This window comes from Rutidosis leptorrhynchoides, chromosome 1 (assembly GCF_046630445.1).
Source record: "Rutidosis leptorrhynchoides isolate AG116_Rl617_1_P2 chromosome 1, CSIRO_AGI_Rlap_v1, whole genome shotgun sequence".
NCBI lineage: Eukaryota > Viridiplantae > Streptophyta > Magnoliopsida > Asterales > Asteraceae > Rutidosis > Rutidosis leptorrhynchoides.
In genome coordinates this window covers 178,484,749-178,556,837 of record NC_092333.1, presented here as the reverse complement: position 1 = coordinate 178,556,837, position 72,089 = coordinate 178,484,749, and positions in this window count along the sequence as shown.

Here is a 72,089-nt window from a genome sequence, read left to right as displayed (position 1 = left end):
AACATTTCCCTAGTGAAGCTTTGACATCTTTCAATGTCGGGATATCGTTTCCCATTAGTAATATGTCATCGACATATAGTACAAGGAAGACTACAACACTCCCACTAGACCTAACATAGACACATGGCTCATCTTCGCTTCTGATAAAACCAAATTCTTTAATTTTCTCATTAAAGCAAAGATTCCAGCTACGAGAAGCTTGTTTAAGTCCATAAATGGACTTTTGAAGCTTGCACACACTTTTAGGATACTTAGGATGTACAAAACCCTCAGGCTGTGTCATAAACACATCCTCTGTTAGCTTACCATGAAGGAAAGCTGTTTTTACATCCATTTGCCATATTTCGTAGGCATAAAATGCAGCTATGGCAAGAAGTATTCTAATGGATTTCAACATCGTCACTGGTGAAAAAGTTTCATCATAGTCTACACCATATTGTTGTGTGTAACCCTTAGCCACCAGTCTGGCTTTAAATGTGTGTACATTTCCATCCATGTCGGTCTTCTTCTTGAAGACCCACTTACACCTAATGGTTTTAATTCCTGGTGTATGATCAATCAAGGTCTAGAATTGATTATCATGCATGGATTGAATCTCGTTGTCCATAACCTCCTTCCATTTGGCAGACTCGGGGCCTGTCATCGCTTCCTGATAGGTAATAGGTTCATCAGAATCTATATTTTCGTCATCACCCTCAAATATGTGTAAACTATATTTCTTTGGTATTTGACGCACTCTATCAGATCTACGTATAGGTGGTGGCTGTAGGTCAGTTTCTCTCTCAACAGAAGGCTCGTCGACCTCTTGAGGGGAATCGGTTCCAATATCGGTTGATTCTTGAATTTCTTCAAGGTCAATTTTGCTCCCACTGGTTCCTTTTGATATGAGATCCTTTTCAAGGAAAACTCCCCTTCGAAACATAAAGACTTTGTTCTCAGTAGGATTATAAAACAAATATCCAAAAGAATCAGTCAGGTAACCAACAAATAAACACTTTGCGGATCTGGGTTCAAGTTTATCCTGAGCTTCACGATGAACGTAAGCTTCACAACCCCATATTCTAAGATATGAGAGAGACACAGTTTTATCATGCCATATCTCATAAGGTGTTTTGGAAACTTTCTTGGTTGGGATGAGGTTAAGGATCCTTGCGGCAGTTTGTAGGGCTTAACCCCAAAAACTGATTGAAAGCATTGTGTGACTCATCATGGATCGAACCATATCAAGTAATGTTCGATTCCTCCTTTCAGCCACACCATTATGCTGTGGTGTTCTAGGAGGAACTAATTGTAAGATTATCCCACAACCCCGTAGATGATCACGAAATTCGTCATTAAGATATTCACCACCTCTATCAGATCGGAGAATCTTAATTCTTTTGTTCAGTTGATTTTCTACTTCGTTTTGGTATGCCTTGAACACTCCCAAAGTTTCAGACTTTTGTTTAATTAAATAAACATAACCATATATACTGAAGTCATCAGTAAATGTAACGAAGTATCGTTCCTGGTGTCTAGTAGGCGATCTGAATGGACCACATACATCAGTATGTACCAACTCCAACAGATCCTTACCCCTTTCACAGTTTTCTGTGAAAGGTGCTTTTGTCATTTTTCCTAACAAGCAAGATTCACATTCGTCATATGATGTAACATCAAATGATTCTAAAATTCCATCTGACTGGAGTTTTGCTATGCGTTTCTTGTTTATATGGCCTAAACGACAATGCCATAGATACGTTTTATCCAAAACATCTTTGGATGAATCAACATTGTATATTGAACTATCATTTAGCTTTGCTGTAGTTTCCAAGATGCCTTTACAAGGACTAGCCTTGAAATAAAACATCCCATTTTTGTGAACAAGTATTGATCCATTATCAAAACTAAAATTAAAACCATCATTAAATAAAGCATCAAAAGATATAATGTTTCTTGTCATTTCAGCACTGTAGCAAACATTAGATAAAACAATACATAGACCAGAATCAAAAGTAAGCTTATATTCTCCAATCATATCAACAGAGGCAACGTTCTTATTTCCCATGATTAGATTAAGCTCTCCGGTCTTCAGCTTCCTACTTCTTGTGAGTCCCTGCACATTAGTACAAATGTGAGTACCACATCCTGTGTCCAATACCCAGAAATTAGAAATAGAAGTATTGTTTAGTTTAATCATGAACAAACTTGAAGGTAAGGCGACTCCCTTAGCTCGTAGTTCATTAAGTTCCATCAAGTACTTGGTACAATTGAGCCTCCAATGTCCTTTATCCCCACAATGAAAGCATAATGCTTCTTCAGGAGACTTGGTTTGTGGAATCTTTGAAGTAGAAGAGTTAGCAATGCCCTTAGGTTTAGGTTTGAAGTTGGATGTGCCAACCTTACCTTTGCCCTTGTTCTTGCCCTTTGTTTTATTTTCTTCTTCTTGATCCCACCTTCACGAATGGCTAGGACAGTAGTTGCAGGTTTAGCTTTGGCCATGTTAGCCTCAGCGGTTTTCAACATGCCATGGAGCTCCATGATTGTTTTCTCCATATTGTTCATATTATAGTTCATAATGAATCCTTCATATGCACTAGTCAGCGAGTTCAGGATAAAATCCGTTGCAAGCTCCTGACTTATGGAAAAACCAAGGCGCTCCAGCCAGTCTATGTACCCTTTCATTTGTAGTACATGGAAACTAACGCTACTTCCCGTTGCTATTTTGCAAGATAAGAGAGCTTTCACGGTGTCAAACCGTTCTTTTGTTTCTATACTAATTTTCTAGCTAGCATGGCATAGACAAATAAGAACACAATAATAATCATGACACGCAATTATCGGTAGTATGCCTCGAGTCCTATGCGTTTTTTCGGTGAGCCAACACACGGAAAAACATGGTCAACTAGGGACATAACCTTGTGTGAGAATTGGCTCCCACTAAAACCGCCATCTCCATTATATGCTCGGATGGGCTGCCTTGTGAACATCGTCTTCTTAATTCCATTCTTGGTTGCATTATCTTAAAAAAAACTATTCTATTTTTTATACTATTACAAATACAATATAAATATAAAGACGACATGCAAATCGTTTAAAAAATTATTACATTCATCCCGAATAAATAATAAATACGACATGCAAGCCGTTTAATAAATTATTACATTCATCCTAATAAATAATAAATTAAATCATACAACTAAACATCCACACAAGGGTCTTATTGAGGCAAATACTACCGATTTCATACAACAATCACATACATAACAAATGGAGTGCCAACCGTCCATTTTCATATTACATGTTTCGATAAGGATTGATTGAAACAACACTTAATGGCACTTATAATATTCAATCCTTGTTTACATAACATATGTATGTAAACCCACTTTATATTTTGTAAGTATGGTTTTCATGTCAAAACCATCCAAACAAACATATTAAGTGAATCAAAACATGTTGGAGATTTATACACTTTACCAAAGCATAAAGTCTAAAATTAATAATTTTAATTTTCTCATTTCATGTAAAACATGAAATGAATTCATGTACTTTATTTTCCTAAACATTGAATCTTTAATAGTCAACATGCAAGTTACAATTTTTAATTTTCGGAATTATTTTTGGCAGATTCATACATCAACTTTAAATGGTCATATCTTACTCATTTCTAACCCGTTTTCGATGATTTTTTTTAAATTTAAGTTCTTTCAGTTAGCTTTCAAATGAAATTGGCCTCATACAAAAATATGGAGTTTAAAGCCTCGAAACAGTCCATGGAAGACAGACTGTTCAAGCTGAAAAAACTTAAAAAAAAGATTAACCATTTAACATTTTGCCAAAACCAAAGATTCAAATGTTATTTAGGAAACACAAAACAGAAATCATGATAATAGTTTTATATGTTTTTTTATGCATAATCATCTCCAAGTATCATGCGTACACATTCATCAAAACGATTATCATAAGAAAAGTTTGCTAAAACTTGTACAAGATGGCTCGTATATCACTTGTTGGAGTATGATACCAAAAAAACATAGTGAGCGGAAGCATTTTAAATTTTTACAAAATCATACTCTCCCAAGGACCCATGTACAAAACTTTTAGCAAACAAAATATAAATTGAACGAACAAGAATAGGTTAGATTACAACCTTTGTAGCCTTTGTTGAAAATCCTAGCTTGGAGAGAACCCAAATGAGAGCTCCTCTAAACGATTGACACCCAAAGTTCCAACCTTGTTTTGATATACACCTTCTAATTTATCAAAACCCTTTCTTTCCTTTTGTTTTCTATTCAACCAAAAAAAAACGTATATCTTCTTGTTTTTTGATTCACAGTAACAAAATGAATTGTTGTGTTTTTATTTGGTTTTCAATTTTCTTGGTCAAATACAATTCAAAGAAAGAAAAGAAGTGAAATGCTATATTTGAGATGTCTCCGGATAAACCAAGACAAAAGTGAAGTATGCATGCATTGATAAGCATGCCTTATATTTATTTTTTTCTTTCTTTTAGGTAAACACACTGCACACATGCAGTATTATATATAAACAAGAAGTATGTACCCTTTTTGTCTTTTTTAGGTAGACAAGCATGGAGATTAATAAATTAAATATTAATAATTAATCTCAAAATATTTATTTTAATTTATTAAACCATTAACAATTGATTAATAAATTAATTCCCAATTAGAAGGTGTATCAAACAATTTATGATTGGCCTTTGTGTGTGATCGAATAGGATAAATGGACTTTATATTATTTAATGTTATGGGCATACCTTCAGAATATATGTACCACGATCAAATTACTGTTGAACCGTAACCAACCCGAGAACATATTTCCAACAGGTTTTTTTCTGTCCAAAATGGTGGATGGTATACAGGAAGGGGGAATAACAGGAGGAGATATTTTTGTTACTCTCATTGGAGAGTATTTAGGTGTAGATAGGGAACAAGGGGGTCCAATGATGGTGGTTAGGGAATAAGACGAGACTTTAGGTTTACAAGTCTATCAAGGTGCAAAGGTATTGACTAGGAGACGCAATCAGGCAATACCATATCAGGGCCGCCATTCACAGGTAGAGAGGGGTTCGGATGAGGAGATGGAGGAAGCGGATGACATTAGGGATGTCATTAGAGATAGTGCTACTGACGTTTTCCATCATATAAATGAGGTAGAAATGACTAATGAGGATAGGCATCGTCAATATGAGCAGTGGCAAGCCGCGAATGAGTATGAGACTTCCAGGCGACACCAACACGATAGCTGGCAAGTTCATCAGCACCAAATCATGAGCCAGCTATCATATCAGGTACCAAATAACTACATCCCGACTCGAACTGCTTACTATCCACCACATCAGCCCGACATGTGACCACCCTATGACCTGTACGACCCCAATCAAGCCTATCAAAACACCTATCACCAACTATGGAACCCGAGCGATGATATGAACTAGAACCCCTATCCAAATCAATAGTATTCCATTGGTGATGTTTTATCTTTTATTATTTTTATCTATTTATGCTAAACATTTAATATTTTGATACTTTAATGTAATGTTTAATATTTTTATTATTTTGTACTAATATTTCATTTTTGTAATTTGAAAGTGGGATATTAAGTCCCATTTCAAATTACCATGCATGTTTATATTTGTATTGTATGTATTTTTTTTCATGTACACAACAGGGTAAAACAACGCATTTTCAAAGACTGGCATTAAGTTCAGCAAAAGCAACTAATTTTGATGACAAGATGCAAAATAAATGTGAAATAACAACTGCAGGAATGAACAAATGATGTGCACCATTTATCATTCAACACAAACAACAATATGTTTGGAAACTTTGGTAAAATTTAATCATTTTTCTACGCTAATCACCCTCAATAATTTAAATTGTTACTGATTTCTTGCAAATGAGGGCATTGCAAGATCTTAAGTGTGGGAAGGGATAAATTCTTTCGGGTTTTAAAATTTTAATTTAAACACTTGGTTACCATTAAAAATACTAGTAACGCAGTAGTTGTATTAGAATCTAGTGCTCTTTGATAATAAAGAACAGCCCTAGTCTTATATACTGACTACCCAATTCTAGTAAAATAAAATTTTTAAAAATTTTCAAATAAATGAATTCAAAATCATGTTTATACATATTTATGAACGATAAAACTAGGTGTTAACAACGAAATTGTCGTTACCTCGTAAAGGACATAAATTGAGAAACAACCCAAAATGCTTGAATTCATTTAAAATGGAATAGAGGAGAACAAAAAGGCAAAGAAAGGAAAATAAATGCCAAGTGTGAGAAAAATTTACCAAGTTATTTAGAACATATATCACATATTTTTGTACAAATAATTGAAGATACTTTTGTTTTGGACGATATTAATCAGTTTTACCCAGTTTATTGTAATATAAATGGAATTTAAAAGGAAGTAAAGTCTTCCGAGAAAAAGACACGTGCTTCTTGATTTAGGTCAGGAAGTTGTCGTCCAGACCAGTTGTAGAGTCTACGAAAAACCTTGAAAAGTTTTCTCGAAAATCAGCTGGAAATCCACGGACCTCAGCATCAAACAGGGTCGCCAAGTGGTCAGACTTATCCTAACCATGAGAGGATCTGTCTAGTACAATGGGGGGCACCGTGCAAATTAGCTTATAAGACTAATGAATTAGATCCCTAGAAAGGATAATCTCCTTAAAGATTAAAAATCAGCTTTTAAGCCTGATATTACTCAATCCTTGAGATTGACTTTAAAGATTGAGAATTACAAACTCATGAAATTCGATGATATCTAAACTCGAGCTTGAACGAGAAAATATTTTAATCAAATTACAAACCGATTTGTTTTCTGAAAACCCTATTTTCAATGCGTTCATTACCATTGAACGTAAAATCCTAAGAATTCATCGGAATTCATTAGGTCACCTGAACCAAATCGGGTGTCAACCGTAAGAACGGTGGTTGCATAGTATGGTCGAAGACAGGACCTTGTGCCAGACCGAAAAACTATAGGGTGATCTTTACTATTGCTCCTACAAAGGATAGTAATTGCATCCGACACGATATAGACCATAGTCAAAAGCATGTCATTATACATTGCCTTAACAGCTGCTTGTTCAACACTTTCCTTTACAACCGGACGGTAGTTTACCGAAAGGTAATATACGGAGCAAGTATACTGGACGTGTTGCTTTTCCAATACAAGGTTAGCAAGTGGGTGACACAAAACTGCAAGTTTTGAGCTAAAATTTTCAAATCTGAAACCCACCAAACCCACAAAAACATTGTGCAAACACCGGTGAAGGGTTATTCCGAAAAATTTATCTAGGGTAAAAGCTAGATTGAATTTTCAAAAGATCAAATGTTTTCATAAAGATCCAATTTCCTAAAGGATCTAAATTTTTATAGTCATATGGGACTGTAAACCACATCGTTACTATCATTGTTCATACCGCCGTATAGAAATCACTGATGTACAAAGTGTGAAGAATAAAGAAGTGATTCAAGTATGTTTTTATTCAAAGTTCTATATTGCTTGAGGACAAGCAACGCTCAAGTGTGGGAATATTTGATAATGCTAAAAATGAACATATATTTCATAGCATTATCCTTCAAGAAAGACAAGCTTTTAGTTGCAATTGTTCAATTTACAAGTGATATTCGTTTAAATATTAAAAGGTGAAAACAAAAGACAGATTCGACGAATTGAAGACATAAATGACCAAAATGCTAAAAAGTACAAAGTACAATCGAAGTGGTTCAATTTATTGATAAGAAACGCCTAAAAGTTACAAGAGTACGAGCCGCGAAACACAAAGTACAAGATATTAAATCGTACGAAAAGACGTTCGAAAATCCGGAACCGGGACATGAACCAACTATCAACGCGCGACGCAACGGACCTAACATTACAAGTCAACGATGCAAAAGAATATAAAAGAATATATATATAAAATTATATAAAATTATATATATTATATTATATATTTAATAAATACGGGCAGCCCATGTTTAAAATGAAATGTGACCAGGAGATGGCTGCCATGCGATCACATGGCCTGGTAGCCTTAAACCCATGCGATCGCTTGGCTCACTGTAGCTGGCCAGGTTCTATAAAAAGGCAGTTTGCTCGACGTTTTATAAACACCTTTTTCTTTTCCTTTCTCTAATTCTCAATCTATATGTATATATATATATGTGTATATATATATATATATATATATATATATATATATATATATATATATATATATATATATATATATATATATATATATATATATATTTATAATTTTAATTTTAATTTAAGATTAATAATAATAAGGTTATGTTAGCGAATATTTTAAGTTTGTAAGTCGAAACTCTGTCCGTGTAACACTACGCGATTAATACTCATTGTAAGTTATGTTCAACCTTTTTAAATTAATGTCTCGTAGCTAAGTTATTATTATGCTTATTTAAATCGAAGTAATCGTGATGTTGGGCTAAATATTAAAGACGGGGTTATTGGGCTTTGTACCATAATTGGGGTTTGGACAAAAGACCGACACTTGTGAAAATTAGACTATGGGCTATTAATGGGCTTTATATTTGTTTAATTGAATGATAGTTCGTTAATTTAATATAAAGATTTACAATTGGATGTACCTATAAATAACCACATACATTCGATCGGACACGATGGGCGGGATATTTATAAGTACTAATAATCGCTCATTTAACCGGACACGGGAATGGATTAATAGTCAATGGACTCATTAAAACAGGGGTGGATTACATACAAGGACACTTGGTGTAATTGTTAATAAAGTATTAAAACCTTGGATTACACACAGTCGATAACCTGGTGTAATCATTAACAATGTATTAAAACCTTATTATAGTTTAAGTCCTTAATTAGTTGGAATATTTGACTTCGGGTATAAGGATAATTTGACAAGGACACTCGCACTTTATATTTATGACTGATGGACTGTTATAGACAAAAACCAGATGGACATATCGAATAATCCAGGACAAAGGACAATTAACCCATGTCAATAAACTAAAATCAACACGTCGAACATCATGATTACAGAAGTTTAAATAAGCATAATTCCTTTATTTTATATCTTATCCCATTTTTAATTATCGTACTTTTAATTATCGCAATTTTATTTACCTTCATTTTATTTATCGCACTTTTAATTATCGTACTTTTATTTATCGTCATTTAATTTACGCTTTAAATTAAGTTGTATTTATATTTAATATTTTACATTAGGTTTTAATTGTGACTAAAGTTTTAAAATCGACAAACCGGTCATTAAACGGTAAAACCCCCTTTTTATAATAATAATAATACTATATATATATATATATATATATATATATATATATATATATATATATATATATATACAAATATAGTTTTTAAAAATATAGCGTTAAACTTGGCTAGCTCTATGCGGAACGAACCGGACTTACTAAAAACTACACTACTCTACGATTTGGTACACTGCCTATAGTGTTGTAGCAAGGTTTAGGTATATCCACTCAATAAATAAATAAATAACTTGTGTAAAATTGTATCGTATTTAATAGTATTTCATAATAAAAATATAAATATTTCGTATACACCTCGCATAACATCAATGGTCTTCGTCTAAAATAAGGCTTCGTAAGTCCCCATAACTAGGCACCCAAATTCTTCCGGCGAAATATCGAAGTCCGGTCTCCTTAACTTCGAATCGAGAGGCGAGGACGTTCAAGTGTTTGAGAGAGATGTTTTCATCCTTGAGAGCCTCATCTTGGGCTACACGAATTTGACTATTGAGGTTGGTGTGAATGGTGATGTTTAAAGCTCGGACACGAAGAGGCACCGCTCTTTCCTTTCGAGTTAAGGCATCGGCTACTACGTTTGCCTTCCCGGGATGGTAACGAAGCTCACAGTCATAATCGTTTAAAGTTTCAATCCACTGGCGTTGTCTCATGTTTAGTTGCTTTTGGTCGAAGATGTGTTGGAGGCTTTTGTGATCGGTGAAGATAGTACTCTTGGTTCCATAAAGATAGTGTCTCCACATTTTAAGTACAAAGACAACGGCTCCGAGTTCGAGATCATGTGTCGTGTAGTTCCGTTCATGAATTTTTAGTTGTCGAGAGGCATAAGCAATGACTTTCTTTCGTTGCATCAATACACACCCAAAACCATGTTTCGAGGCATCGCAATATACAACAAAATCATCATTGCCTTCGGGAAGTGACAAGATAGGAGCGGTGGTTAGCTTTGTCTTCAAGATTTGAAATGCGGATTCTTGCTCGATCGCTCAAATGAATTTCTTTCCCTTGTGAGTTAACGCGGTTAGAGGATATGCAACCAAAGAGAAGTTTTTGATGAATCTACGATAGTACCCGGTGAGACCCAAGAATTGACGAATGTGAGTAGGAGTAGTAGGAGTCTCCCATTTGCTAATGGCTTCGATCTTTGCAGGATCGACCTTAATACCGTGGTCGCTTACGATATGACCGAGAAATTGAAATTCCTTCAACCATAATTCACGCTTGGAGAATTTTACATAGAGTCGTTCTTGTCTCAAGAGTTCGAGCACGAGTCGAAGGTGTTGTTCGAGTTCTTCTTCGCTTTTAGAATAGACCAAGATGTCATCGATGAACACAATAACGAATTTATCGAGATACGGTTTACACACGCGGTTCATAAGGTCCATGAATACCGCCGGTGCATTAGTTAGACCAAATGGCATGACAAGGAATTTGTAACAACCATAGCGAGTCCGGAAAGCAGTTTTGGAGACATCTTCCCCCTTAACCCTTAGTTGATGATAACCCGAGCAGAGATCGATTTTTGAATATACACGAGATCCTTGTAGTTGATCAAAGAGGTCGTCAATGCATGGAAGAGGATATCGGTTCTTAACCGTCAATTTTTTTAGTTCACGATAATCGATGCACATTCGTAGGGATCCATATTTCTTCTTAACGAATAAAATTGGAGCGCCCCATGGTAAATGGTTAGGTTGGATAAAACCACGGTCAAGTAGTTCTTGAATTTGACTTTGCAATTCTTGCATTTTGGATGGAGCAAGTCTATACGGTGCACGTGCTATGGGTGCGGCTCCCGAAATAAGATCGATTTGGAATTCAACCGGTCGATGAGGTGGAAGTCCCGGCAATTCATCAAGAAATACATCGGAAAAGTCACTAACAATTGGCACATCATCGATATACTTCTCGTCGGTTTCAACTTTCTTAACGTGGGATAGAATAGCGAAACAACCTTTATAAAGGTACCTTTCAACTTTAAGGCACGAGACGAGGTTGAGTCCGGTGCAACTCTTATCGCCATAGACAATCAAGGGTTCACCATTCTCGATAGGAATTTGAATCGCGTTAAGATCACAAAGGATGTGAGATTTCATTTTGGCTAACCAATCCATACCAATGATTACGTCGAAGCTCCCTAGTTCTATAGGTATCAAGTCAATTTCAAACTCTTTACCCATTAAGTTTAACGCACACCCCCGATAAAATTTGTCGGCACTTAATAGTTTCCCGTTGGCCACTTCTATAGTATAAGTAGTATCTAGTGGTAGTGGTGGAGTGCTAAAAGAATGAGTCAAAGTCCTGGATACAAAACTCTTATCGGAACCCGAATCGAATAAGCAAGAGACATAAGAATTGTTGAGAAGAAACGTACCCGTGACTAGTTCATTGTCATTTCGGGCTTCCTCGGTGTTGATGTTGAAAGCTCGGCCGCGTGCATTGGGGTTAGCTTTCTTCTTTGGGCACGCATTCGTATAATGACCCGATTGGCCACATTCATAACAAACACCCGGTCTTGGTGCATTGGGCCCCTTTTGAGCAACGGGGGCGGTATTTCTACAATCATTGGCCACGTGGCCACTTCTTTGGCATTTGTTGCAATATGGCTTGCCAGATTCACAGTAATGATGTTTGTAGCACTTGTGCAAAATGGTTTATTCCCGACATAACGTTTCTTGTCGTCGGAGGTGAAAGGATTTTTGGTGAAGGTGTTGTTGTGGTAGTTGCTTGATGGAGTGGCTTCCCATTTTCTTTTGTTGCCACCCGATTTATCCTCGGCCTTAGGTGCCGGTACTATGATTTCATCCACCGTTTCAATCAATTTGCTGGCCATATTCAAAGCTTCTTGATGACTAGTGGTTTTGGAGGACATTACCCCGTGTTTGATGCTCTTTGGAAGACCATCCATGTAAAGTTCAATCCTTAAAGACTCGGGGTTCACAAGGTTTGGGCACATCAAGGATAGTTCGGAAAATCGTTGATTATAGGCCTTGAGATCGTTTTCGACCGCTCTTAAAGCTCTTAGCTCTTGTTCGAGCCTTTGGGTTTCTTCACGAGAGAAATATTCGATGATCATCTTTTCCCTTAAATCGGCTCAAGTGAGGGCGTGGGCTTCATCGGTACCCACCGATTGTACATAGGTGTTCCACCAAGTGAGAGCGACGCTGGCGAAAGTATGAGTGGAGTACTTGACCTTGTCTTGGTCCCGACAACCGCTTATTCTAAAGATAGCTTTGTTTGCTCAAACCATCAGGTGAGCACAACCGGTCCCCCGGTTCCATCGAAAGTGTGAGGTATGTACCCCATGAAATCTTTATAGGAGCATCCCTCGTTTGAGTTACCGGCTCCATTGTTGTTGTTGTGGTTGTTGTTATTGTTATTGTTATTGGATGAGTGACCGGCCATGGCCGCATCTACGGTGGTGGCTATCATGCATTGAAGAGATTATTTGGGAGTTCGTTGCATGGTAAACGGCGAGGAGGCATTGTTCCTTCAAAACATAAGAATATCATTGATTAGTATTCTCAATAATACTAACCGTGATATGGAATGAGGATAAAGAGAAAATTTTCCTTGACTCACCTTAAATTCTTTATGTCATAATGTCGGAACGTTCATATGAGTCATCGTAATATAATCTCGGATATTATATTACCCTAATTCATATGTGCATTCGACATTATTTCGCTAAGTCAAGGTGGCATGTCAATCAAATTAAACAACGTGAGATTAAGATGGAATAAAACTTAGATATGAATAGAAGAGTTCGAGTATAACTGCACAAGTAGTCAAGTAATTCCTACTTCAAGTCTATATGCCGGTTGTAGTCTAGACTCACTAATGTACCCTATGACTCGGGGTTAACACCAATGAACTCTAAATCCCTACAACCAATGCTCTGATACCATCTGTAGCGACCTGACAAAATCGTCATTGACGGCGCCGTCTACTTAGGTCCCGTTACGTGGTCATAAGTCTTTAAAACAACGTTTGACCAAAATATGTCGCATTCATTTCAATTATAAAGATGTTTCAAAGTTTACAAAGTAGTTCCAAGTCTAAACATGTTACAACGTTTTAAGTACAATTGAAACCTATGCGACACAAATTAAGTTAAGTCAAAAGACGCTCCACGTATGCATGTATACTCGACATCCAAGCAAGTATCAAAAATAATGTGCGGAAGCATGTATCACCTAGCGTTCAAGGACCTGAGAAACATATAGAAAACTTTCAACGAAAAACGTTGGTGAAATCATAGGTGTAATAGTAACGTTGTTTTTGAAACACATGATTTAATATAGTTGATTATCCAAATCGTTTGTATTCCAAAAGTATGTTCGCGAGCACCCAATTATCAAGACTTAACTGTTTTATACCCTGTTACGTAGTGTTAGAACATACACTATACTCGAAAATATATTTCATCCGCTAACTGTAGCGAACCGTCCGAATGAGGGCTCGTCAAGCCCAATGTGATCACATAACATAAGTTCACGTTTACACCCTGCAAGTGTAACTAATGATAATTGAATTGAGGCTTTTTGTTCTAACTCGCTGTGGAATGTTTATTTTCGTACTTGTGTTCAAAGCATAAAAGTATGATACGTATATGTTTCTCATCCCATAGTTTAAAGGTAAAAGTTGCTGAAAAGGTGGGACTATGATCTCACCTTGAGTGCATGAGAAAATAAGGTGCTTCACAAAGTAACGTGTGCAAGAACGAATGCTAGTCTTGACCTAAACAAGTAGGTTGTATCAATATCGGTAAACACGGTCAGTCAAAGTGTTCAATTAGTCCTATGGCTCGTTATGACTCAATTATATATAGCATGTGAATCATGTTGTCAAGTTTCATGCAAGGTACAAGTATAAAAACATATTAGAACGATTGCATAAGTATTCGGTTAAGTTTGAGTAAAAGTCAACTTTGGTCAAGTCAAAGTCAACAAAAAAGTCAACACGTTCGGGTCGGGTCCCGAACTATTTTTTTGAGGTTTTTAATCATATATAAGCATGTTAGAACAAGTTACATGTGAATCAGAGGTGCGTAGCATAGTTAGAATTAAATGGTAAACGGCCAACCAAATCAGAACCTGGTAGTTCATCTGGACGGCGTCCAGATGTGAAGGCCTGGATGGCGTCCAAGATTTTGGAAGGCGTCCAAATCAGTGCACAGGTCCTGCTTGCTGAAATTACAGAAGTGCACGAACCAAACTTCAAACAATCACCATTTATGATCCGCAAACAATCAAAACAGGTATCTTATATCATCGGAAAGGTATTTTGACAAGGAAAACAACTAAATACATTTCATCAATCATTTTAACATTTACAACAACCAAAGTCGCATTAAATACTCACCATTTATTACATTCAAGTCTATTAAATGCGTTTCATGATTCGGGCAACCAATTTACATGTATGATATGCCGTTTCGAAGGTAATTAAACACACATTGCAACTAAACACTTATCAACAACATTTTATAGCATTTAATGCATCAAAGTTCATAATCAAGCCTATCAAACCCTAACCCAAATCATCAAAACAATAATCATGTTAATGAAGTTTCCTTAATCAAGCAACACATCAAAATGAAGTTAGTGATGCTAGTAACCCATTTAATACATGAACTTTTAACATTTAACAACATTTAAGCAACCAAATCACAAAATCAAACACACCAACTTTCATGTTCATGCTAGTTATTTAAAATAATAAGATCGAGCATACAAATCATATATTCATGTTAGACTTGAGCCATAGACACTAATTAACACTTTTATAAGTCAAAATTATCAAGAACACAAAATCTAGTGTTTTTAGAAAGTTACCCAAATGTAATAAAGTTGGTATGGATTCGAAGAGGAAGTTGCAAGGATTCCAAATATTCAATTTGTTTTGAAGAACGCTTGCTAGATTTAAAATTGATGATGATTCTTTGATTGAGGGTTTGAGAGTAAAAAGTGTAAGTGTTAGAAAGTGAGGAGGTGATGAATGAGTGGAGGAGGAAGAGTTGACCACTTGACCTAGTCAAGACTTTGGTCACTTGGCAAGATTAGTCCCACAAGTTTAAGAGCGGGTGCGTGAATTACCTAAACGAAATATTTTAAAATGCGTATTAATGGAAGATGTTATAATTATATAACGGACTTTAATATAATTAAACGGAAAAAGGCAGGATGTTACATAATAACTCTAAGATGATGTTTGTTTATGTTTCAATGCTTATTATTAGTGTAATCTTAGCCATGATAGGCTAAATCTCTTGTGTTTGCTTATCTATGAATCTCTAATGCAAGTGTATTCCCCAAAATCAATTGAATAATATTGTTTGAATGAATTACATGATTGATGTTGTTCGTGCGTTACAATACATCTTTTTACCCTCTAAATTTATATTTAACTTAAACACTACTGTCACGACCCTACTTTTTCCGTTATCTTTTACCGTTAATTATTTAACGACCGTTAACTGTTAATTGTGCTACGTCATTTCTATGACCTATATTATTATTTTTATAATAATATATATATTAATTATTAAGTGTTATGTGAATAATTGTATCCATATTTTAATTTATACGTTTCCACGTGTCGCAGATTTCTATCCGGCGAATCTTTTCGGTTTTCAAACCAACGGTCGCGTTTTTAGGATTTTTAAATCCTAATTATTTTAAATATGATATTTTAAGATCATATAATTATATAGAGTATTTATATTTATTTTTCGTCGCGCGTTTGTTATCTCTCCGAATTTTTAATCGCGTAATCGTGTTTTCGCGTTTCGGGATTCTTTCGGGCTTTTGGGCCATAAGGAATTGATCATTTAGCAAGTTGGGCTAGTGAGGCCCACCCCACACACCCCCCATCGGCCGAAACTAAGAGGGGAGGGAGTAATACTCCCCATTTTTCTTTTTTTTGGCATTTTATTTTATCACATCTATTTTTATCAAAACCTAAAATTCTTTTTGGTGCTCTCCTCTTCTCCCTCTCCCTTTGCTATCGCCACACATCACCACCATCATCATCATCCTTCATCAAATCAAGGCTTTGATCATCCATTGTTATACATCAACACGTTCCTGTATTTTGATTATATATTAATAGTATGATGATTACTTGTTGTTGTAATGGTGTTTGTATGCGTAGAATTACTCGAATACATATGTTTTCGGTTTGATATAATTGGGACAGCAGCTTTTTATTTAATTCTGGAATTGTGACTGTTATAAAAGTAAAAATAAAGTATCTAAATGAGTTCCTCTCATCAAGACATTAATTTTAGACTCCGGATTCATGTCGTTTCGATTCCCGGAGCCCTAGTTATGATCAAAATGATATTTTGTTAAGATAGAAATGTGATATTGGTATGAACCAGGTTTGGTCCGACTTTGTGAATATATTTGGTGACTTTAGGGTGTGTTAGTGTGTTAGGATCAATGATGGGACGAACTTTCATGTTCGGGTCATCTAAATCCGAGCCACGAATCACCCGTTACGTCTAAAACACGATTTTGAGTGAATTGAAGTTCCAAGTAGTGTATTGGATGTACATCATATCTTGTGGACTATTCTTGGGGTGTTCTTGAGTGTACCAAAGTATCAGGTGGTTTGCTTAGGCGGAGATATATGTAAGGCTCGCCGAAAACCGACACCCGGGGCTCAGGATACGACCCGATGAACTTTTGATTTAAAACTTATGACTAATTATTAAACTTATGATATAAATAATGGGTTTCATTATCATTTAATTACTTATGATAAAAAAAGTAATTATTCTTATTTAAGACTTATGATATATATTTATTATATCATTTAATTAATACTTATGATTTAATTAACATTTAATTAAACTCATGATTAATGATACTTTTATTATTAATGGAAATTACTTATGATAAATATTAAACTTATATTATGAGACTACTATTATAGGACTTATAATAAGGATTAATTAATTATTTAATTATTATAAGGCTTAGTTATTATTTAATTATAATTTAATTATTAAATACTTATGATTTAATAATTATAATTAAAAACTTATGATATGATTAATAATTTATTATTAATTAATAATACTTATATTATGACTAATATTTAATTAATTAATTAAATACTTATGTTATATTAAATATATCATTTAAACTTATATTAACTTTAATAATTCATTTTAATTTAATTAAACTTATGTTATGACATAATTAGACATATTTAACTTTAGCAAACGTTATAACTTGCATTATTATTATAGCTTACACTTTTAAAATTTACGTTGACTAAGTTTGACCAAGGATGACTTTTGAGTTGACTTTTGTTGACTTTCTAATTAAGGAAACTTTTCTAACTTATAAACTTTCCTAAAATAGCAACTTTCTAAATTTGGAAACTTTCCAAAAATAGAAACTTTTCAAAAATAGAAACTTTCCAAAAATAGAAACTTTCCAAAAATAGAAACTTTCCAAAAATAGAAACTTTCTAAAAATAGAAAGTGCGTGTCCGTAAGCTGTTCCAATCAAATCAATGCATATTGAGTATTGTTCTATGTCTACTTGCAACATGTATAATAGCTATCATACTAAGACTTGGCCTAAGTTAGTTATTTATATTGACCTGCTGTATTTATAGGTCGGCGTTGTGATCATTCCTGATCACTTTACTTTGTTGCTGTTCGCTTTATTTGTGTGGTTTCTTCTTTTGCTAATAAGGTGAGTTATAGTCCCGTTTTTACATACTTTTCAAAGTATATTTTTGGGATATGATTACATGCATTTTATTTCACGTTTAGACACAAGTGACAATTAAATTTAAATTATTCATTGTGAGTTGGACAAAAATATTCCCTAGTCTGGTAACTGTAATCATTGGTTTCTACTGGTGAACGCGAATCCTACGGATAGATCTATCGGGTTTGACAACCCCATTTCGAGCTAGTTGCGCTAGCAATTTATAATCGGAATGTTTAGTACTTCGTATTTTGTTGTAGATACACTGTCCAGTGTATATTATTATTGTGTTTGGCAAGGGTAAATAAAGGGTTAAGTGGTTACCAGGTGGCTCATTGATAATGGAATAATGTTTAATGTTTTCTAATATTTTTAAATCTTGTGGTCTAAAGTTTATTCAATTATTTAAACCTATAATTTCACTCAACCTTTGTGTTGATAGTTTACTCGCATGTTTTCACAGGTACTTGAGTTTATGTGATGCTTCCGCTGTGTTTAGAAGAGTCTGCATGCATTTGGGCAGATCTTAATGAAACAATTTATGAAACTTAAGCTTGCATTCTGTTTTTGGATTGTTTAAATTTGTGGGTTTGTTGACAATGTTTTGTGTCAACTTTGGTTAATTAATATGTTGGATTACTTTTAAACTACATATTTTGGTATGCTTTCCTTTTTGGAAAACTTTTGAAATAAAAGAATGCAATGTCGTTTGTTAAATTCATTTAAGTTCGATCAAGCTGTGGGACCAAGTGACCGAGCCGTTAAGTGTTTTGACGGGGCCATCACAGTTGGTATAAGAGCTCTGGTTGTAGGGAACTAGGTGGTCTTAATCTGGTCAACCCATGGTTCTTAGGGTGCATTAGAGTCTAGTCTACAGCCCAACCCTTTTGCTATAGCATTATTATGCATTTCATTCCGTATGTGGTTTTACTGTTTTCAGATGTCGACTTCGAGCAACAACTCTGTTCGTGCTCCTGCTCCTTCGGCTGCTGAAGGATGCCGTGCTGATCAACCTTTGATCGATGATCACATTCACTACTACTTTTCCACTCTCACTCACATGAACAGAGCTTACACCGATAAGACACGTATTAACGCGCTCAGTGATTGTATGCGTACCTTACCACATAACGAGATGATGGACCAGATTCGAGCTAGTATGGATTCGTTTGTTAGCTTCAAGAATATTGTTGGGTTCGAGAATCGTAAGCGTAACCGCGAGGTGGACGCAAGGTTCGAGGCTCTCGAGAGCACAGTTCGTGGTTTGAAGGCAGAGTTAGAAGAAGTGAAAGGAAAGTTGTGGAAGTATGAGCCTCCTGCCGAGACTCATGCCGGACCAGCTTATCACACCCGCTCTAAGCAGATGTGATATGATGATTCATGATTGATTACTTATTTCATAAGACTTAATGTCCTTTCATACATACATTTTTGGATTATGTACGGCGTTTTGTCGAGGATTTTATTAAGGTTTTGTTATGGGATGTTTTTCATTATGTATGGATGGTTATTTTTATGACATCTATTATCATTATCACATTTTATTTCTGATGTTGTGACTCTTGGCATGTTATATTATGTGTAATGTAGATCATGTATGTTAGGTGCTATGTATGTTGTATGATGTTATCATAATATATATGCATATGGGGGTTATTTCTATAACAATCATTACTGTCATGTTATTACTCATAGTGGTTACTGACTATTATTTTAATGGTTAATCTTTTCGTGTTCGGTCTTTTCCTTTATAACACAGGTATTATTCTTAGTACTAATGGTTGTGTTATTCTGTTTTGAAGATCATGCCTCCTAGAGAGTCCAACGAAGCCCGTATGCAAGGTCTTATCACGGAAGGGATAGCTGCTGCTATGGCAGCAAATGCAAATGCTAATGCTAATGCGAATAACAATCAGGTGGGATGCTCCCACAAAACGTTCATGGTAAGTCGCCCACAGGAATTCAGTGGTAGTGAAGGACCCATAGGACTTACCCACTGGTTCGAGAAAATCGAGTCTATTTTCAGGGTTAGCCGAGTCCGAGGGGAGGATAAGGTTAGTTTTGCTAGCTGCACTCTTAAGGATAGTGCATTGACCTGGTGGAACAACTTGGTTAACAGTTTGGGAAATGATGTGGCTTATGGTTTAACTTGGAATAATTTCAAAGAAAGAATGATCACCCGCTATCGTCCCCGGGGTGAGCTTAAGAAGTTAGAGGTTGAACTTAAAAACTTGAAAATGAAGGGCACCGAATTAGATGCCTATGAGCAAAGGTTCTTCGAGTTGACTTTGTTGTGTCCTAATGTTTATGCGGATGAGAATCTTAAGATTGAAGCGTACATCGATGGGTTATCTGAGAAAATCAAGCATGGGGTCGAGTCTAGTGAGCCCCAGACAATTGAGGCCGCGATGTCTATGGCTCATAAGTTGAATGATAAGATCTTGAGAAGAAGCAAGGCTGCTGTAACCGAACCCAGTGATGAGACTATTAAGAAAGGTGATAATGGAAAGAAAAAGTGGGATAATAACCGCAATCAAAACCAAAGTCAGCAGAAAAAGCAGGATACTTCTGGTTCAAATAACCGCAGTCAGCGTGTGTGTCCTCATTGCTACAAGGCTCATGATGGTTTCTGTACTGTGACTTGCAAGAGGTGTTCCAAACAGGGACACATTGCTAAGGATTGTACGGTGCTTCTGCCGGGTTCTACTACTCCTGCTGCATGTGGTAATAGTAGTAATAATGCTGGTAATAGAGGTGGAAATGGTAATGGTAATGGAAAGTCGAATAATGGTGGTAATCCGAGAGTTTGTTACGAGTGTGGGAAGCCGGGGCATTTCCGTGATGCCTGTCCCAACAAGAAGACTGCCGAGATTGCACGTGGTAGAGCGTTCAACATTAACGCTAGGGATGCTGAGGAAGATCTTAAACTTGTTACTGGTACGTTCTTGGTCAACGATTTATCAGTTTATGTACTATTTGATTCAGGGGCTGATTTGAGTTTTGTGTCGAGTAAATTAAGTCCAAAAATCAAAACACCGTTAACTCCTTTAGACAATACTTATGTTGTTGAAATAGCTAATGGTAAAGTGCTTACTGCTAAGATTGTGCATCGTAAATGTAACATTAGTTTGGCTGGTAGAGATTTTGAGATAGATTTGGTACCGATTGAACTTGGTAGTTTTGACATTGTTATTGGGATGGATTGGTTATCTACGAATCGTGCTGAGATTGTGTGTTATGATAAAGCTATTCATATTACTAATGTGGTTGGGGAGCCGCTGATGGTCCTTGGAGATAAGAAATGCCGACAGTTAAATCTTATTAGCTGTTTGAAAGTTCTTAAACATCTTCGCAAGGGCTGTCATGCTATTCTAGCCCATGTTGTTGATTCCGATAAAGAAACGAAGAGAGTTGGTGATGTTCATATTGTTAGAGATTTTCCCGAGGTATTTTCCGAAGATTTACCTGGCCTTCCGCCGCAACGCGTGGTAGAATTTCAAATTGATCTTGTTCCCGGTGCTGCTCCTGTAGCACGTGCTCCTTATCATCTTGCGCCTTCCGAACTTCAAGAATTGTCAAGTCAACTACGTGAGTTGTTAGACAAGGGTTTCATTCGTCCTAGTTCGTCCCCTTGGGGAGCTCCTGTTCTATTTATTAAGAAGAAGGATGGTTCTTTTCGTTTGTGCATTGATTATCGTGAGTTGAACAAGCTTACTATTAGAAACTGTTATCCCCTTCCGAGAATTGATGATCTGTTCGATCAGCTCCAGGGTTCATCTGTTTATTCAAAAATCGATCTTCGTTTCGGCTATCATCAGTTACGTGTTAAAGAATCTGATACCCGTTACGGTCACTTCGAGTTTCTTGTTATGCCGTTCGGATTGACAAATGCACCTGCTGTGTTCATGGACCTCATGAACCATGTGTGTAGACCCTATCTGGACAAGTTCGTTATTGTGTTCATCGACGACATCCTTATTTATTCGAAGAATGATGAAGAGCACGAAGAACATTTGAAGTTAGTGCTTGATCTGTTGAGAAAAGAAGAGTTGTACGCTAAGTTCTCTAAGTGTTCATTCTGGTTACGAGAAGTTCAATTCCTTAGACATATTGTTAGTAAGCAAGGGATTCAAGTTGATCCTGCTAAGATTGAGGCGATTGAAAAGTGGGAAACTCCGAAGACCCCTACTCAGATTCGTCAGTTCCTAGGATTAGCAGGTTACTATAGAAGGTTCATTCAAGATTTCTCTCATATTGCAAAATCTCTGACTGCTTTAACGCATAAAGGGAAGAAGTACGAGTGGAAGGATGAACAAGAGACTGCTTTTCAGACTTTAAAGAATAAGTTGACTACCGCTTCGATATTGTCACTACCTGAGGGTAATGATGATTTTGTTGTTTATTGTGATGCTTCGCGTCAAGGCTTTGGTTGTGTTTTGATGCAACGAAAGAAAGTTATTGCGTACGCGTCACGTCAGTTGAAGATTCACGAGCAGAACTATACAACTCATGATTTAGAGTTGGGGGCCGTTGTTTTTGTGCTTAAGATTTGGAGAAATTATTTGTATGGGGTCAAGAGTACTGTGTACACAGATCACAAAAGTCTTCAACATATCCTCGATCAGAAACAGTTGAACATGAGACAACGAAGATGGATTGAGACGTTGAATTATTACGATTGTGAACTATTATATCATCCGGGTAAGGCCAATGTTGTGGCGGATGCGTTGAGTCATAAAGAAAGGGCTGAACCTCACAGGTTTAGAGCCTTGAATATGACAATTAGAACAAACCTCGCAAGGCAGATTCTTGAGGCACAACAAGAAGCCTTAAAGGAAGAGAATTTTGTGAATTAGAATGTGAGAGGTATGGCTAAGAAGTTTGAGGTACAAGCAGATGGTACTAGATACTTTGCAGGACGTCTTTGGGTTCCGAAGTTTGGTGAACTGAGACAACTTGTTTTGGATGAGGCTCATAAGTCTAGGTACTCTATTCATCCTGGTTCAGGAAAGATGTATCATGATCTTAAGGAGCTGTACTGGTGGCCTAATTTGAAAGGTGATGTGGCTACATATGTGGCTAAGTGTTTGACCTGTGCTAAGGTTAAAGCTAAACATCAAAAACCATCTGACCTTTTGGTGCAACCTGAGATTCCCGAGTGGAAGTGGGAAGGAATTACGATGGATTTTATTACTAAGTTACCGAGAGTTGTGGGTGGCTATGACACTATTTGGGTGATTGTAGATCGACTCACTAAGTCGGCTTACTTTTTGCCGATTAGGGAAACGAATTCAATGGAGAAGCTTACTTGTTTGTACTTGAAGGAGATTGTTTCTAGGCATGGTGTTCCTGTATCCATTATTTCAGACCGAGACAGTCGATTTGTATCGAGGTTTTGGCGATCCTTACAGGAAGCCTTGGGAACTAGGTTAGATATGAGCACCGCTTATCATCCTCAAACAGATGGTCAGAGTGAAAGGACCATCCAGACTCTAGAAGATATGTTACGAGCGTGTGTTATCGATTTTGGTAATGGGTGGGATAAATATTTGCCGCTAGCTGAGTTTTCTTATAACAACAGTTATCACGCAAGTATTCAAGCCGCACCATTTAAAGCTCTGTACGGTAGGAAGTGTAGGTCTCCTGTCTGTTGGAATGAGGTTGGGGATGCTCAACTCACAGGTCCAGAAATTATTCACGAGACTACCGAGAAGATTGTACAGATTAAGGAAAGGTTGAAAACCGCTAGAAGTCGGCAAAAGAGTTATGCCGATAGGGGAAGCAAAGATGTGGAATTCCAAGTTGGAGATCGTGTTATGTTAAAGGTTTCACCTTGGAAGGGTGTGATCCGTTTTGGTAAAAGGGGAAAGTTAAGTCCTCGTTTTGTTGGACCGTTTGAGATTGTTGAGAGAGTTGGACCGGCGGGTTATCGTTTGAAGTTGCCACAAGAACTCAGTGCTGTTCACGATGTTTTTCATGTATCAAATTTAAAGAAGTGTTTGGCCGAGGCCGACAAAACTATTCCTTTGGAAGAACTTCATGTTGATAAGCAACTTCACTTTATTGAGGAACCTATTGAAATTATGGATCGAGATGTTAAGACTCTTAAGCAGAGCCGAATTCCTATTGTTCGGGTTAGATGGAACGTCAGACGCGGTCCCGAGTTCACTTGGGAGCGTGAAGATCAGATGAAGCAGAAGTACCCGCATTTGTTCCCAGATGCTGAGTCAACCCCTGCACCTGCTTAAATTTCGGGACGAAATTTCCGTAACGGGAAAGTACTGTCACGACCTTACTTTTTCGGTTATCTTTTACCGTTAATTATTTAACGACCGTTAACTATTAATTGTGCTACGTCATTTCTATGACCTATATTATTATTTTTATAATAATATATATATTAATTATTAAGTGTTATGTGAATAATTGTATCCATATTTTAATTTATACGTTTCCACGTGTCGGGGATTTCTATCCGGAGAATCTTTTCGGTTTTCAAACCAACGGTCGCGTTTTTAGGATTTTTAAATCCTAATTATTTTAAATATGATATTTTAAGATCATATAATTATATAGAGTATTTATATTTATTTTTCGTCGCGCGTTTGTTATCTCTCTGAATTTTTAATCGCGTAATCGTGTTTTCGCGTTTTGGGATTTGTTCGGGCTTTTGGGCCATAAGGAATTGATCACTTAGCAAGTTGGGCTAGTGGGACCCACCCAACACACCCCCATCGGCCGAAACTAAGAAGGGAGGGAGTAATACTCCCCATTTTTCTTTTTTTTGGCATTTTATTTTATCACATCTATTTTTATCAAAACCTAAAATTCTTTTTGGTGCTCTCCTCTTCTCCCTCTCCCTTTGCCGTCACCACACATCACCACCATCATCATCATCCTTCATCAAATCAAGGCTTGGATCATCCATTGTTATACATCAACGCGTTCCTCATTCCGTTCACTACGCGATAACATCCATTGATTATTGATTAGGGTATAAACCCTAACCCTTGAACTTTTTATTTTTCATTATTTTCTGTATTTTGATTATATATTAATAGTATGATGATTACTTGTTGTTGTAATGGTGTTTGTATGCGTAGAATTACTCGAATACATATGTTTTCGGTTTGATATAATTGGGACAGCAGCTTTTTATTTAATTCTGGAATTGTGACTGTTATAAAAGTTAAAATAAAGTATCTAGATGAGTTCCTCTCATTAATACATTAATTTTAGACTCCGGATTCATGTCGTTTCGATTCCCGGAGCCCTAGTTATGATCAAAATGATATTTTGTTAAGATTGAAATGTGATATTGGTATGAACCAGGTTTGGTCCGACTTTGTGACCATATTTGGTGACTTTAGGGTGTGTTAGTGTGTTAGGATCAATGATGGGACGAACTTTCTTGTTCGGGTCATCTAAATCCGAGCCACGAATCACCCGTTACGTCTAAAACACGATTTTGAGTGAATTGAAGTTCCAAGTAGTGTATTGGCTGTACATCATGACTTGTGGACTGTTCTTAGGGTTTTCTTGAGTGTACCAAAGTGTCGGGTGGTTTGCTTAGGGGGAGATATATGTAAGGCTCGCCGAAAACCGACACCCGGGGCTCAGGATACGACGCGATGAACTTTTGATTTAAAACTTATGACTAATTATTAAACTTATGATATAAATAATGGGTTTCATTATCATTTAATTACTTATGATAAAAAAGTAATTATTATTATTTAAGACTTATGATATATATTTATTATATCATTTAATTAATACTTATGATTTAATTAACATTTAATTAAACTCATGATTAATGATACTTTTATTATTAATGGAAATTACTTATGATAAGTATTAAACTTATATTATGAGACTACTATTATAAGACTTATAATAAGGATTAATTAATTATTTAATTATTATAAGGCTTAGTTATTATTTAATTATAATTTAATTATTAAATACTTATGATTTAATAATTATAATTAGAAACTTATGATATGATTAATAATTTATTATTAATTAATAATACTTATATTATGACTAATATTTAATTAATTAATTAAATACTTATGTTATATTAAATATATCATTTAAACTTATATTAACTTTAATAATTCATTTTAATTTAATTAAACTTATGTTATGACATAATTAGACATATTTAACTTTAGCAAACGTAATAACTTACATTATTATTATAGCTTACATTTTTAAAATTTACGTTGACTAAGTTTGACCAAGGATGACTTTTGAGTTGACTTTCGGTTGACTTTGACATTCAGTTGACTTTTGTTGACTTTCTAATTAAGAAAACTTTCCTAACTTATAAACTTTCCTAAAATAGCAACTTTCTAAATTTGGAAACTTTCCAAAAATAGAAACTTTCCAAAATAGAAACTTTCCAAAAATAGAAAATTTCCAAAAATAAAAACTTTCTAAAAATAGAAAGTGTGTATCCGTAAGTTGTTCCAATCAAATCAATGCATATTGAGTATTGTTCTATGTCTACTTGCAACATGTACAATAGCTATCATACTAAGACTTGACCTAAGTTAGTTATTTATATTGACCTGCTGTATTTATTGGTCGGCGTTATGATCATTCATGATCACTTTACTTTGTTGCTGTTCACTTTATTTGTGTGGTTTCTTCTTTTGCTAATAAGGTGAGTTATAGTCCCGTTTTTACATACTTTTCAAAGTATATTTTTGGGATGTGATTACATACATTTTATTTCACGTTTAGACACAAGTGACAATTAAATTTAAATTATTCATTGTGAGTTGGACAAAAATATTTCCTAGTCTGGTAACTGTAATCATTGGTTTCTACCGGTGAACACGAATCCTACGGATAGATCTATCGGGTTTGACAACCCCATTTTGAGCTAGTCGCGCTAGCAATTTATAATCGGAATGTTTAGTACTTCGTATTTTGTTGTAGATACACTGTCTAGTGTATATTATTATTGTGTTTGGTAAGGGTAAATAAAGGGTTAAGTGGTTACCAGGTGGCTCATTGATAATGGAATAATGTTTAATGTTTTCTAACATTTTTAAATCTTGTGGTCTAAAGTTTATTCAATTATTTAAACCTATAATTCACTCAACCTTTGTGTTGACAGTTTACTCGCATGTTTTCACAGGTACTTGAGTTTATGTGATGCTTCCGCTGTGTTTAGAAGAGTCTGCATGCATTTGAGTAGATCTTAATGAGACAATTTATGAAACTTAAGCTTGCATTCTGTTTTTGGATAGTTTAAATTTGTGGGTTTGTTGACAATGTTTTGTGTCAACTTTGGTTAATTAATATGTTGGATTACTTTTAAACTACATATTTTGGTATGCTTTCCTTTTTGGGAAACTTTTGAAATAAAAGAATGCAATGTCGTTTGTTAAATTCATTTAAGTTCGATCAAGTTGTGGGACCAAGTGACGGAGCCGTTAAGTGTTTTGACGGGGCCATCACAGTTACAATCAAGCACATAAAACTAACGAGCACTTAAAACCCGGTTGTTATAGTACTTTAATGCAAGTATTCTTATCAAGTTCGTCCCAAGGGAAGCGGTGTAAGTTGGTTATTTGAAACTAGTAATTGTCCTAGGGTTTGTTTGATTGGGGGGTTTTGATTGATACCAACTAACAACTAAAACTTGTGCAATTAAACAAACCTAAATTAACAAAGTAGCAAAGTATTAATGACTTAAATCAATTAACTAAGACGTGTTCACTTATCCAATCCTCTCTATGCTTGGCTTGCCCCGTTTTGCCTATTTTTTTATCTCATAAGTTGTTGAACTATTAAATGTTAGAATCACTTCTAAACCTCAATTCGAATGATACTCCGTGAATCCACATAAGCTTTATATCCTAAGATCGAGTTAAGCATGATTTGGTCATTAAGATTGAGCTTGAGTTAAAATCACTTAAAACTCCCAACTATCGAAATCACTTAAGATAATCGGCACTACTATGTTGACTAAAGGCCAATTGAAAATCAACTTAGATCAAGAACACAATCACTTGTAATTCCCGAGCTAGTTTGTCTAGATCACCTAAGGTGTTGAAGCACACATTGATTCACTTCTTAAATCACTAAGAGAGTTACTCAACATATGTAATCAAAGTCAAGCCTAAAACAAACTCATAGCAATGGTTCTTTAGCCAATCTCAACAACACATGATCATGTAATTCATTCAAACAACAATATTCAATTGATTTGGGGCAAACACTAGCATTAGAGATTCATAGATAAGCAAACACAAGAGATTTAGCCAATCATGGCTAAAACTAAACTAATAATAAGCATAGAAATGTAAATCATCATCATATTCACGCTATTACAAGTAATCAAAGCAAGTATTAAGATTAAAGTAATGATTACAACTAAATATTGCAAAGTAATTAAAGTGAAGTAATGATTACAACTCAAAATGGTAAAGAAGATGAGGATCTAAGCTAAGTGATGATGAATCTTGAACAATCTCCCTTGAATCCTCCCTTAATCTCTAATAGATGATGAAATTAGGGTTTTGTGTGTGAAATTCGGACCCTAGGCAGCTGCTATAAAAGATACATATGAAAAATGACCCAATCTCGTCCCTTTTATAGTGCTGAAAATCTGGGCTGAAACAGCGACAGGAGTGCCGCTTTTGCTTCAGGAGCGGCGCTTTTGATGAATAGTGACGCTTTGTCTCTGATCAGGATCGACGCTTTAGCTTGAAGAACGGCGCTTTTGCCCACTGATAAGAAATGAAGAAAAACCGTGCATAATAGCGGCGCTTTTAGTTCTGGAGTGGCACTTTTGATCCTGTGAGAGCGGCGCTTTTAGGCCAGGAACGACGCTTTTGGAGCTGTTTCATGCACTTGTCATTTTCTAAACCAATTTTGTCTAAGATTTGGTCAATTTTATACCAAATCAACTCCTTAGCCCAATATTTACCAAATAGCTCAATAACACACTAAATGGGTCTCGAGATAGTCAAAAACCGAGCAAAGTGAGGTAGATATCGCAAGATATACATATTTAAATTGAGCGATATCAATGATCAAGTGTTATTATGTTAGCTAAAGATCCATTAATATGAATTTGTTTTAGGCTTTACTTTGATTACATAGATTGAGTAGGTCTCTTAGTGATTTGAGAAGTGAATCGATTTGTGCTTCAACACCTTGAGTGATCTAGACAACTAGCTTATAAATTTCAAATGATTGTGTTCCTGATCTAGGTTGGTTTTCATTTGGCCTTTATTCAACATTGTAGTACCGATTATCTTAAGTGATTTCGATAGTTGGGGGTTCTAAGTGATTTCAATTCAAGCATAATCTCAATAACCAATCATGCTTAACTTGATCTTAGAATACAATGCTTATGTGAATTCGCGGAGTGTTATTTGCTTAAGGTTTGGCAGTAATGCTAAACATTTAATAGTTCAACAACTAGTGTGATAGCAATTTGGGTAAAACGGGGCAATTCAAGCATATAGAGTATTAGATAATGAACACTACTTAGTTAATTGATTTAAGTTCTCTATATTTCGGTACTTGTTATTTGCTACTAGTTTACTCGTTAAGTTCAAGTTTGTTTAATTGTGCAAGTTTTAGTTGTTAATTAAAATCAATCAAAACACCCCAATCAAACAAACCCTAGGACAATTGATAGTTTCAAATATTCGACTTACACCGCTCTCTTGGGATGAACTTGATAAGAATACTTTCATTGAAGTGCTATAATAATCGGGTTCTAAGTGCTCGTTAGTTGTGTGTGCTTATTTGTAGTGTTTGAATCATATATAAATTTTAAGGGTAAAAGATGTATATAACGCACATCATCATATACAGGTTTCTCATTAACAAGATTAAGAAGCTTCAGAATCTGATCACTAGTTAATTGCACATTAGAACTACAAGATTCATGTTTAACAGTAACACATTATTACTATTAAATCTTGGTGCACCTTGATTAAACGGTTTCTTAATATACCCAGGTGAATATCCAATTAACTCATAACATCTTTCCATAGTATGACCAACCATATTGCAATTAGTACACTTTAAAGGTGGATTCTTATATTTTTTCTTGTTATTAGTAGTAATTATTACCATTAACAAAATTGGCAGTTTTAGCATTGAAAGCAGATGATTATGTTTTATTAATATTAGATGAAGAATTCATTTTGTGTGACTCATCCCTATATATAATTGAGAAAGCAACTTTAACAGACGGAACATGATGACTTGTAAGAATTTAACTTCTAATATGTGTATAAATGTCATCTAATCTCATTAATAACTGCATAAGTTTTAAAACTGACTATGATCTTTAAATGATTTATTAAGAGCAACAATGTCATCTATTTTAATCATATCATCAAATTATCTCCACATAGCATTTAGTTTGTGATTGTAATCAGATAAAGACTGACCAGATTGACTACATGAGTTTATCTTTTGATATAGATTAAATGTAACATATGCATCAACTTTGTCATAAGTTTTTTTAAGTTCAAACCATACAATCTTAGCTGTTTTAGAAAAAATTTGTCCATTATACACTTCTTCAGATAAAGGCATTTATTTACAAGTAAGCACAAAAGAATTGCATGTATTCCATTAACCTAATAACACACCATCATCTTCATATTCAAATCTCATACAAGATCTATCAATGAAACCAAGTTTATTTTTTAGTTTGTAAAGCAAGTTTCATATCACATTACCACATATTGTAATTTTCAGTTCCTTTAAGTTTATGTGTTATAAGAGATTCACCAGATGTATTAGTAGGATGTAAATATAATGGGTAATTGAACTCTAGCTTACTAACTTCAGTGATATTACCAGAACCAATAGAACCATCATCAGACATGATTACACTAACAGAAAAAAATTAAGAATACAGTAAATCAAATAGCAAGCAAAGAAAGTAAAACAAATAAAGAATACAGTAAATCAGATAGCAAGCAAAGAAAGACAAATATCACACAAAACCGCAACAAATCCACAGTTCAGACACCTATAAATAAAGAAAAACCAACCATGGATTGGCTAATAGCCAGGCAACCTGTAAGAATGATTTACACAATAATATTGGTCAAGATCTAACTACGCTTGATCAGGTATTCATAGATCTCAAGGATCTGCATCAAGAGTTGGGCGTAGTGATCTGGTCAAGGATAGAAAAACATAAATAAATGCGAGACTCCTCTCTGATGACCAAGAAAGCAGTAGAAAATGAAGATGAACAAACCCTAATTTTTCAAATTAAGGTTTCTAAAAACTTTGAATAAACCAGTAAAAATTAGCCCACAATAGTTCCACACGTCGTTGTCGAACCCGATCACATAAACAATAACCAATTTTCAACCAATCTTGAATAATTCCGAAAGTACGAAACCCTAATTTTCTTCATATTGAAAAATAAAATCAATCATGTCGATAAGTATCAAGCCTTGCGCTCTGATACCATGAACAAAACACAGTATAAAATCTTCCAATCATAAGAAGTAACTTTCAATCACGGGAAGTCAAAATTAATCACCCAAATCGTTTTACAGTACAGAAAGAGAAAAAAAAAATATCTAACTCTCACAACAGTAAAACATCCCGCAAGTTCATAGAATTATGAACTAAGTATCACTCAAGATTGCAGGAAAATCGAAACCCTAATCTGAATCAAAACGGAGATCGAATCAGAAAGAGAGATAAATGAAAAAAAAATGAAAAAATAGAAAATATAAAAATAATATATAAATTAATATTTGTTAGAATGGTCCTCAAAGAATTAGGTCAGCTTGCACACAAGATTTCTCTTTTTACAGATCAACCACCAAACTTCAAGTATCAACGAATAGTAGCTTCAGTCCCTGCACATTCTTAAGCCAGAAATAAATACAAAATAATAAAATGTTTAGATTAAAAGGTAATATAATTCAATAATAAAAGCAGAACATGATCCATTCAGTGACTCCAGTAGCAAAAGAACTTTCAAATTGAACGAATTAAATCCCCCTTCAGATCGTCTCAAAATATTTTGATGAACAAGAAAGAAAACCCATCTAATGATACGCATACCCGATTAGCTCGTGTAGCGCATCAAACAGCATCACCGTATGAGCCACGCATATTACGCGCTAAAAGGAATAAGTGCCCAGTCATGGACTTAGCGCGGATTCAATACTAGTGCTAAGGGTACGTATGCATGTCAGGCGACGCTGTAGCTGGAAGAAGACACATGGAAGAAAAGAGTCAGGTTCGACAAAACACTTTTTACTTTTGTCGGGTCAGCTCACACAAGGAGGTACTATTGGCAGGCCACGATCCTTTTAGCTCTATTATGTGGCGATAGAAGACAAAAGGTTTTACCCTATAAATAAAGGACTCAATCCACAAAAGAGGGGACTGGACATCTGTAACGACCTGACTTTTTCGACTTGCTTTTGTGCTTTGCGCTTGCACGAAACTGCGTATATGTGCGTACTGAGCTAGTTTACGCTCTGGGATCTTTTTTAATGATTAATTACTTTCATTAATACCTTACAACGTGCTATTAAGTGTGTAATCACTTAACTTGATCCCTGAAAGCTTTTACGACCGTTAGTGTCACTTGACGTTTGAAACGAGCTATGTATTTCGGTACACGTTTAACTTTGGTCATAATCGGAATATTATGACTATGAAACACTAATTGTTATTTTATAATAACAATTACTTGGGTTTTTGGATGCTTAATTACGCTTAGTAATTTACTAGAGAACACTAGTTAGTCTTGTTGGACTTTCTACCTTGTTGGACTTTAGCCCACCATATACTAGCTAGTGGACTATTTAATTAGCCCAATTTAATAAGTTAGTGACCCATATTAATGAAAGACAAATGCCCATTTATTAGAGGGAACATACTAGCATTTTTGCTAAGCATTATCCTTAATGTTGCATGGGATCCTAACAAAAGCACCAACTTTAGACAACCATTAACCAAAAAGCAAAAAGGTGTCCCCCTTATCCCCTCCCCATACCCATGGCCTAAACTACCCCACCACCTCCTCACCACCTATAAATACAAGCCTTATTTCACTCATTTCACACTTGATCTCATTTGCAATTTACACACACTTACTCTCTAATTCTCTCTCTAGTCTTTCTCACTCTAAAATGTGTAAGTTTTTGATTTATTTCTTCTTCTTCTTCCCTTCATCTACATGACATCATCATCATCATTTTATGGATCTAGCTTTTAGCTTTTGATCTTGTTATATCTTAAAGATTCAAACTTGGGTTTGAATCCTTCAAGAACATGGAAGATTTAAGCTTTCTAGCTTTGAATCTTCACTTATTTTGTAGATCTAAATCTTTTTAGCTTTAATCTTGTTATTTTGTTATAAAGATTCAAACTTGTGTTTGTAATCTTCATGTATCTTAAAGATCCAAGCCTTATGCTTCAAGATCTTCAAGAACACTAAAGATCCAAGCTTTTTAGCTTAGGGTTTCATTATTATGTTAAAGATCTTAGCTTTTTAGCTTATGGTCTCATTACTTTCATTATTTTGTTAAAGATCTTAGCTTTCTAGCTTATGATCTCATTAATCTTGTAAAGATCCAAGCTTTCTAGCTTAGGGTTTCTTAATACTTGAGATCTAAGTTATTATTGTAGATCTCACTTACTTGGAACCTTTTTGTGTTTGTTGTGATGATAAAGGTTAAGTCTTCATCATCACATTTGATATAGATGCATGAACTTGTGTAAAATGGACAAGGTTGAAGCTTCATTGGATTCATGCAATAAAGAGGCAATCTTGATGTTCAAAACTTGTAGAATGATAGATTTTACTTTTATTTGTGTGTTGATGGTTGAACCTTGGTCAAAGTGATGCTAAAACATCAAATATTTGTACACTTAAAGCTTACAATCATCAAGGATGAGAACCGTGATGAGCATCAAGCACCAAGAACCTCACCGGAGCATTTGTTTGCTTTTCTTCGGGGTATGATCAGACTCTTGGGCTTCTGGAAAATTAATTATCAGATAGTTCGTTTCGATTAGATGACTTTTCATTTAGGCCTCAACTTAATCCGATATACGGTTTAGGATTTATGGCCTTCCGAAAGTCACTACGCCCTTGTAACGTTGTGCTGAAATTTCTGACCTACTCGCACTTAAACCGTCTCCACGGTCAAACGAAGACGAGTTAGGTACTGAAAATTGGTCAGAGGTTAGAGGACTCACATACAGAGCCATAGCCACTGACTACGCATCTTTTCGATTTGTATAGAGGTCGTAACAGCTGTCCGAAATCAGCCTTTTGTTTCGATCTCTATTCTTGTTAAACTTACCTTAGTATTGATGAATGATGACGATAATGATGATGTCGATGATGACACTTAAACTTAATTTATTCACTTTTAACCTTTTTGGGACAACATACTGACCTAGTGACCTTTTACTTAGGTTGACGACCTTTCGGACCGACTTACTACCTGCATACGTTTCGTATCGACTTTTACTGCTTATTCACTGTGATTTATAGCTCCCCTTTTTACTTATACTATTTTTGAGACTGAGAATACATGCGCTTTTTATGTTTTACGTACTTGACACGAGTACTTAAACTTTACATATGTGTGGTTTATATAACGGCATAAAGATTCCCCTTAGCACGGTAACGTTTAATCATTGGTTTTGAACCGGTGAACGCGAATATTAGATATGGATCCATAGGGTTTGACATCCCCACTCGGGCTAGTCGCGCTAGCATTTAACAGGTGTTTGATACTTAGAGGACATACGCACTCGCCAAGTGTACTTTTAGGGGGTATTACTATTATGTTAAGTTACTTACCGGGTGCCCACGGACAAGCATATACTTTTCATACTGATTTAAACTACTGGTTGAAGCACTGAAATCTCGTGGTCTACATTATTTTACTGATACAAACTATAGCTCACCAAAATTCGTGTTGACTTTTAAGCGTGTATTTCTCAGGTGCTTAGACGATGTTGCTTCCGCTGTTAGACTTGCTGTCTTGGTGTTATAGACTTGCTGTTATGGACCTGCTGTGTTAGATTTCCGCTGCATTACTTAGAGATGTCTCAATCATGGAACTTTTATCTTGCATTCGTAACTTATGTTATTTTCAAACAATGACTTTGTAACGACCTTTGTGTCACATTTTTTTTTGTAAACGCTATCTTTTTATGAATGCAAAACTGGTTTTCAAACAGCATGTAGTAATTGACCATGTAAAGATCCTGTTGTTGACGAATCGTACACGATGGTTTTGTACGGGGCGTCACAACATCCATTCTACAACCACACATATACTATTTTTAGCATACAAAACAATAGCGCCTATTACATAGCGCCATTCTACCCACGCTATCGGACTTACAACATTTCACTAGATGTACTCTTGATCTACAGGTAACGTTCTGTGAACACAAACCCTATGACCTAGCGCGAGCCATCACAAACCGGGTAACCCACTGATGGTGGGTCTATGTTTAACCACCTCTGCTGAGATCCTCATCTCGTAAGGGGTTATTCACCCTTAAACTCAATAGACCCTTAAATCCCCCTCTTGTTGATGTCAAGCATGGACCGAACCCGACTCGTTTATTCTATGCTTGATCATTTGGCGCCATTCGTGGGACATACAAGTTAAAAGGTTTTTGAAACAACTCAAACCCGTTTACCAAAAACGAAGCAGTGTTTTTTTTATAAATAAATTAGGTCCCATTAAAGCGTTCATAATACATAATATTTCCAACTCTGTTTTAACCAAAAACATAATATCATAACGATACGTTTAACAATTTATAATGACCCTTGGTACACATATGACACATTACAAAAGCATTTGTAATAATGACCCAATCACACAAAATACGAGTTAATACTCAATAACCCAACTCGATACCAAGAGCATAATCCCGGGAACTACCATATCCCCAATCCACGTCCAAATATCCAAAAGCTAATCCTCCAAGCTTAAGCAACGTCTATCAACCCTAGTCTAGCAACTAGGTAGCTCCACATCAACGATACCTATAAAAAGGTAAACAACGAGAGGGTAAGTATAAAGCTTAGTGAATGCAATAATTATACATACATATATATACACTATAATCTACTTACATGCAAACACTTACACAAATACATACGAGCTAGCAATTTATTTAGCATACCATCACAAAGTATAAGGCTAAAAGTCTCCAATACACTGCAAGTTAGCATAACCAATTGCATATATCCAAGACAATATAATATGCTAATACTAATAACACATAACCATGGTTAACCATCATCACACACACATGGGAACGGTACTCGCAAAATGACCGTTGGTACTCGCACATGACCGTTAGTATAAACTAACCCCCAAACTGACGTCCGCACTTACCGAACCACCCTTCACGCACATGATTAACCATCAACACACACAAGGGAACGGTCTCGTACAATGACCGTTAGTACTCGCACAATAACCGTTAGTATACACTAACCCCCAGGTGGACGTCCGTACTTACCGAACCACCCTTCACACACATGTGGTCTCCATCGCACAAAAGAGTAGTGAATCCACACGCACAGGTAACACTATAGTGAATCCACACGCACTAGATAATACTAACCACAAGCCCGCAAGTAAATAAACTATATACATATATATATATATATAATTATTCCACACACCTTGGAATGCCTGCACAAGTCATGTATAACATGATCATCGTCTTCGTATCCGAGCACGCAACCACCTATATCACCCATAGGGACAATATACACATAAATATACATTCTCTAAAAGAGAACTGACACAATCATCCCTTAGCCGAGGGATCACACCTTGCTCACCAAAACCCGCCCATTTAACACCTAATGGACACAATCCAATTACCACTTCGGGTGGTAATTTAAACCCATTCTAGAAAGTATAATTTAACCCAAATCATACTAGACACCAATTAGACCAACCTAGGTCCCGACACTAGATCACTAAGTAGTTGGTTATCATACTAAAATGTCACTTATACCAATTCTTACAATATACGCAATATTGACCCACATTGCATTTGACCACGTTTGACTTATGTTAAAAAATCACTTTAACTCAAAATCACTTCTCATGAGCGATTACTTCCAAAAACGTCATTTAACACTTAACACAAGTGTTCAAACACCTATTTGACCAAATCTAGTATCGTTACCAGGTTTGACCCAATTCAATTTTTACCATTTTGACACAAGTCACAAAAACACCCATAATCACTAACGGTTAGTGACCATGTTTCCAAAACACCAATTAACACATAAACCAAGTATTTACATACTTGATTTACAAAATCTTGACTCAAAACTTAGTTTGACACCAAATCAAAGTCAACACCCATTTTGACTAGCAAACATGTCCTTAAGAACATCAAAATACCATCATACTTACAACCTAGTGATTTAACACCCAAACCATGACAAATACTTCTAAAGTCGTCATCAAACCCTAAACCCACAATAATTGGGTTTACTTACACAATACATATAATAAAACCCTCAATTTCATAAATAACCCAACACTAACTCAAACTCAAACCCTAACTCAAAACAAGGATTAAACATTTACAATTTAGATTAGGGTTTACCTTAGCATCAAAACGAATCCTAGTAGTTAGAAATATCAAGATGTACCAAGATCCACTCCAATTTGGGCAAGAATCACCACCATCTTCACCCACTCAAGCTTCCTCTCTCTAGGGTTACAACTCTCTCTCTCTCTAGTTGGGAGTGTTTGGGAAGATAAGAAATGAGCTCTAGATGAGCCTTGGATCAGTTTTCTAGCCATATACACAATCCCAAGTGAAAACACCACTTTAACCCTCTAAAACCCCCCAAAAATACGTTCAAAAAGCCCCTGCCAGACCTCGAATCACGACCGCAATGCACCCAATCGTGACCGCGATCAGACCCCAGAACTGCTAACTTGTTTTGGTCGTAACTTTCAGACCGTAACTCCATTTTTGATGAATCAAATATCGTTGGAAACGTAATAAGGCCTACCTTCCAATGGTAAGGTTTTAAAACATTAACTCAAACTTTATTTGGGGTCGAAATATATGATTGCATACCTCGTAACTCAAATGGCGTCCAAAATAACATGTAACTTGTTAGGACCCCGAAGTTGTATAATGTTAATGTGAAATAAGCTTAAATGATGGTTTCTTAGAAGAGGGCTATATAAGGAACCTAAGTAGTCCTAATTATATAGCCATTGCATTGTAACTGAGTTCTAGAAGCTGTGGAATGTAAATCTTGTTAATTCTCTCTAATACCAAATCTCCTTCACACCTACCGAATCTCATTCTAACTTGTCTTTTCTTCTAATCCCAACAAGATCTGACCTATCATTTGGTATTAGAGCTTCCAGGGAGTGATATTACATCACTAGATCGATCCAGAGATTGAAGATTATAGAATCTGAACACTTTCGGTATATTAAATCAGATTCGGTATAATCGAATATGATAATCTGACATTCAGATTCCTGTGATAAGTTCAGCGAAGGTGTATTAAGTTGATTAGAAAGAGTTTCAATCATCATTACAGCTTTTTAACATCAATTATGGAGAATCAAGTTGATTTTTAGAGTTCGTGGCTAAAACTCTCTGTATTCATCGATTACAGCTTGATTCTGTAGTTAAGTAAAGATTTGAGGTTTCAGTAGTGATCGTGAGGTGTTTAATCACATTTCTGACGTTTAATTTCATCAATTCCGCAAGTTTTGAAGATTTGATAAACATTCGGTATCGTAACTGCCATACCGAATCTGCTTCAAAGCTATTAATTCTCAATCAGTGTTGCAGATTGTGGTGTGTTTGTGATTCTATCACATTCGGTTTGGTCATACGTACCTAATTGGTGTGATTTGAGAAAGGATTCGTTTGAATTCTAAGTTTTCATACTTAGACTCGGTATTGTCAACTGCTACAGTTGACATTCAGTATCCTATACATTTGGTATCTTTGATATTTTATGTGATACTAACTTGTTTCCTTGTGCAGCAAGGTTACAGAATCTAATTCAACGGAATTGAATTGTGTTTGAATTCAAATTCATACATAATCTGACTACCGAGTCAGATACCGAATCAGGATCTCGGTATCACTTAATTCATTGGTTTTAAGTGTTCTCAGGCTACAAATCTTGTGGTTACCGAATCTATACTAAATCTGGGTGTGTTACTTGTATTTCTGATCAGTTTGTGATACAGAATCTGGTTTACTGAATCTACTACAGTACAGAATCTGTACCGAATCTGATATAGTACCGAATCAGTTACCAAATCTGACATTTGTGTTAGATTGTTGTGATTTTTCATCTTAGATTTGAGTAATACTGAATCTTTACCGAATCTACCTCATTCTCAAGATGTCTACTTAAGATACTTTGATCATTGGATCAGATTCCCGTCCTCCAGTGTTGTTTGATGGCAAGTACACTCAGTGGCTTCACCGTATCACTCAGTACATAGACTACAAGGGTAAGAAAGCAAAGTACATATGGGCTTCTCTGAGAGATGGTCCAGTTGTAGATTATCATCCGGATACTGGTATGCCAATTCCAGTCTATGAACTTTCTGGTGATAAACGTGAGAGAGCTCAGGGTGACATAGAGGCAAAGAACATTGTTATGCAAGCTATCCCGTATGAGTTGTTTGAAAATGTTGATAGCAACACCACTGCAAAATATATATGGGATGAGATCAAACGACAGCAAGAAGGTTATGATATGCCAGATGTTACAAAACTGAATAAGGCTCTGGGATTTTATGAAGATTTCAAGCAGGAACCTAATGAACCACTCAAGGATACCTACCGTCATTTCAATGGTATTCTAAATGAGTTGAAAAGGTGCAAGATCATAAAATTAAATGCTGAAGTCAACATGAAATTTCTCAAAAAGCTCAATGTTGATTGGCTTCCTTATGGAACCATTGTTCGATCTACCAAAGAGATTGACAAGTTGACTATTCATGAGCTTGTTGGAGTTCTTATGCATTACCAACCTGAAGTGTCTAAACTTCAAGAAGGAAGGAAAGAGTCATCTCCAAGTGATCCTCTTGCTCTCATTGCCAAAAAGAAGAGCAAATCATTTACGACTTCCAAAAGCTTGTCCAAGAAAGTGCTTGTTGAAGAATCAACGGATTCTGAAGAGTTGAATCTATCTGATGTTGATGATTCTCACCTTAAATTAGTCAAGATGGCAGCCATGTTCAAAAAAGCCTTGAACAAATACAATTTCAAAGGCAAATCAAGCAATCAACGCAAGAATTCATCGTCTTCCTCGTACTACAAGAAAGCTGATCAATCAAAACAACAATAATGTGCTGATGATTCCAAGAAGGATGATTCAATTTGTTCAATTGTGGCAAAGCTGGTCATTACTCTCGTGAGTGCAAGATGCCTAAGAAGAAGGATACAGCTTACTGCAAGAAGAAAATGTTGATGGCTAAGATTGTAGAAACTGGGGGAGAGCTGAAACCGGTTGATGATACTTGGTTTAACTGGACTGACGATTCAAATTCAGAGGTGGAACATGCAAATGTTTGCAAGGTGACTAAGCTCATCAAAGCTAAGGAAGCAATGGAGAATTCTGACTCAGCATCTGATTATGATGAGGTACAATCATCTGAAATTCCACCTGATTTTATCAAAGTGCAAAATGACTTGATGAAGAATTTGGTCTCAATGTCAAAAGAAGTCAAAGGTTTAAAATCTGAAAACAAGGTTTTAAAAGATAAAATCAAACTTTTTGAGACCAAACCATCTTCACCTAAATCACAATCGGAATTGCAAAGATTGACTGTCCAACTCAGCTCCACAGAAACTGAGTTGGAAGATCTTAAAAAATAAATTCATCCGATTAAGGTCGAAAGGACAGATTATCGTCTAAAATAGGAACGACTTACAGAAAAAGTTCAATTTTTAGAAAAAAGATCTTTCTGATTTGAAAACTCAACATGAACCCACACTTTCAAAGCTAAACAAGAAAATTATTCAATTGGAAAACACCATAATTGAAAAGAACTCTGAAATCTCTTCGTTGTTAAAAGAGTCTTTTCAAATGAAAGCACAACTTGCTCGATATAAGGAAAAAGTCTATCGAACAGATCAATCCAAAGCTATCATGAATATGGAACTTTTAAAACAAACGATTTTCATGAATAGACCAAAAACAATTCATGATGACAAGTGGGGGTTGGGTTATGAAGATCCCAAGATCTTAGATAATGCTTCCAAAAAGATTCCAGGATTATATCATTCTGATTACTTTCAAGCTAGTTTACCATCTCATTTTGTGCATGCTTCTGATGCTGATTTTGATGATATTATTGTTAATCGTAAATCTAGGAAATACCATCAAAATAGCTTAATGTATGAAAAAATCGATGCTAAAATAGGTAAATCAAATCCTGATTTCTTGAAGGAACTTGTTGATACTGAAAAGAATATGCAACGTGAAAATTATTTGCCTAAGCGTAGACTGGCTTATATCCCAACACTCATGCTAGAGAAATACATTTTAATGCTTGAGAATGAAGTGTTTAACAAACCTAGTTCTAGCATTATTGCCATAGATGAGGTGTTTGATGAACCAACTTTTGATGTGAAACCAATTCTACTGGCTTTACCTGCATGTTCTGATAATGGTTTCCGTGAAGACCTAGCACATGAACTAACTGTCTTCTTTGAGACAAAATCCCTAGGTCAAACTGATTCAGATGTAAAAGTAGAACTTCGAGATGAACAAAATGTTGAAAACGTGATAGACTTTGACACAACAATTAATGAATTTTATGAAAACATACCTGTTGTACGAAACTTGAAATGTATATTAGGTATAGGTGAAAAGGAAAATGTTGATTTGCAACTTAAGTGTGAATCATTAGAACAAATGCTTGCTTTGTGTGATAAATTGCCTCCACTTCCTAAGAAAAAATGTACTTATGATTTTACGGAAGGTGAAGTGCTTGTTTCTGCAGAGGAATTATGTCTTGAAATTAAGAGCTTAAAACAAAAAATAATTCAACTGAAACAGGCTAACACACTTAAGCAATCATCTACTGTTGAAACCAATGTGTCTGAATGTGTTGGTGGGACTCATAAGAAGGGGAAGGGAACAACAACATCTACGGATGCAAAACCCATTACTATTATTAAAAACCCATTACGTTCTCAATTTGGTAAACATGTTTCAAAAGTTGCACCTTCAACACAATTTGTGGTCAAGAGAGTTCATTCTCAAAATGGTTCTGTGTTAACTGAAAAGATTCCTATGATTCCAATGTCAAATCAATTAAAGGAAAGTATTTTAACGAAATCAGTCAAATCAACACAACACACGAGTCCAAAACCTGATTTGAGTGAGTATGATGCAAAAGAACGTAAAATAAAATTAGAAATTTTGCGAAATCAATCATCTCATGTGTCAACTGAAAAGTTTGGACGTCTAACTAACAGAGGTGTTTTTCGTGTCACAGGTCATAATCCAAATTTGACTTACAAGTCTGTATAGGTTCCTAAGTCCACGACTAATAAAGTAGCAATCAAACCAAAGAAATCTGCTAGTCGACCTAGGAAATCATCTCATATTTTTCAATTTTCGTCTGTGAACAAAACATCTACTTGGAATAAGTTGTGTGTTAAGACTTCTGATAACGATGTAAAACTTGATATTGCGTATGATGCTTCATGTAATGTGGTTTTAAATGATGCTTTATTGTATAAATTGCATGATGCTTTACGTGATTATCTCATTGTTGATCCAAAGTTTATTGTTGGTACTAACAGTAGAGGACCCAAGAAACATTAGGTACCTAAACTCTAGGAAATTAACGTTTACAGGGTTTCGATGTCTGTGTTTGGTATATCGATTCCAGTTGCTCTCGACACATGACGGGCGATAAATCCTTGCTTGTCAATTTCGTTGACAAATTCCTAGGAACGGTTACTTTTGGAAATGATGAGATTGCAGCAATAACGGGTTATGGAGATTTTGTGAAAAATGGCATAACTACCAAACGGGTCTTATATGTTGAGGGTTTTGGGTGCAGTTTATTTAGTGTCAGCTAATTTTGTGACGGAGATCTCAAGGTTTTGTTTGAACGTCGTCAATGCTCGGTACAATCCACCGATGGAAACGATCTCCTTATTGGTAAACGTTGTGTTCACTTTATACTATTGACCTCAATGATGCACCATCACATGGAACCATGTGTTTGGTCACTCGTTCAACAAAGGAAAATTCATGGTTATGGCTGATACCAACTGAAACGACCCGTCCATATTACTATAAACGCAGTACGTTCTCATTGGTCCCATAGTGAGGTATTTGACCTCTATATGATATGTTTTAGAAAATATTGCATTCGTTTCATAAAAAGCACATCATTATTACACATAATGCATGTTTTAAACAAGTGGGCGATTATTTAAGAAATAATCCCCAAAATACATCGGTTTCTAAATACTACACACGTGACGTAACAGTCGAATATAATACATGACAAAGTTTTATTGAATGCAACACTTTATTTAAATAAAAGTATGAGACTACATGCACAGCTTGCTCAGATAATGCAACTGCGGAAGACTTTCTTAAGGACCTGAGAATAAACATGCATAAACAGTCAACACAAAGGTTGGTGAGATATATAGGTTTATCATCGATATAAATATAGACCACAAGATTTCATAGTTATAAATATATGTACACTCGTAAGTGTATAAAAGTATTCTATAATTTGTTGAGCACTTTGGTAACCATACTTAACTATTAATGTAGCATATTCCCTTTATTATGAAATCTCCCTACACTGTACCAAGTGTAGTAAAAACGAAGTACTATGCAACCGTTTACGATACTAGAGCGACTAGCCCGGTTGGAGTTGTCAAACCCGATAGATCTATCAATAGGATTCGCGTATACATGTTCTTACAACATGTAAATATTAGTTACCAAGCTAAAGTGGTACAACTCAACGTAGAATATATTTTAAGTACTTGTGTCTTGGCGTAAAACATAAAATGCATGTATTCTCATCCCAAAATATTTTTAGAGTTTAAAAATGGGACTATATACTCACATTAGTAAAAGTATATTAATAATAAGTTTTCAACTTATTAAAAATATGATCGTTGTCCTTGGATTCACGAACCTATAACAATAATAACGATTCAGATAATAATACAACATATGAATAAAATAAAGCAAGTTCATAGAATACTTATATAATAATTTTTAACATTTTATGTTAGTAGTCCATTGTTAGTAGTCCTTTGTTAGTAGTCCAAAATAGTCCAAAAAGTCCAACAGTCCAATAATCGGTATATATATAATCTTAGAATTACCCCACGACGTATTGTATACGTATTGTCTTTGAATTAACCCAGAGACGTATTGTATATGTATTATCTTAGAATTAACTAAGACGTATTGTATACATATTGTCTTAGGATTTATCAAAACGTATTGTATACTTATTGTGTTAGGACGTACCAAGAATATTATTATACATATATACAATCACAGAATTAACCAAGATTATAATATTTTGTTATACTACTAATAACATGTCCAAATATATATAGGATATAGGAAAAGTTAACAAGTATATGGTTAATATAGTTTTTATAATATAAATTTCGTCCATACAACGTTAATTTTAGCAGATTTTGTTTTGCTCGCCAAATATTCATTACAACTCCGTTTAAAGTGAATAAAATTGCTATGGATTCATTAAGAAGTAAATTTTACAAAACCAATTCGAAAAGTTCATCCCAAGTAGTAATTTTTAGAGCTTTACCCTCTTTTTGTGTCGGTGGACAGATTTGGAAAAATCCCGGCATCCACCCAATATATGATTTTTGATAAAATAATTCCACTTTGTCTAAAATCATGAAAAAAATACTGGAAGTCTTATTTACATATATTAACATATTTCCAAAGTATTAGCCTCGAAATCAAAGTCTAAGATAGGTTTTTAATTCCCAACCCAAAACAGCCCGCTTTTTTACCGAATGGAGATTAAAGGATATATGTTAAGTTTCAAGGTGTTCTTCATATGTACAAGTTATAAGTTCTTATATTAACTTAATATAACATCATAATACATATAAATAAGTGTTATGATAGTTAAGTTAGAAATATTAGATTAGTTTTTCAAACAAGCTTGGTGTTCACCTAAACAAGTTCTAGTTTTTACAAGTTTTATAAGTATAATAAGATAGCAACTATACAAGGAATTGAACAAGGATTTTGAGAAGTATTTTACCTTGATTATGAAGAGAAAAGTTGCTGAGATTAAATTATGATATGAGAGCATTCAAGTGTGTGTTTTTAGTATAAGAAAATATGGAGTAAAAATGAGTTAAAATGGTCCTTATTTATAAGCTTATAATTTTGGCTTTTAGTGAAAATATCTAAGATAAGTTAAATTGTATTAAGTCATGCATGACATATTAAATTGATTAGGTCATGGATGACATATTACACAAATAATTACAGATTTCTATTGGTATATACCAATAGTAAATACTTCTAGAAGCTGTGTATAATACGGGTAAAAATACCGTATGCATGCGAGTAGAATTCTTTGAAGAAATTGAACGGAAATACCAGTATAGCTATCATTTATATGTATTGGTATATTATAAAGTGTATTCAATACTTGTAAGGATGTATTTGCACTCGTAATACATTATATGTAAATACAGTTTAACATAAGTTAATTACGTCGTTTAAATAGTAATATATATATATATATATATATATATATATATATATATATATATATATATATATATATATATATATATATATATATATATATATATATATATATATATATATATATATATTGTTTGAAAACTCTTTAAATTAGTAGTATGAAAATATATATATATATAATACTTTGTTAATATATATAATGAGATATTTAATTATCATATTTTCAAGTTAAATATATATAAATCCATATATATACACAATAATTAAATAATTAAACAATTAAATCAAGTTATGACGTTCGTGAATCGTCAGAATAAAAGGGTGACCAAAAGCTTGTTTAAAACTCTTTTCGAAGGTTCAAGATTTACTAAAATTCATTGCTTATCAAGTCAGAATTATATAAAGATTAAGTTTAAATTTGGTCAGAAATTTCCGGGTCGTCACACCGGATGTCTCACCTGAATTACAAGGGTATTAATCGACTCGTCTCTATAGACTTAGTTGATGGTATTCCAAGCTTTCAATATGATAAGCATCATGTGTGCCCATCATGTGAGATGGGTAAGCTAAAATGGACTAATCATCCGCTTAAGCAAAACCCCAGTACTTCATCGTCCTTGCAATTATTGCATATGGACTTATGTGGACCCATGGGGATTTCTAGTCTTGGTGGCCGGAAACATGTGCTTGTCATTGTTGATGATTATACCCGATTTACATTGATTTTTCTTCTACGAACAAAGTCAGAAACCCCCGCCATTATCATTGAGTTCATTAAAAAGATTCAACGCTCGTTTAACAAACATGTTAAGAGTATTCGAACTGATAATGGGATAGAATTTAAGAATGACCTGCTTGATAGCTATTTGAAAGACCAAGGCATTGAACATCAGTTCTCTGCTGCACGAACCCCTCAACAGAATGGAGTAGTCGAATGACGTAATCGTACGTTGTGCGAAGCAGCTCGAACGATGCTTGCTTACTCGAAACTACCTCCGAAAATGTGGGGGGAAGCCATTTCTACTGCATGTTATACCCAAAATCGATGTATCATTAATAAACGTTATGATAAAATTCCTTATGAGTTACTATATGGTAGACGCCCGAATGTCAAATACTTCCGTATCTTTGGTTGTATATGCTATGTGCTTAACGATTTTGACAGCCTCGGAAAGTTTGATCCTCATGGCGATCAGGCCATATTTCTCGGTTATTCTTCGAACAAAGTTGCGTATCGTGTTTATCACAAACGGACAAAGACGATCAAGGAAAGCATTAATGTAAGGTTCGATGAGTTATTGGGAATGGCTTTTGAACAACACTATTCAAAACCCGATCCTAACCTGACTATTACTTCTTCCGCGCAAAACTCAATTTTCTTGAAGAAGGGTGTTCCTACGGTAACAACAGAGGAACTGGATGTCTTGTTTGATAGTCTTTATGCTCCTCAACGGAATTCAAATGTTCAAACCGTACCAGTTAAACCATCATAGTCAACTACTGTGGAGACTCAATCAAGTCTTTTTGATGAAGATACAACACCAACTGATTCACCCGTTGCTTCTTCATCCTCCCTCCCACCTCCAGATACAGATAATCTTGAACCAATACAAGATTCATCAGTTGATACAACTCCAGTTGCTTCTCCGGATACTCAATTGAATCCATTAGATGGTGTTACATCAGATCAAGTGGATCAAGGCTCAACGTCAACAACGGTTGATGTTCCAACGGATACCACTGATGTACAACCTCTTCCACATAACAACCGATGGACTAAAAGTTATCCAATTGATCTTATCATTGGTGATGCATCTGCTCCAGTCTCAACTCGAAGGGCAACTCAGAATATGTGTCTATACACTGCCTTTCTTAGTAAGATTGAACTAACAACGGTTGCTCAAGCTTTACTAGATCCGAACTGGGTAGTAGCAATGCAAGAAGAGATCAGTCAATTTGATCGTTTGAAAGTATGGCGATTAGTTCCAAGACCAATGGGTCAACGACCAATAGGGGTTAAGTGGATTTTTAAGAACAAGAAGGATTCTGATGGAATTGTGGTTCGAAATAAGGCACGTCTTATGGCCAATGGATATCGACAACAAAAGGGTATTGATTATGATGAAACATTTGCTCAGGTTGCTAGGATTGAGGCTATTCATCTTTTCCTTGCATTTGCTTCTCATATGAAGTTCACGGTATTTCAAATGGATGTCAAAACTGCTTTTCTGAACGGTCATCTTCAAGAGGAAGTTTATGTTGATCAACCAGAAGGCTTTGTCGATCCCATTCATCCAAACCACATCTATTACTTGGAGAAAGCTTTAAATGGTCTGAAACAAGCACCGTGTGCATGGTAGGAGACCTTAACAAAGTATTTGCTGGACAATGGCTTCTCTTGTGGAACGATTGATACAACGCTATTCATCCGTAAAGACCACGGTCACATTCTCTTGGTTCAAATTTACGTTGATGATATTATTTTTGGTTCCACGTCCCCAGCCTTATGCAAAGAATTTGGTGACCTTATGACCAACAAATTCGAAATGAGCATGCTTGACCAGTTAAATTTCTTCTTGGGGTTACAAGTAAAACAATTACCAAATGGAATTTTTATCAGTCAAACAAAGTATATCAATGATATGCTAAAATGTTTTAAAATGACTGATTTAAAACTAATGACAACCCCAATGAGAACTCTACTAGATGCTGATGCTAATGGGGAACCCTTTGACGTTACGCTTTATCGAAGCATGGTTGGTTCTTTAATGTATCTGACTGCAAGTCGACCAGACATTACACTTGTTGTAACTGTATGTGCCCGCTTTCAGTCCAACCCTAAGAAATCTCACTCCAAAGCGGTTGTTAGGATTTTTCAGTACTTTAAAGGTACACCTAACCTTGGGATCTGGTATCATCATGGATCCGATTTCAATCTCACTGTTTATACTGATGCGGATCATGGCGGTTGCCATGTTGATAGAAAAAGCACATCTGGATCAATTCAGATGTTGGGGAATAGGCTAGTTGGTTGGTCATCCAAAAAGCAGAACTGTGTGTCTTTATCAACAGCTGAGTCTGAGTACATTGCTGCAGCTCACTGTTGTTCACAAGTTTTGTGGATGCAAACTCAACTTTTGGACTATGGCTTTAAGATTTCTAAGACCCCAATTTACTGTGATTCACAAAGTGCTATTGCAATTACGAGCAACCCGGTCCAGCATTCTAAGACTAAACACATTGATATTCGTTATCATTTCATTAAGGACCATGTAGAAAAAGGAGATGTAGAGTTATACTTTGTGCCTACCAAAGTGCAATTAGCTGACATGTTCACTAAGCACTTAGATGAACTTAGGCTAAAGTTCTTGATCAAAGAGATTAGCATGGTAGAGTATAGTGCTTTACATTCCTTAGGTCTGTTGGGGCTTATACTTGAGATCTTGTGTTTAGGGGGAATTGATGCATTCTAAGGGGAGCAACTACTTCTTATGCTTTAGATAACATCTTTCAAGGGGGAGCCTTACTTTTAGAATTATGTTAACTTCCTGGGATTAAATTTCAGTGGTTACGAAAGGGGGAGGTAACTCATTATCATATTTCAAGGGGGAGTTAACTCATTTTCTTGGGAATTTATCAAAATTGTGATTTACTTTCTTGTATATCACATTTTGAGGGGGAGAAAAAGGGAGAAAATGAAAAGAATATTGTTTTTCAAAAGTGAATTTCATAAACTCTTTGTTTTATCTGAAATAATTCACTAAGGCTTGTATACATCTCAGTATGCAACCCGTTTTAACAATTGGTATCACTAAGATTTGTACTTTGTACATAATTCAAAATTTTCTAAGTACAAATCTTGTTTTGATAAAATTCATAAAAATTAGAAAAGATAAAATCCAAAAAGATTTGAATTTAAATTAATAAATCTTAATTTTAACATTATACCGAATCTGACAACCAACTGTACAGATTCGGTAAGTTCAAAATTTTCAACAATTGTCTCAGAAATGTTTTTCATCAAAAATGTGATAATCTTGAATGATTTTTGATAAAAATTTGTCAAAGTTTAAAGTGCAATGTGTTTAAATTTGAAATGGACTGCATTCGGTACTTAAGGCCCATTCGGTAAAGCCCATTTCTTTAAAACATTCGGTATCTATAAATAGTAGGGTCAAAGTCAAACTTTCTTTTACTTTTACCTAATTGCATACCGAATCTGATAAAACCTACCGAGTCTGCCTAATCTACCGAATCCGTCTCTCTGTATCTTCAAATCTTTGGTATATACTTGTTTTAATTGAATTTAAGTATCACATGTTGTAGATCTGAGATAATTGAACATTTATAAACCAGAAAATCAAGCAAATAACATGATTGTGACACTTAATTTTGAAAAATGTTGCTTATACCGAATCTGAGTCGTATTTCTTAATTCTTTGATTAAACTCATCTAATTTGGTTGATTAACATGAAATCTTTCAAATCCATGTTAAATTAGTTGATTTATCAATTGACCGAGTCTGATTACATATCTAATTGAGTATTTGATAGATTCTGTACATACCGAATGTGTTCTTGCTACAGTACCGAGTCTGTTCAAGTCATTAACATGTTTTTCTGATTTGTTTGAGTTGTTAATTGATTGTGACTATGTTTTTGCATGATATAAGACTGAATATGCATGTTTGGGTAATTATGTGTGAATTTTGAAGATACCAAATCTGTTCTTGGCATTTTTACCGAGTCTGTAATTTGGTACTTTCAAAATCTGAGATTTTCAACTTGATAAATCTTACATGCTTTATTTAAGTCTTTGGTATGAAAACTCAAGCTTATTTGGTTACAGAATCTCAAGTTTTCATGACTATCAAATCTGCTTGAATTGTACTTAAATATGACTGAGTGTTGTTCTGATTCTTTGTGTTATATAATTGACTTTGCATGATAATTTTGTACTGTAATGAATATCATATGAATGTCATGTTTGTCAATTACTTGTTCATATTTGGAATAAATGATGTTTATAACTTAGAAAAATCATAAAAATTATAAAACTTGAAAAATACAAAGGATTTCAAAGGCAAATAAGAATAGAGATATGTGCTTTATGTTAAATATCTTGTGGTCTTCTATTTCTTATTTATACAGCTAAATGGTGAACAATCACTTCATCAACTCTGAAACCAACATTCCGTGCAATTACTGGACTACAATACTAGAGATGCATACACTGTGTCCTGCTCTAAGCTCAACTGTCAGTGTACATGTGACAGATTTGGAGCTACTTAACAGAACTATTAGGTTTGTGGAAGCTACAAAACCTACTGTAGCAAATCCAGAGGGTACACAAGCTCGATTTAAGTTTGAGCTAAGAGGAGTTCAAGGGATGAGGAGTATCACTAAGGCTGATTTTAGGATGATCTTTAGGCTTCCTCTTGTACAGAATGCTCCTACTTTCCCTGCTACTCAACAGATGATGTCATCAATCTTTGATCTTGGTTATGTTGGAGCAAACAATGTTCCACCGGCTAAGTTTCAGAAGAAATACTTGCACTCAAGGTGGTATGTGATCTTCTCAATCATCAACAGATGTTTGTTGATGACAAGGAGTGGATCAGACAGCTTGACGGTGCCAATGCTGAGGCTATTCTACTCTTTCACAAGAGTAGAGACTCCTGACTATGCAGAACTTCTATGGGATTTGGTTCAGGCTCAAGTTGATAAGCCAAGGGGTTCATACATCCCTTGTGAAAGGTTTTTCTGTATTTTTATCCATGATGCTATCAATGCTTGCAGAAATGCAAATATATTTGTACCAGGTACACATGGATTACAGATGAAAAAATTTGGGGAGCTGAAGATGAATACCCCGATGGTATCTGACAATCAATTCACTGCGCCGATTCCAAATTGGCTTGTGGGGCTAGCTGCACCCCAAGACGTTCGAATGCGTTCTTATTTTGAGGCTGTAGGAATACCTCTTCCGAACCCGGTACAACAAGAACAAGTTGAACCCACCGTGGTTCCAGCCCCAGAGGTTGTAGAGGAACCTGTAGTACAACCACCCGGCCCAGCTAATCCTCCATTTAGGGTAAACCTCAAACGTTCTAGGGTAGCACACCAAGCTCAACCCGTGAGGATCAAGGAACCTAGATCATCTAGGACTGAACCAACCCTTTCAACAACACCCGAAGTGAGCAGTGATATGATTCTTCAGCAACTGAGTCATCACCTGAACATTCTCCTAACAGAACTCGATTTATGCCCGATGAGATGATTCAGACTCCGCCAACCCAATGAGTAACTAGATCTAGGACTTCGACACCTATCATCTGCCAAACAGTTACTCCAACCGTTGGTGATACGGATCAAGACCTAGAGCCAATTAGGTCACCCTCACCCATCTCTGTATCACATCCAATAATAACAGTAAGCCCTATGCTAAATGAAGCGCAAGCTTCGGTAGGCAAGAGAGCTAAATGCACGGATGGTAAAAAGACCAAAAAGCCCATCCAATCTAAACAAGACTTAATAATAAATCTTACACAGCAAGATGCTTCGGCATCAAAGGAAGTAAAGTCTTCCTCTGCAGTAAAGTTTGCGTTGGCTCAATCGATTGAGGAAACTCAATCATTGAAGTCCAGAACGGCCGAAGGGGAGCCAAAAAGTCTTGAAAAGGCACCCTGCGTATCAGCTGGAAATCCTCCTGTGCCTCAACGTACAACAGGGTCTTGATGTCCGGCTTATCTTGATAAGGGAGATCTGCCGCGTCCCATGGAAACGAGTCTACATGACAATCCTTCGGGATATTTATCAGACTTCCAGCATACTGATCCCTTGGTTCATGAAAGTGATCCATTGGTTCAAACCACTTCTCTTTCAGATTTTGAATCTCAGGATTTGGAGGAAGAGTCGTTAACTGAAAGAGATGTACCACCTCATGGTATATCAATGATTTCAGGAGTCGAAGATAGCAATATCTATGTTCGAGATTTAAACCGATGGGTAGTTCTACTACTTTGTCAGAGTCCCATGAGACTAAAGTCATGGAGGCGGATGCTTCGAAAGAAACTTCGCCGGCGACAACTCCGGTTGTTGCCCAACCTCCATCATAAGGGGATATCACGAATCTGACTAGTAGTATGTACAGTCCTACACATAAGAATAATACCGCACATACATCCTTACCTGCCCTCACGGCAAATCAAACACTTCCATGAACATCGCCTCGAACTGATGCTGCTGATGCTGATGTTATTCGTGGTTACACCGTTGTTTCACTAACTGGGTCACCTTCTCGGATTTCGAATAGATATGGATTGCAATATCTCTTTGACAATGAGGTTGTGGAACTATATCTTGCTGAATTTGCTAAACGAACTGATCTTGATGAAGTTCGCGAGACTATGATGATTTATCTTGAGCAAACAAGGATAGTATATCCGTTATCTCCATGCAAGTCACCTGGACCAATTCACATGCCTGATCATGATGATTTCGATCCCGAAAATCTTCATGAGGGGGAGAATAGACAAGGTGGTTATCGGTCCAGTGGTTTTCAAAGATCAACGTATGAAGCTGGTACATCTAGTCAACATAAGGATCAAGATGTTGTTGATATATCTGATTCTGAAAGTGATGAAATTGAGGAAATTCAGTGTGAAAGTTTTCTAGATAAATTGGAAGGTCAGAGAGAGGGTGACTCAGGGATGCTTATGATTATGGATTCAGCTGATCAATTAGAGAATAAATCAGCTCAAGAGGACAATCAAAATTTTGATAATATTGAGGATATTTTGAAGGGGTCGTCGAGTGTCGCAAATGAATTCAATGATCATCAATTTGTTAACTTGTCATCTCCAACTGATGAATTTGGGATACACTTTGAAAAGGAGATTTTCTCTAACAACAAGGAAGATACTACGACTCCTCCTGATCTGAATGTTCCATTTCAAATTGCAGAGATTGTTCTTGAGCGTGATGCTGATTTCCAACTAAGTGAGGAAGAAGAGAAGATGATTCTTCGTTCACCATTCATTGAACAACAAGCGTATAGAATCTATGGTGATTCTGATCTCGTCCTTTCTGCATCAATGAGTGTTCTGGGTACATGGAAATATCATAAGAAACCAGAATATCTCAAAGCTTATCTTAGTGTTCGTGACAAATATAAATTGAAGAATGAAGAGAAACTTCAAGTTCAGCGAAATTCAGAGATCAAAAGCATAAATAAGATTTTGATGATTAACAAGGATGGAGTAAAGATGCCATTGTTTCAAGTAACAAGAATGGATGATGAAGATTATCAAGTCTCTGCAGCAGTTTTTGATAGATTGAAGATGGACGACATTATTTTCATTTACAACTACTTGATTAACTTGAATGAATCTGCAACAATTTATCATACTACTGTAATGAAAGCAGCCTACAGATTTATTCTTAACTCGATGAGATGGATGTCCGTTCACGATTTTCAGATGGGGTTAGAATCTGGACACAAAAAGCTCGGAATCAAACCGCCAAATCAAGTAATCGAAGAGCTAAGATATATGTCCTTACTTGAAGTGAGTGACTGTCCTTATGGGTTTATGTTTGTTAATTCTCACTATACAAAGATCTTCATCAGAGTCTCAGATTTCAGAAGATACTCAGACGGAACGTTGATGTATGCTTTCAAATATTTGAGATGGAGACTGATCAATAACTGCTATTCAACTGAAGATAATGAGATTGTCAAATACATTCTCACAAGATTGAAAAGTCATCTAAAGACAAGAGTGAACATACGAAGATATGAGAATCTCAAAGGATTCAAATCCAAAGTTCACTTCAAAGGAACAAAGTTCCTTTAGATGTTTTAATAGGATTATATTGTAAAGTTCACATTTAACACTAAGGGGGAGATTGTTAGGACCCCGAAGTTGTATAGTGTTAATGTGAAATAAGCTTAAATGATGGTTCCTTAGAAGATGGCTATATAAGGAACCTAAGTAGTCCTAATTAGATAGCCATTGCATTGTAACTGAGTTCTAGAAGCTGTGGAATGTAAATCTTGTTAATTCTCTCTAATACCGAATCTCCTTTACACCTACCGAATCTCATTCTAACTTGTTTTTTCTTCTAATCTCAACATGATCTGACCTGTCATAACTGAAAAATGGGGTGTTACAGTTTTGATTTGATCTTTTTTCTATATGTCCGCTAATAGCTCGGTTGTTTTTTTTAATAAAGTGATAGGAATCGAAATGACAACCAAGCTAGAGGTACTCAAGCCTGTGCAAGCGCAAGCTACCTCGCCCGCGGGACCCAAGTCCGCTATCAAAGGACCCGTGGGAACCGCTGATAATACACCCCCGAAGAGCGGCCCGACATCTCCTCCCAACACGATGACATCTCCCTTCAAGATCCCTGAGGCGATCTGAACCGTACCATGGGCTTCGAACACTATGAGTGTGGGGTTCACCCTCGCTTACCTAGTGCCTGAGATCCCATGTAACTGCCCTAGCCATGCTGGTAGTCCTTTAAGTCCCCCGAGCACGAGGCCTTTGCCCTCACTGCGACGGAATGCTTCTCCGATGACTCCAAGGTCTAGCGCAACTACTTTCGTACAAGGAACTTTGTCTACAGGAAAAGAGGCCCTTGCTGAGTCACCTACTCAGACGCGCGAGCAGCGCACTCACCATCAAGCCAATCTGATTTACGCATTGATGAACGTTGCGCCAGATAACATGGTGCATGAATTTGAACAGCCTAGAAAGGTTGAGCTCGTGATCAAGAACCTGTACGCAGGAATGAAGGGTGCACCTATCAAACCCTCCTTTGAAACTGCTCCTACTAGGGAGAAATTCGCGACCATATATTGAATCATGTTTCAATGCCGCTACCTATGATACCGCTTACTTTAGGATACTACGATGGGTTTCTCAGACGCAGATGATTTTTTTACAGAAGTACGAAGGGATAGCGCAGAACTAGCGCTAGGATAACAAAACAAAATGTATGGAGTTTCCTCCGCTGCTTGAGGGTGTGGCCCGTCAGTGGTTCAATAACCTCCCTGCAACTGCCATCAGCTGCTTTGATGATCTTCGAATGCGCTTCTTGCTCAACTTCCATAACATGCGTGCAACTCGGAGGACACATAGTGGAATGCCACGACATCAAACACGAGCGCGGAGAATCATTGGGACAATTCATAGACAGGTACTGCTACAAGGTCGTCAAGATCCCTGATTTAGTGGAACCACAAAAAGAATCAGGTTTCATGCATGAGCACATGCTCGTCGAGGCTTAGGAAGCGTCTTCCTGAAACATTAGTGGAAGCAATCCGAGAGGCGCACGAGCACATGCGCGCCGAGGAAGATACCACAAAGTACTCGGGCTATCGTGGTTATGGAAACAACTGGCGCGATGGTTACGATTCGCCTCGAGGCGGTCGCCAGTTAGGAGGCTTCAGCAGAAGCCAACATGACTCTAGCCCGTGCCGCCACCATGGTAGCAACAGTCACGGCGACAAAAAGCACCAGCGAGGTTACCAAGGAAACAGCAACAACCAACAACACCACAGGAACAGAGACGGCGACACACGAGAAAATAAACATGCACTAATTAGGAGCCTGACCAAAAGCTTGAAAGAGATATACGAGACAGAACCTATCTCCAAGACATTTGAGAGACCAGTGCACATGTGCAAGTATGCGCGGCAAGACAAATCAAAGTTCTGCGACTTCCATGATGGCTTTGGATACAAGACCAATCGTTGCAAGGCATTGGTCGAAAAAGTAATTGTTGTCTCAAGTGTGGGGAGCTAAAGCATCTGAAACCGGCGAAGGATGGGTCTGGCGCGTACAAAAAAGAGGATGAATGAGCTGAAAAAGACAAGGTAATCTGCGTCTTTTTGTGGCAAAAATGGAAGGAAATCGCGCAGGAACCACTACTGCCAAGGGAATCAATTAAGTTACACCTTCCGAGTGAACCAATTTACGAGAGGAAGTGCGCTCCGTTGGTAGTTAAAGGATACCTACCAGAGTGCGGTCAGTACATTAACAAGATTCTCATCGACACAGAAAGATGCGTCAACATCATGTTCTTTCATTGCTTCAGTGACCTGTCTTATAAGATGAAGAGCAATATAAGGGAAGAAAGGTAACAGTTTAGAGGGATAAGTGGAGAGCCCACTTGGTCAAAGGGGATACTTGGAGCAGCATTGACCTTGCAGGATGATCATGACAGGGAGAGGGAGCACTCATTGGTGGTCGACTTTCGAGTAATTCGCGCCGAATCAGAATATGATGCCATTCTTGGGCAGCCGGCGCTATCGCATTTCAACATCACGACCTCTGTGGCCCAGGGTGTCATCGTGCTACCCACCCCTTTGAGAAAAGCTACTCTCAAGTCCAAAGTAACAGTGGAGGACTATCGATTTCAGCAGGTAGGTATATACGCATATGACTAATTATTTTCGAATTGTAAATACAGATCATGCATGATTGCTTGAAAATAAAATCACCAGTCTGCGCGCTTACCGCGTTAAAATGAGCACAATCGTACATAATCTGAAACATAAGACGCGTATTAGAATGCACCTAAAAGCACAATGCTCGCGCATTCATTGATTTTGTAACACAATTTGACTGGTATCCACAGATCCGAAGTATTCAAGCCGCGGCAAAGGAGAAGAAAGATGGGGTAGATCCTCAAGAGCGGCAAATGACGAGGGTGACGAGATCGTCGACATAGATAACGAGTTTGAAGAATACAAGGATGAGAAGTTGAGGGAGAGAGCATGCAGATTCAGTTATGATCATGATGGCTATTCTTATTATTGGTGAAACATTTGGATGTTTTTTTTAAGCGCGCCTTGTCTAGCGCGTGCATGGAACTTGTGTCAATGAAATGATGTCTGTAAGCACTTTATGCGCAAAAACTTATCTATCTATATTTAAATATTGTATCCAAGTTATTGTCTACTAGAATCTTTGTGCCATTATATGTAAAGTAGTTATATAACTTGAAATTGGTGCGTACAATCCTTTAGGCATCGTTGATAACTCCTAAATTATATATTTTTTTAATACATTTTGAGGAGTTATTTTGGCATTTTAAAGTCATTTTAAGTACTTTAACATACAAAAATGGATAAAATGAAGAAAAGGTTATTTTTAATGTTTTGTTTGGGAAATGTGTTAAAACGGTACTAAAAACAGGAAAAATGAACAAAGTATTGAAGAAATGCTGAAAATCTTCGTGCTGTCACCGTTTTGGCCAAATCTTGAGCATTCGGACTCCGTTTTCGACGAGCCACCTGTCAAAATGACCGCAAGACAAAAATCTAAAACATAATGGAGGAAGCCATCGGCTTGGTTAAAGGGAAGCCGCTGGCCTGGCCAAGTTTCAGTCAAAAAGTCAACATTTTGCGCGGCACATTTTTCTTGGCCTCCAAGCTCAAATCTGAAGTGAAGCCGCCGGCTTGACATCCGAAGCCGCCGGCTTGGACCTAAAACGCATTTTTTTTTAGTGTAACGATCAAGTATTGAGTGGAGAAAAAGTCACCGTCAAGGGAAGCCGGGGGCTTCTGATAATGCTAAAAACGAACATATATTTCATAGCATTATTCCTCAAGAAAGACAAGCTTTTAGTTGCAATTGTTCTATTTACAAGTGATATTCGTTTAAATAATAAAAGGTGAAGACAAAAGACAGATTCGACGAATTGAAGACGCAAACGACCAAAAAGCTCAAAAGTACAAAAGACAATCAAAGAGGTTCCAATTATTGATAAGAAACGTCTCGAAATTACAAGAGTACAAGATTCAAAACGCAAAGTACAAGATATTAAATTGTACGCAAGGACGTTCGAAAATCCGGAACCGGGACATGAGTCAACTCTCAACGCTCGACGCAACGGACTAAAAATTACAAGTTAACTATGTATATAAATATAATATAATATATAATTAATTATATTAATTATATATATATTATATTTATAAATAAATCGTCGGCAAGAAAGACTCCAAAAGGGACTGAGCTGTATTTTTAATCTCCGCGACTCGCGGAGTTTGAAGGAAAAATGTGCCGCGAGTCGCGGAGCCCCAAGTTTTGAAACTCCCTATAAAAGCAACCGAATTCTGAGCATTTTTAACCATCATATATCATTCTCTCTATCTATAACGTATATATTTATATTTATATTTTAATTTTAATTTTAATTTTAATTTTAATTTTAATCCTAATAATAAGGGTATGTTAGCGAATGTTGTAAGGGTGTAAGTCGAAATTCTGTCCGTGTAACGCTACGCTATTTTTAATCATTGTAAGTTATGTTCAACCTTTTTATATTAATGTCTCGTAGCTAAGTTATTATTATGCTTATTTAATCCGAAGTAATCATGATGTTGGGCTAATTACTAAAATTGGGTAATTGGGCTTTGTACCATAATTGGGGTTTGGATAAAAGAACGACACTTGTGGAAATTAGACTATGGGCTATTAATGGGCTTTATATTTGTTTAACTAAATGATAGTTTGTTAATGTTAATATAAAGATTTACAATTGGGCGTCCCTATAAATTACCATATACACTCGATCGGACACGATGGGCGGGGTATTTATATGTACGAATAATCGTTCATTTAACCGGACACGGGAATGGATTAATAGCCACTAGAATAATTAAAACAGGGGTGAAATTATGTACAAGGACACTTGGTATAATTGATAACAAAATATTAAAACCTTGGGTTACACTCAGTCGACATCCTGGTGTAATTATTAAACAAAGTATTAAAATCTTGTTACAGTTTAAGTCCCCAATTAGTTGGAATATTTAACTTCGGGTATAAGGATAATTTGACGAGGACACTCGCACTTTATATTTATGACTGATGGACTGTTATGGACAAAAACCAGATGGACATATTAAATAATCCAGGACAAAGGACAATTAACCCATGGGCATAAAACTAAAATCAACACGTCAAACATCATGATTACGGAAGTTTAAATAAGCATAATTCTTTTATTTCATATTTAATCTCCTTTATTTTATATTTAATTGCACTTCTAATTATAGCACTTTTATTTATTGTTATTATATTTAATTGCACTTTTAATTATCGTACTTTTTAATTATCACAAGTTTATTTTATCACACTTTTATTATTCGTAATTTTATTATCGTTATTTACTTTACGCTTTAATTTAAGTCTTGTATTTATTTTTAATATTTTACATTTGGTTTTAACTGCGACTAAAGTTTTAAAATCGACAAACCGGTCATTAAACGGTAAAAACCCCCCTTTATAATAATAATATTACTTATATATATATTTGTATTTTTATAAAAGTAAACTAATATAGCGTTAAGCTTTGGTTAAAAAGATTCCCTGTGGAACGAACCGGACTTACTAAAAACTATACTACTCTACGATTAGGTACACTGCCTATAGTGTTGTAGCAAGGTTTAGGTATATCCATTTTGTAAACAAATAATTAAAACTTGTGTAAATATGTATCGTATTTAATAGTTTTTCCTTATAAACTTTAATAGTATTTTATACCCCTTAGCTTCGACATCAAGTTTTTGGCGCCGCTGCCGGGGAACTCTTAAAAGCCGGAAGCGCAACGCTAATATAATAAAAAAAAGATTTTTATTTTACTTTTATTAAAATTCGTTTTTATAAAAGTACGTTTTAAATATTCGAAAATATAAAAAGAAAAACAAAAATTTATATATTTTTAAGAGTTTGTTAAAAGTTTTATAAGTTTCTTTATTTTTATTTTAGTTATAAAAATATAAGTTTTATTTAAATATCTTTTATTTATATAAAAACAGAAAATTAGAAAACATAAAATAAAAAAATAAAAATAAAAACGTCAAATTTTGAACTGCACCCGAGTTGAATTTTGAACCCCGCGACTCGCGGGGTTTGCTGCATCGAATACCGCAACTCGCGGAGGGGATCTGACACGCGACAGAACCCTAATTCTGCATTAATTACGAGTATTTATTAATTATTATTATTATTTAACCCTAATTATTATTATTATTATAATTAGTTTTATTTTAAGTTTTACTTTTTATTTAATTTGTTTTATTTATTTAAATTAGTTTAATTAATTTGTAAAATTAGTAGTTTTATTAAATAAACAATATAAAAATAATATTTTTATAAAAATTGTATCTTTTTACAACTTTTTGTATATTTTTTATATTTTATCCCTTTTTAATCGTTTTAGCGTAATATTTGTATTTTTAGCTCATATTTAGTTTTAAACTTAGTTTTTGCCATAGTTATTTTTACTTCTAGATTTTTAGGCTTTGCCGTAGAATTCCTTAAGTGCTTTTTCTTTAGACTAAGATTTAGGTACTTTAGAATTTTGCGACGCCTTTTTAAGTTTTAGTTTCTTTTTAAGTTATTTCCATTTGGGATATAGTTTTTCCTGTAAGCTTTAATATTTTAGACGACTTTTACCTATGTATCAATTATCATTCCAATTAGTAATCTCAATTTGCGATTATAATTTTAAGTTAGTTGTAGTAATAAGGTTAGGTTAGTCAAGTATTTTTAAGTTTTATAAGTTTCTTTTATTTTTCCGTCACCTTTTATTTTTCAACCATTTTTCTTTTTCGACCTTTTTCGACGAACTCTTTTTCTTTCTTATTTCTCGCTATTCTAGTTTTAGGACATAGATTTTTAATCTACTTCTTATCTAAATTTCTTAAAATTACGAAAATTTATTTTAAGTGGTTAAATTGATAGACATCAAAATTTTCTGGTTCGTAGTAATAGTTGGATTTGTACGTGGACCGGGTTATTGGAGCCAAACAGTCCTCAATTATATTGAGACCAAACGAATCCTGCCCCTCTGCTGCATCTTTTGGCTATTCGAAACGTGGGCAAAATCAGAAAAGTCTATTGATTGGATAACTTATTATAATTTTTCTTTCTTTTTAAAAACTAATAGGATATTCAGTGAATGCACCGAGCAAGACGTTCACCACCTTTTGTACGTTCACCACCTTTTGTACGTTCACCACCTGTAACTAGATCAAGACATTTAGCAAATATTACCGCCGTTGATTTTTCTTTAGAATCGTCATCCAGTCGACCAAGTACTTCAGTTCAAATTTCCGATAATCCATTTTTTGAACCCGACCTCACAATTGAGAATCCGGAGAATATTCAGGAACGATTCGTAGATCCTGAACCACTAAACTTTCCTCCGGAACCACCAATCATTCAAACAGAGATTGTTGAGGAACGAACCATTAAATCAGAATCTTCTAGAGATTCCGATTCAACAAATTCAATTATGGAGAATCTGGAACCTTTAAGTATGGAAGACCGAATGAGAGCTAAACGCACTGGCCAAGGTCACGCAATTACTCATCCAGACATTAATGCACCAAATTATGAAATCAAAGGACAAATTCTACACATGGTGACTAATCAATGCCAATTTAGTGGTGCGCCGAAGGAAGATCCAAATGAACATCTACGTACCTTTAATAGGATCTGCACACTATTTAAAATCCGAGAAGTGGAGGATGAACAGATATATCTCATGTTATTTCCCTGGACTTTAAAAGGAGAAGCCAAAGATTGGTTGGAATCATTACCTGAAGGGGCGATTGATACATGGGATGTTTTAGTTGAAAAATTTCTTAAACAATTCTTTCCTGCATCTAAAGCCGTAAGACTTCAAGCAGAAATTGTTACGTTCACACAGAAGCCGAATGAAACTCTATATGAGGCGTGGACAAGATATGGAAAGTTATTAAGAGGATGTCCGCAACATGGTTTAGACACCTGTCAAATAGTACAAATATTCTACCAAGGATACGACATCACTACAAGAAAAGACATAGATATAGCAGCTGGTGGTTCTATTATGAAGAAAACCGAAACTGATGCTTAAAAAATTACTGATAACACTGCTTCCCACTCACATGAGTGGCACCAAGAAAAAGATATCGTTAGATCATCTAAAGCAGCTAGAGCCGATTCTAGCCATGACTTAGATTCCATTTCCGCAAAGATAGATGCTGTCGAGAGACGAATGGAAAAGATGACTAAAGATATTCACTCAATACGAATTAGTTGTGAGCAGTGTGGAGGACCACATTTGACAAAAGATTGTCTCAGTATTGAATTAACAATGGAACAAAGAGAGAATATTTCATACATAAACCAAAGGCCTGGAAATAATTATCAGAATAATTATAAACCGCCAAGACCGATTTACAATCAAAACCAGAGTTATAACCGAAATATTCCATACAACAACCAACAAGGTCCTAGCAATCAACAAGTATCCAATAATAATTACAATCAGCAAAGACCTAATTTTCAAAACAAACCACCACATCAAACCGATGATAAAAAGCCGAATTTAGAAGATATGATGACAAAGCTAGTTGAAACTCAAACGCAGTTTTTCACATCTCAAAAACAAACCAATGAACAAAATGCTCAAGCATTTAGAAATCAACAAGCTTCTATTCAAAATCTGGAACAAGAAGTAAGTAACCTAGCAAGGTTAATAGGTGAAAGAAAACCGGGAAGTCTACCTAGTGATACAAATGCTAACCCCCGGAATGAAACAGCTAAAGCTATTACCACAAGAAGTGGTACAACGCTTAAACCACCGGAAATACCTGTAACTTCTGATGAAGCTATTCCTACTCCACAAGAACCACAACCTGATCAAGATAAGGAAAAAGAACCGGTAGTTGAAAAGGTTAATGAAGATAACACAGCTAAGGATAAACCTTATGTTAAACCATACCAACCACCACTTCCTTACCCGAGTAAAATGAAGAAAGAGAAACTTGAAGCCGAGCAATCCAAATTCTTGGATATGTTTAAACAGATAAATGTAAATCTTCCTTTCATTGATGTGATTTCAGGAATGCCTAGATATGCTAAATTCTTGAAAGATCTAATCTCAAATAGAAAGAAAATGGAAGAACTCTCGGCTGTTACTATGAATGCTAATTGTTCAGCAGTGCTGTTGAATAAGATACCAGAAAAATTATCTGATCCAGGAAGTTTCACAATTCCATGTTTTCTGGGTAGTCTTAGTTCAATAGAAGCATTGGCAGACTTAGGTGCTAGTATAAATCTAATGCCGTATTCACTATACACTAAACTAGACCTTGGAGAATTGAAACCAACCAGAATAAGCATACAACTAGCCGATAGATCAATAAAATATCCTAGAGGGATAATGGAGAACATGCTAGTTAAAGTTGGTACTTTAGTATTTCCAGTAGATTTTGTTGTTTTGGACATGGAAGAAGATTCTCAAGTTCCTCTCATATTAGGAAGACCATTCTTAAACACGGCTAAAGCAATGATAGACGTGTTCGGTAAGAAATTGACCCTAAGTATAGAGAACGAGAGTGTTACCTTTTCAGTTGATAGAGCAATGCAACAACCGCAATCTGCAGATGATACATGTTATTATATTCACACTATAGATGCACATACAGAATTATTAGAAGAATTTCCAGAATTACAAGGAACAGGAGAATGTTCTTTAGGAGAAGGTAATGAACAAATTGATGAAGCTGAAATGTTAGCTACACTTATAGCTAATGGATATTAACTAACAACAGAAGAAATTCAAATGCTAAAAGAAGAAGACAGATATCGATACAAATCATCGATAGAAGAACCTCCGAAATTAGAGTTAAAGCCACTTCCAAACCATTTGGAATACACTTATTTACATGGTGAATCTGAATTACCTGTAATAATATCGTCTTCTCTTACTGAAAATGAGAAATCACAACTCATTTCTGTGTTGAAAGCTCATAAACCAGCCATTGCATGGAAGATTCATGATATTAAAGGAATAAGTCCTTCGTATTGCACACATAAAATCCTTATGGAAGAAGGTCATAAAATGTATGTGCAACGCCAACGAAGACTAAATCCTAATATGCAAGATGTAGTTAAAAAAGAGATTATTAAACTGCTAGATGCAGGTTTAATTTATCCAATTTCTGATAGTCCATGGGTAAGCCCAGTTCAATGCGTGCCTAAGAAGGGTGGCATGACTGTCATTACAAATGAGAAAAATGAGCTTATTCCTACTAGGACTATAACAGGATGGTGTGTGTGTATTGATTATAGAAAATTAAATGACGCCACCAGAAAAGATCACTTTCCCTTACCTTTCATAGATCAAATATTGGAAAGATTAGCCGGAAATAGTTACTATTGTTTTCTAGATGGATTTTCCGGATATTTTCAAATTCCAATAGCACCCGAGGACCAAGAGAAAACCACGTTCACGTGCCCTTATGGTACTTTTGCTTACAAACGCATGCCATTTGGACTTTGCAACGCCCCTGCAACCTTTCAAAGGTGTATGATGGTGATTTTTCACGACATGATAGAAGAATGCATGGAAGTTTTCATGGATGACTTTTCAGTCTTCGGTGATACATTTGAATCATGTCTAGTTAATCTGGAACGAATGCTAATTAGATGTGAACAATCAAATCTAGTACTTAATTGGGAGAAATGCCATTTCATGGTTAAAGAAGGCATCGTTCTTGGACATAAAATTTCAAAAGAAGGAATTGAAGTGGATAGAGCTAAAGTAGATGTAATTGCTAAACTTCCACATCCCACCAATGTTAGAGGAGTTAGGAGTTTTCTAGGGCATGCCGGTTTTTACCGACGTTTCATAAAAGATTTTTCTAAAATTGCTACTCCTATGAATAAACTCCTAGAAAAGGATGCTCCATTCATCTTTTCAGATGAGTGTATCAAGTCTTTTAATATTCTTAAAGAGAAACTCACTAATGCGCCGATCATGATAACACCAAATTGAAATCTACCATTTGAACTAATGTACGATGCAAGTGATTTTGCAATGGGAGCCGTTTTAGGACAAAGGATTGAAAAACGATTTCAACCTATATATTATGCTAGTAAGACGTTACAAGGAGCACAAACTAACTATACAACTACTGAAAAAGAACTCCTTGCTATTGTCTTTGCTTTTGACAAATTTCGATCATATCTCGTTCTAGCAAAAACGGTGGTCTATACCGACCATTCTGCTCTTAGATACCTATTTTCAAAACAAGATGCTAAACCAAGATTAATCCGTTGGATCTTACTCTTACAAGAGTTTGATATTGAAATTCGAGATAAAAGAGGAGCAGAAAATCTCGCCGCTGATCATCTTTCTCGTCTTGAAAATCCCGAATTAGAAGTTCTAAATGAATCGGCCATACAAGACAACTTTCCTGATGAATATCTATTGAAGATAGATTATAAAGAAAATCCATGGTTTGCAGACTATGCAAACTATTTAGTATGTAGATTCCTTGAAAAAGGATTATCGTACCAAAGACGAAAGAAATTCTTCAGTGATATAAAACACTATTTTTGGGAAGATCCACATCTGTTTAAAAGTTGTCCAGATGGAATAATACGCCGATGTGTATTTGGAGATGAAGCTAGTAAAATTTTAAACCATTGTCACACAGGACCAACAGGAGGGCATTATGGGCCTCAACTAACAGCAAGAAAAGTTTATGATGCTGGATTCTATTGGCCTACAATTTACAAAGACGCACACCTTCTTTGCAAATCCTGTGATGCTTGTCAAAGGGCCGAAAAAATAAGTCAACGTGATGAAATGCCACAAAATGTCATCCAAGTATGTGAAGTATTTGACATTTGGGGTATTGACTTTATGGGTCCATTTCCAAAATCTCATAATAATCTATATATACTCGTAGCCATTGATTATGTATCTAAATGGGCGGAAGCACAAGCTCTCCCAACTAACGATGCACGAGTTGTAGTCAACTTTTTAAAACGTCTTTTTGCAAGGTTTGGAACACCGAAAGCTTTAATAAGTGATCGGGGTACTCATTTCTGTAATAATCAACTTGAGAAAGTTCTTAAAAGATATGGAGTAACTCATAAAATCTCCACCGCATATCATCCACAAACAAGCGGACAAGTTGAAAATACCAACCGAGCTTTAAAACGTATTCTAGAGAAAACCGTAGGATCAAATCCGAAGGAATGGTCCATTAAATTGGAGGATGCACTCTGGGCTTTTAGAACAGCCTACAAAACTCCAATTGGAACCACACCTTTTAGACTTGTTTATGGAAAAGCATGTCATCTTCCAGTAGAAATTGAACACAAAGCATTTTGGGCTTTGAAGACATGTAATCTTGATTTACATGAAGCCGGACGTCTACGATTAAGTCAACTAAACGAATTAGAAGAATTAAGACATGAAGCATACGAAAATTCGTTAATCTATAAAGAAAGAACGAAGAAATGGCATGATAAAAGAATCAGAAGTTCAAAAGAATTTAAAGAAGGAGACAGAGTTCTTCTTTTCAATTCACGATTCAAGCTATTTCCTGGAAAATTGAAATCAAGATGGTCTGGACCATTCATAGTCAAAAGAGTTTTCCCATACGGAACGATAGAATTAATAAATTCAAATGGGATTGAATTTAAAGTTAATGGTCACAGAGTTAAACATTACATACATGGTCCGATGGAAGTCGACAACGAAGTTAATCATAATTTCGACACCACAGCTAACTAAGTGTGGGGAGAATCAAGTCTTTAAAGGATAATATGTATTTCTGTTAGAGTTAGATTGTCTGTTTTCGTGTAGTTCTCGAAAATGAAACCCGAATGGTCTTTCCCTAGCAGACCCTAAAGAACTAGTCTTCTCCCCCCATTCTGATTTTTTATTTTTTTTTAGGAAATGAAGACTGCCTGTGAACTAAACCATGGTCTAATGCTACACGCTTTGATCACTAAACGTAATAATGACACACTACCAAGTGAATCAGAGAAAGAATGGACGGAGTTAGAAAAGAATCCAGATGCGAAGATAATAAGTTACAATTTGGTAAAGGAAAATCAAAATCCGCAGCGAAAAGAAGAGCACGACACCTAGAAAGATGTCACAAATGCGGAAAATGGTCACATGGAGGTAAATGTTCAAATAATCAAACCTATTCAAACACCGAATTTGTTACTTTATGCAGAGACGGACCGTTCATATGTTTAGAAGAAAAGACACTGAATGCTCGAGGTTACGCCTATGTAGCCATGGAAAACCAATTAAACCGACTATCTTATGAATGGGATAGATCATATAACTAAGAAATCTATTTCACAGGTAAGTCTGTACAGATTTTATTTTTTATTTTTTATTTTTAACCTTTTGATAATAAACGCTAATTTGTTCGCTAAAAAGTATTAAATTGGTAGTGAATAAAATTAGGTTTGGCGACCGAAATTATTGATACCATACAAAAATTTATTACATCACTGCGAAATTTGACGTTTATTCTTAAGGTATAAATATCTTTAAACAATCAACCCAAAATATTTCAAAAATTCGTCATGAGTTAAATTAGGTCTTGGAACCGAAATTACTTTACCGAAAAGAGGGGCGCATATTTTTGATAATATTTGATTGATTAAAGTGGGATAAAAAGCCAAAAAGATTTTTAATTTTATTTTTACCATGTTTTTAAAATTAATATTTAAATCTTAAATTAATATTGTAAACTTTGTAAAAACAATATTTTTAAAATTGTAAATATTTGAATTTTTAAATTAAGTTTGGCGTGAATTTATAATATGAATTTTTAAATTAAGTTTGGTGTGAATTTTTAAAATATGAATTTTTAATTTTATGCATTTTAAATTGTAAGTTTGGTGTGAATTTTTAATATTAATTTTGAATTTTATATTTAAATTGTGTGAATTTAAAAACAAAAATTTACTTTATCTCATTAAGTTAAAAATATGATTTTTAAAATTCGTCGTAAGTTGAAGACTAGGTCTTTGAACCGAAATTACTTTATCCAAGGGAGGGACGAGAATTTTTATTATCATTATTTTTAATCTTATTGAATTAAAGTATGCCAAAAACATTAAAAAACCCAAAAATCTTAGCTTTTAAAACAATCGCTACAAAAAGACAAATTTTAAAATTTTGTCGAAGGACGGACTAGGACATCGATCCGAAACGACCTCGTCCTAAATAACAAGGGAAACAAAATTTTAAATTAATTAATTAATTGTTTTAATTAGTATAAGATGTTAAAAAAAAAAAGGCAAACTCGGCGACTCGCGGAGTTTGAAGCTTTAAACACCGCGAGTCGCGGGAGGATCGGATTACAGAAAAAAATAAGAGCTGAAACAGCTCAGTCCACACAACCCACAACACAAAACACTGCGAACAAAAACTCGAAAAACCCGAAAAATACACCCCAAAATCACAATTTTTAACCGTTAATCATCAAATCTTTTACTAAAATCATGTTGAGAAGGATGCTATCTAGGAATTACTCAAGAAAAACGGTAAATTTCTACACCTAAACACCATTTAATCCGAAATTAGTGTTCTTGAGCAATTTTTTCCCCAATTTGATTTTGATGCTTTTTAGTGTAATTAGGCTTAAATTGTTTATGTATTATGCTTGTATAACCTAGATTGATGCTATTTAACATGATTAGAAGCCTTAAACTTCAAATTTTGAGTAATCTAGGGTTTGTGTTCTTGAGCAATTTGGGGCTTTTTGATATAAACAGGTTATGGCCGATTTTTGTCATGAATTGTTGCTAAATTAAGTAGTGTAACATGTCTAGGTAGTTAAATGATCCAAACTTTGAGCCTAAACATGATTTTGAGAATTAAAGTGGACTTTTTCAAGTCTAAAATTCATGAACTTGATTTTTGAAAGATAATGCCTTTTGAAACTTGTTTAATTGCTAGTAATGATTATTTTGACATGTTATTTGAGTTGAATGCTTATGAACTTGGCGAACATTTTCGTATATGCTTATTTGAAAAAGTGTAGATTTGATAAAAATGTGAAAATGAGCTTAAGTTTGATATAAATTGATCATGTCATTGTAATTATTTTGATTGATGATTTTGCTGACACTAATGCATATTTGGATGCACAAAAATTGTGTTTAATGTGTTTTGCAGACTGAAAGGGGTGAATCTTCATCCCAAGCTCGCAATGCTCCTACTAAGAATGCAGAATAACAGGAGGTGGATAACTACTACAAGCAGGATATACCTCATCCAGTCATGACCTTTTCTGATATGCACTTGGAAGAGTTGCACCCGAACCTGATATTTGACAGACTTTGGATAGATTATCCAAAATACCAAAGGGGTTTGCATACTCTTCATTCTAAGGTTGTTGAGGTACCGAGGGTCATAGAATGGGGACCCTTAGAAGCTGTAGAATTGGCCGAGCCAATTAGGGAATTACTTGTACAGAGGTATGGTAATTCTACTTTTAATGACTGGGTACGTTTATTCACCATGCGTAGACCTGTATATAAAGTATGGTGTGAAGAATTGTTGTGTAGTATAGAGTTGAATGATCGGGTAGCTAGTTTAACCGATCGATCTTTTATTAGATTTTTGTTAGGAGGTTCGATGCGTCACATGTCTTTACTAGACATGGCTCAGGCTTTACGTATATATACGCCTGAGGAGTTAGCATCTGCCGATTGTAGAGGATTGATACTAAATGGTAGAAAGATAGATGAAAATTTTGATACACATGGTGTATGGAGTCAAATGACAAGCCATCACCGTTTCAAAGGGGGAAATTACTCTTATTTGGATATAGATAGAGCTGAATTAAGAGTAATTCATAGGTTTTTAGCTAATTCGATTACACAAAGGGGTAAGAACAAGGAAAAGGTAAATGAACAGGATTTGTTTTACCATATGTGTATTCGAGACCCACAAAGCGCTGTAAGTATACCGTATTGTGTGGGTTATTATTTATCAGCTATGGTTAGGGGGATGAGACCGCATAGCATAATAGGAGGTGGTATTTTTATTACTTTGATTGCTGAATATCTCGGTGTGGATATAAGTCGGGGGGGATTATTAGTGGAAGAACCAGAACCCCACGATACAATAGGTTTAAATGTATACCATGGTGCGAAAGTTTTGAAGAGGTGAAATAACGCCGCAGTACCATACCATGGTAGACATCCACAGGTTGAGAGAAACCAACAGCAAGGTAATGTAGGAGGGGGGAAATGAGATGCAAGAAATGCAAAGGTTTATAGCTTCACAGGAGTACGAAAATGCTAGACAGAGAGCATTTGAAGATTGGCAAGTTCATCAGAACCAAATCATAGCTCATTGCCAACATATAGGTAGAAACTATATTCCTACACCGAAACCCATATTCCCTCCCTGGTCTATAGAGATGCAACCACCATATCCTACATATAACCCTGCCGAAGCATTCTATAGCACCTATGGTTATGCTTGGAACCCCTATTTGTATCAATATCATCCCTAGTCTACTCAGTTTTTTATTTATTTTGTAATTTGTAATGTTGATACGATTAATACTTATGTTAATATTGTAATAGTTTTTATAATTGTCTAACTTTTATTCTTAGATTTTAATAATTTTTGAATGTGGGGTAATATACCAAACTTCAAAAATATGTATATATGTTTGCAGTTTATCTTATGTACACAACAGGGTAAAACAACGCATTTTCAAAGACTGGCATTAAGTTCAGCAAAAGCAACTAATTTTGACGACAAGATGCAAAATATATGTGAAATAACAACAAGACGGAATGAACAAATGATGTGCACCATTTATCATTCAGCAAACAAACGCCAATATATTTGGAAACTTTGGTAAAAATTTAATCATTTTCATACAAATCACCCTCAATAATTTAAATTGTTACTGATTTCTTGCAAATGAGGGCATTGCAAGATCTTAAGTGTGGGAAGGGGTTAAATTCTTTCGGATTTTAAAATTTTTACTTTATACACTTGGTTACCATTAAAAATACTAGTAAAGCAGTAGTTGTATTAGAATCTAGTGCTCTCTGATAATAAAGAACAGCCCTAGTCTTATATACTGACTACCCAATTCTAGTAAAATTTTTAAAATTTTTAATTAAATGAACTCAAAATCATGTTTATACATATTTATGAACGATAAAACTAGGTTTTAACACCGAAATTATTGTAACCTCGGAAAGGACATAAATTGAAAAACAAACCAAAATGTTAAAATTCATTTAAAATGGAATAGAGGACGATAAAAAGAAAAATAAAAGCCAAGTGTGGGAAAATTTACCAAGTTATTCAAAACATATATCACATATTTTTGTACAAATAACTGAAAATACTTTTGCTTTGGACTAAACTAAAAAGTTTTTACCTGATTTACTGTAAGAA